The 72,089-nt window shown below is 36.7% G+C and overlaps 3 protein-coding genes and 1 non-coding gene across 6 annotated transcripts in view; 2 read left to right on the top strand and 2 right to left on the bottom strand.

Annotated features, from left to right (window-relative positions):
- The window catches only part of LOC121413037, a 7,929-nt gene extending 5,415 nt beyond the window's left edge, over positions 1–2,514 (bottom strand). The window contains exon 1 of the mRNA XM_041605799.1: positions 1–2,514. This exon is cut by the window's left edge and continues 239 nt beyond it. Coding sequence (XP_041461733.1) covers positions 1–554 — 554 coding nt within the window. The 5' untranslated portion in view covers positions 555–2,514.
- Positions 2,515–4,657: 2,143 nt separating this feature from the next.
- LOC121414196 (nose resistant to fluoxetine protein 6-like) lies at positions 4,658–33,162 on the top strand. Of its 2 annotated transcripts, none has more exons than XM_041607276.1 (16): positions 4,658–4,845; positions 7,091–7,377; positions 10,100–10,263; positions 11,504–11,585; positions 12,059–12,164; positions 14,568–14,788; positions 15,803–15,985; positions 18,277–18,370; positions 19,028–19,120; positions 19,947–20,103; positions 21,711–21,790; positions 24,136–24,237; positions 27,227–27,383; positions 29,346–29,532; positions 30,731–30,873; positions 32,781–33,162. In XM_041607276.1, the coding sequence occupies exons 2-16, from the start codon at positions 7,119–7,121 to the stop codon at positions 32,907–32,909; spliced, it is 2,157 nt and encodes a 718-aa protein (XP_041463210.1). In that variant the 5' UTR covers positions 4,658–4,845; positions 7,091–7,118; the 3' UTR covers positions 32,910–33,162. The 2 variants fall into 2 exon arrangements, with proteins under 2 accessions (XP_041463210.1, XP_041463211.1); XM_041607277.1 differs by lacking the exon at positions 4,658–4,845 and adding an exon at positions 4,920–4,998.
- A 7,363-nt stretch (positions 33,163–40,525) lies between these two features.
- Positions 40,526–63,808, bottom strand: LOC121414195. 2 transcript variants are annotated; one of them, XM_041607274.1, is made up of 2 exons: positions 63,664–63,808; positions 40,526–43,305 (listed from the first exon to the last, which is right to left on the bottom strand). In XM_041607274.1, exons 1-2 carry the CDS (start codon positions 63,695–63,697, stop codon positions 41,519–41,521), a joined length of 1,821 nt encoding a protein of 606 aa, XP_041463208.1. In that variant the 5' UTR covers positions 63,698–63,808; the 3' UTR covers positions 40,526–41,518. The 2 variants fall into 2 exon arrangements, with proteins under 2 accessions (XP_041463208.1, XP_041463209.1); XM_041607275.1 differs by lacking the exon at positions 63,664–63,808 and adding an exon at positions 57,241–57,596.
- TRNAL-UAA lies at positions 62,381–62,451 on the top strand. Its single transcript has one exon. It is a non-coding gene; the product is annotated as a tRNA-Leu (tRNA).
- Positions 63,809–72,089: the final 8,281 nt, after the last annotated feature.

Here is a 72,089-nt window from a genome sequence, read left to right as displayed (position 1 = left end):
AGTTCAATCCATCTGTTAAGGTAGTTCTCTAATCTGTTTGAATATTGTGATGCGGTTTCCCCATTAACTGGTTTACCTGTATAAAACTTTGAACGAAATCCTTCTGAGGTAAGTTGAAAAGCTTTCAAAAGAGCAGTTTTCAAAGTCTTATAATCTTTAGCTTCGTCACTGGTTAATCTAGAATGAACATCAAGAGCTTTTCCTGTGAGCAAAGCGCTTAGATTAATCGCCCAATCAGCGCGCGGCCAATTTTGGGTGTCTGCATAACGCTCAAATCGCTGCAAGTATGCATCAATATTATCTTTGTCCTCATGAAAAGGCGGTAGTTTGGGAGACCAGGCTCTCTGGCCTACAGATTTTGATTCACCTTTTACATTCTTTTCACGCTCTATTTCTAGCTGTATTTCTGCTGTTTCTTTTTCTCGTTTCTTTAACTCCAACAACTCCGCTCTCTCATCTCTTTGCTTTTTCTGTTCATCTGATACAAACTTTTTAAGAGCCTCACCAGTTAACCCAAACTCTTTACCAGCTGCCATAAGACCTGCTAAATCCATGTTTGAAAATACATGTAGGGTCTCTATCAATTTGCAAAAACCTACTTCACCCAAATGAGGTCAAATGTACATTACTATTTACAAACATCTGCATTAAACAAATAACTCCATCATTATTGTCTTGAATTGTTTTGTTCTTAATTTTTTGATCAATATACCCATGTGACTGCGAGAGGTCCCGGGTTCGACTCCCGGACAAGCCCCCAGAAAATGTCACATGGGCGGACTCTAATAAAATTCAAGTAAAACTCAATGTGTACAAAATCACAATTTACAATTTATTTCAGTATACAAAAAAAAAAACCTCCAGTATCAAAACATCTCTCTTTGAAGTTCAATATAAAAAACAAACAAACCTAAGTTTAAAAGAGAAATAAAAATGTAACACCTTCTAATGATAAAGTATTCTGAAAATTATTTCTCTGGCTCACAAGTTTACAACCATAAAATAAGCAAAGGATCCTGATTTGATCCAATCTATAACTTCCTAACTCTCGACCTGTTTCTTACTCCAGTATCCCTGAAAAGACCCTGTACTGATCTAATCAACAACTTACGTTTCAGTATATTACACTTTCACTTGTAACAATACCTTCAAAAAAATATCAATTGAACCTTTAACTTTGTTTCATTCTTTTCACAATCATAACTACCAAACATTCATAATTATGAAAGGATCCTGCATTAATCCACCTTCATATATAATTCTACTTTCACCATTTTGTATCTCTGACCTAATATATTTTTCTGATCACATTTTATCTTCTAACACCTGAAACTTGAGCTGTTCTCCAAACTCTAGCTCAAGACTATCATCCGACATATCTTACAAGGATCCAAATTCAAATCAATACTTCTATCAATCAACTGTTCAGTCATAATTAATGTCTGTATCTTCAATCTCAAATCTCCAATCGTTAGACTTTCTGATATTCAGAAATCGAGTTCACATTTAAAGAAAAGTCCTCCTGCTTTCTCTCTCACTGTTCTTTATAATAACTTATCTGTTGGCCGAAAACCTCCATCAAAGACGGCGCTTTATATTCTCAGCTTACTAATAATTCACCAGTCTCCTAAACGACCCGACCTTGGGAAATGTCCCGATCCTGGAAATTATCTGGTGTTGGAAAATATCCCGATCTTGGAACCATCTAAAATTAAAGACAAAACCAAGAATCTCTCTACGATATATCCTAACAAGTACATCGGAAGTTATTTTCATTTTTCATGTCATACTATAATTGATGAAAACTTGTTTGAAAATTCTATAACTCTGAGGTTCAAATCACATTCATAAATATTATTTTATAAAGTTTGAATTAACTGTCACATAAACTTGTAAAATAACATCCTTTTATGATACTGATATTCTTCCTCACAAGTGCATAACTATTTCATAAAGTTTATACAAATTTACATCAACAGTTCAAATCATCTCTGAAGTCTTTCAAGGTTTTTCTTTTTGTTTAGTTTTTATTTTTATTTTGTAAAAGAATTAGAAGAAATCACAGATTAACTTACCGATGGCTTCTTCTATTCAGGCATAAAATAACAGCATATATTCTGCTAAATCTGACCTCATACAGGTATTTATAAGTTCCAGCCAATATCAAACAAGTAAGGCTGCTTTTCTGCTTAAAGTTGAAATTCAAAAATTATCAAGATGGCAGCTAAAATGGCGACTGCCCCAAAATTGCATAGGTGTGTGTTACACAAAGTCTCCAAGATGCAATGCTAGAAAACTAGTGGAAAGCTACTGGGGTCTCCTCCCAATTTTGCAATTTCCCCAAAAGTATTTTAAGCAGCTGTTTAAAAAGAAAGGCTCACTGAGCTCACTAAAAGGGACCTATACAAGTCTACCACCCTAGACACAACACACAATAGAAATGCAATTCAATTCTAGCAAAAGGAATCTCACACACACTTCTCTCATCTCCTACTCACTCTTGCGTAAGATCTACTCCTTGTCTCTTAGCAACCTGGCTGTGGAGTGAAACTTAGATAAATAAGCAAGCTTTGCTGAGGAAAATAAATAAAATAAAATAAATGCATTTTTAATGTGACACTACCCCGGATATTCAATGACAACAAAGGGGTTAGGTCCATTTCAGTTTGGTTGCAAAAGGGGTTAGGTCCTTAAAGATTTTTTTTAAGAATATAAAAAAAAGATATATGAAGACAGGTACACTAGCGTACCTACGGTAAAAATAAGCTTAATTTAATGTAAAAAAGACAATAATTTAGTTGGAATATGACATCATTAGTTTGCTGTATAAATTAATTTCCTGAAGATAATGCCTGAAACTGTGTAACCGAAATAATGCGAATTCGTATAATGGCATAATTTCATTATTCCTTGTACGATTTTTGATCATATTTTCAGTGTTTTGTTTGTCTGATTTTCTATATCTGAAAATTATATCATTTCAGTATCCTTTTAACGGGAATGCAAAGCGCTGAAAATATTTGATACACGTAGTGTAGGCCTTCAGGGGATATTTTAAACACTGTTCGTTGGAATCATAATTATCTCGCTATTGAAATAACGCGAGCGCGAAGGACGGAATATGTTTGCTATTCAGCAAATTCGAAATAATCATGAATTAATTCAATATAAGCAAAAGGAAAGTGGGGACATATCATCAGCCCATGCACCTGTTGCATATTTGCGACAACGTATATGTTTTCATCAATTATTGCTTAAGTTTTAAAACAATTCGTTTTTTTTTTTGGGGGGGGTATCAGAATTATTATGATGACATTTTCACCACTTTGGCTCTAATTCTTTGAGATGTAATTATATTTTATTTTTCGGATGACCCCTTCTTAGATTTCTGACTTTATCAATTTTGTTCATGGTTTCAATCATCGTAGCTTTGATATCCTTTTTTTTAAATCACTTTCATAAAAAATACACTTGGGAATAATTACAATGAGTGAAACGTTAACATCTCTGCTCGTTGCAGGGGCGGTGGAAGTTCCCCCCCCCAAAAAAAAGGCTTTGCTCAACAAGTTCTTCACGCAGATGATAATCCATGGGCGGAAATCCCAGGGGGACAGGAGGACGCGTCCCCCTACCCAAAATAGTAGGGGGATACAATAACGATCGATGGAAAGAATATCATTGATCAATCGAAATAAAACATGTATTTTTGACGAGATGACCTTACTTTTGGGGTGATAACTTTTTTTTTCATTTTACTCGTCAAATTTATTTTGGTCGAAATTATATAACCTAACATTTTCATTGGGGTGCCCGCCGAAAACTTTTTTGGGGGGCAAATATTCCAGCCCCTGATCCGGTGGTCCCCCTATCTTTGGGGAGAGATTTCCGCCCCTTGCTCATGGTGAAATTATCCGTTTGCTCCAAAACGCCAATTTTTACTTAAAGTACCCCTTTTAGACTTTGCCCCCCTAACGAAAAGCGTTCCGCCGCCACTGGCAAATTAAAAAATACCGGGAAAATAAAAAATACCCGCCTGCAAACGATTTTCAACGTGCAGCGTGCTTGGTGGTAAGCGATGAATCCCAATAACCGTAGTATGAATATTCATTATACAGCATAAGGAGCCTTGAGGCTCCATAGGGTTGATGGGGATAAGCCCAACGAAGCTTTAGGTTTACTGTGTTGTGCATGGGGTTATATAATAGGGCCTATGGGTCCACAACTTGTTATGGGTCCCGGATATGGGTCATTGAACCCTGGGGGAGGGGGCACTGTGAGCCCCTAACTAGGGTTGAATGCATCACTTTTATATGGGATAAGCCTATATAAAAACCAAGGAGTGGAGCCCCCTCCACCCCCAAGCCATCCGGGTTTAACAATATTTGGGGTAACAGCCCCCGGCCACCCCCACCCCCTCCCGGACCCCCTCCCTTCCTACAGCCAGTGCACCTGATTAGCTCAGATCTTCACGTCAATATCCCACCGTATAGTATACGACCGATATACGAACCCAATATGATAGAAAAATGATAGGATACGTCATTTATAATGAATATTCATTTCTAACTCCGGTTATTGGAATTCATCGCTTACCGTGCTGGGTACATAGTGGCTGGGTATGGTCACGGACCATGATAGGTCAGGTGACCCGATCGCGGTCATCGGTCACATGATCTACATATATGATCAAAGTCGACGACGCCGCGACGGATTCATCATGACTATAAAACGTTATTACATGTAGCTAGATTTTAGAATCTTTTGACGTTGGATGAGCTAACTTATTTTGTTCACGATAGAGACACATATCTGATGTCGTTCGCTCTGGCTGCTGCAGATTGTGAGGTGAAATTTGAAATAGGCGATTTTATTTTTATTAACCTTTTTAATGCGATGAGTGACGGATGAGCATTGACAATTGTCAGGAGACAGGAGTCACAGCACAGTCACAGATTGCTGATTCATTGCCATGGACAGGCCACTCATTGAATGAACAAGGTTATGATTTAACCTTGTTGTCTGTTGTATCTCCATCCGTGTGTGGCAAAATAAGGGTGGCAATCTTTGGCTTATTTTCTCTTTTTCTTTGGGACAACTAGGGGCCTACTTGATTTTTTTTACACTGTCAGTTTCCATGACAGCTCTTCATCATAATAACTTGGCTCTTTAAATTTGATCCTTAAAAATTATTTTTTTCTCAATAAAAAACAGAAATTTAGAGATGAAAATGTTCTTGCCATTATTATTAATTATTACTTTCTAAAAGTAGAGCTCAGAGGGCATCACTCATTCCACTTGTTCACTGCAACCATCTGGCCTGTGGATAATCTACAGGTAGGACTATGGTATGCCAATGCTGTTGTATAGAGCACACACTTTAAAAAATCATTAGAATATCACTTTGTGACCAAAATTACTAATTTTCATACATTTTTAATTTCTTTATCATTAGTACTGTGAGAATAATTTTTGTATTCACCAGAGCGCTCAAAAACTTGAATTTTGGGCATATTTTTGTGTACGCCCTCTAATGGTGGAAAGTAATATGGCAAGAAAATTTTCATATTTTGATCTCTATTTTCAATTAAGAAAAAATGATATAAAGAATCAAATTTAAATAAGAGCCAAGCAGTATGAATTAACAGGTCTAATGGAAACTGTCAGTGTAAAACAAATCAAGCATTTGCCCCAAAGAAAAAGAGAAAATAAGCCAAACATTGCCACCCTTATTTTGTCACACATGAAGATATAACTGAGAACAAGGTTATATAATAACCTTGTTCATTCATTCTGTAAAAAAAATATGCCCAAAATTCAAGATTTTGAGCGCTCTGGCGAATACAATTACAAAAATCAATCCCAAGTTACTAATATTATTAGTAACTTATTAGTAATAAAGCATAAATTGCAACTGTATGGAAATTAGTAATTTTGGTAACAAAATTGATATTTTAATGATTTTTTAAAGTGTGTGCTTTGTACAGAATTGGCATACCATAATTCATAGTCCTACAGTGTAAATTCCCCACAGGCAGGGTGGTAGCAGTGAACAAGTGGCAGGATGGTTGCAGTGAGCATGCAAGTTATGGTGAGAGGTAGACAGCTGGCAGCCGTCTGTTTCGAGGAGTTTTTTAACTTTTTTTTTTAAATTTCTACTCGTACACAGACGGCTCGCTATCGTGCAGCCACCATTAGGGGACTTGTTGCAATGCAAAATTGAATGAAAGTGGCTTTCAGATTGGCTAGCCTAGGAGGTGGGAAGGGGGACTGGGATGATTTTGGTTTATTATAGTTGGTTAATTCATGGACCGAATGACAGACAACGCAAAGTGTCAGTTTGCTCCCCCTTTAAACCACTCATTCAGTCAACAAGGTTGTGATATAACCTTGTTCCCTGTTACCATTCCCTGTTCACTGTTGTAAAATAAGGTTGGCAATATTTGGCTTATCTTCTCTTGTTTTGGGGGACAAATGCTTGATTTTTTTTACATTGCCAGTTTCCATTACGTAGAAACTTGATTCTTAACTACATGTAAATTGAAGTCTTTTCAATATTTTTTTTTTCTAAATTAAAAACAGAGACTGAAAAATGACAATATCATTGTAGTAGTTATGTTATGGCCTTTGATATTTACTACTCTTCTTCATCTGTATGAATTTTGTATTGTATTTTATATTTATTTATAAATAATGTTTACTTTATATTTTGTTATTTTTCTATTTGTAAACTTTCACTCGTGTATTTCAATAGTTTTTTTTGCAATAAATCCAATAACAATTTTTTGAAATTTTACTTTCCACCAATAGAGGGCCTACACAAGAATATACCCAAAATTCAAGTTTTGAGTGCTCCGGTGAATACAAAAATGATCCCCATGTTACTAATGAAAAATAGATTGCAACTGTATGGAAATTAGTATATTTGGTTCCAAAAGTGGAATTTTAATGATTTTTTTTTAATGTGTGTTGTATAGATCTACAATTAGATTCCTCACACTCCCACAGCCCACAGGCAGGATGGTAGCAGTGAACTAGTACTTTAAACCATGAATTCTGCTAGGTAATAATTATGTGTTTTTATTACTTTCAGGCCAGAGACAACATTCAAAATATACACCATGATATCTATATCCTCCAACAAGCATTTCTTCCAGCCACTCTCGTCATGCAGCACTAAACTGATCATACCCACCCTCATTATTATAACGGCATTATGCATTCAAGTGACCTCCGGCTTCATGACCCCTGACATGATACTGAAGTTAACCACCGCAGGGCGCCCTCCTATGACGCCCCATGTCCAGGGTGAGGTCTCCGGCAAGTGCAAGACGGAACTGGCTGCCGTCATTTCAGCAGAGACCTCTGAGCTTCTTCAGGGTGAGTTGAAAGTCCCATGTCAGACCACACTGATTTCAGGGCCCCTTATCACAAAGCTTAGCAATCATTGTATAAGAGTCTCTTTATGATTGATTGCACTGACCACAATGTTCAATTAGTCATAAAAATCAAGCGTATAATCAATTCGGTATATAGGCCAAATCTCTAACTTCAGGGTCGACATTGTGCACAGGCGACGGTAGCACACAGTGTCAGTGTACTGTAATGTGACTGTGATGCTTCAAAAATGAAAAATATATGGCAAGAATTCACCAAAAACGGTCTAAATTTTGCAGAGAAATATGCAGGCAAATTTTTCTCCCACCTCCTGGACCCTCCCAAACAGATTCGGTCGAGCCGCGTCGGCCAGTGCTGGATAATCGCATGCGGTGGGTGATTTCAAGTTCTGTGTTGGCCTTGGTGTTGGTGTTAGTGTTGAAATTTCGATTGCTTCCCCTAGCTCCAAAACTTATTCATAGCTTGTAAAACTGATCCAGATCACATTATTAACATCTCAACAACTAGTGAGTGACTTTTCAGGACCATCCTCATTTTATGTTTGGCGGTATAATCGTGTAAAAATTGATCCAACACCAACACCTAAAAATGTCAACACTGAACTTGAAATCACCCATTCATGCACTCACATGTAGGTTCTAGTGCGCGCAACAGATGTCAACTTTTTCCCCATGAGGTATTGCAAATTTTGGCCTGTCCGCTGAAACCGATAGACGGTACACAATTTTGTGAATCCACCGAATTGCTAACCTTTTTGTTACGGGGACCGGACTGATGAAAGCTAGTACTGTCAGTTTAGAGTCAGCTTTGTTGGTATGATCGATAATTTATGATAGACCTGTAGCCAGCTGGGGCCGATTGCACGAAAGGGTCTTTGCAAGAACCGTCTTTCGTGTCGCCCATTTATTATGATGCGCCATGTGAAACGCATTTTGAATAAATTACCTGCAAACATATTTCATTCATCCGTATTTTTGAAAAAATGATATATATCATGAAATTGTCTACAAATTGATTTAAATGCTAGCTAACAAATTTTATTTTGTTTATCATACATTTCAAAAATATCCCGCATAGAGCGCATCATAAAAGATGGGCGACGTGAAAGACGGTCCTTTGAAAGACCCTTTCGTGCAATCGGCCCCAGGATGTTGATTTTGGTTGTATTCCAAATGATAAGATCAAACTTAAAGTCCTGCATGGCCCTGGGAAGTACGGGTGCTGAATTGCTCCAAGATTTTCCCTGTCAATGCTGCATTTTTTATTATTTTGCATAATAATAATAATAATACACATATAATTTATATAGCGTCTTTTCCATTTTGATTAAATGCTCAAGGCGCTTAAGAGAGTAAGACATAAAAGTAAAGAGAACTAAGTACAAAAAAAGGGCAAATTTGAAAATGAAGAAAAATTACTGTCTTCAAACCTAGTACCTGCTGGTGAACAAAAGCGATTTTAGGTTGCCCTTAAAGGGGAAGTTCACCCTGACAAAAAGTTTATTGTAAAAATAGCAGAAAAAATATTGACGAAGGTTTGAGAAAAATTCATCAAATAATTAAAAAGTTATTAGAATTTCAATTATTTGATTTGTGACGTCATATGCGAGCAGCATTCCTACATAGCGAATGGTAAAAAAATCAATGAAATGTCATTTTCTCAGAAAATTCAAAATGGTTTTAACTGTACCTTTTGTATATCAATAGACAAATCATTTCACACCCGATCATGAATAGAAAACATAATTAAGTCATCAGGAACCATAAAAAAATTGAAATTCATGCCTTTTATATTACATAACACATGGGGCAGCAGCTCGTTTATGATGTCACAAATCCAAAACTTTGAACTCTAATAACTTTCTTATTCTTTAACGGATTTTCCTCAAACCTTCACTAATAATTTTTACTATTTCTGCTATTTTTACAACAAAGTTTTTATCAGGGTGAACTTCCCCTTTAAAGGATGTTGCAGAGTTTGAGTTCTTCAGCTCCTGTGGTAGTGAATTCCACAGGGCTGGTCCGGCATGAGCAAAGGCTCGATCGCCCCAGGATTTTTTAGATAGTGGGATATGCAAGAGACTAGATTGGGATGATCGCAGTGTGCATGCAGGTTGCTTGTCATATTTCTCCAAATCAACCCTCACTTTGTCGTGAAAACCTTTTTTGTTACTTGTAAGATTTATATTGGCACCCTGCTGTCATAAAAAAGACTTCAATGTTTCATTCAATATAAATTTAACCTAAGGTTATTCACTTCTTTATGTTTAATCATAATGTTTTATTGTTCGATTCAAATGAAAAGGTAAGGTTATAATAATAATGGAATATATTTTAATACATTAATCCCCTCCCCAGAGTTATGTGTTGGTATTACTTACTTGAGCTGCCATTGCTGCTAACCATAATTGTGGAAAAAATCCTATTTATTTCTTTTCATCGTATTTTCAATCCTACATGTAGAAACCCATTTTTCGTTCAAATTTTCAAAAACGTACCAGAAATCTTACAAGTCTCAAAAGTTTCTAGTGCGAAAATATTTTTCAGTGTCACTTTCCCCTTCAAAATTGTACTAAATTGGATAACATCCTACTAGTTGGCAACTCTATAAAAGCTTATCCGATGTTGCTGATATACATGTAGGCAATCAATGATTATGAAAAATAGCCCCCTAAATTGTTTTTTTGACCCAAATTTGAATGCAGTGGTGGACTCGTTTGGGAAGCCGGAGTCTGGTCTACTGGCTGGCAATGCAGTGTGGATGGGGCACTATGATGAATGCAAGAGCATTACAGGATTCAACTTCTGCATGTCCTATCTTCATCTGACGCTCCCCCAAAACAGCTCCATAGTTCCTAGTCCTACAGGCGTAAGTAGGCCTATATCACTACATTTCAATTTGATTTCAATTTAAAAATGAAAGTCATCTTTGTTTTTTAATTTGTGACTGGTCAGCCACCCCAAAACCATTGATAAGTCGCCCGAAATGGATTTTGAGTTTTTATCGGATTTTGAGATTTTTATTGGATTTGAAAGAGCACATCTAAAGCTTTGAAATGACATAACTTTTCAGGATTGATCAACAATATATGTGATCCCCCACCACTACTTGATTGAATGGATAAGAAATTCAGCGAGAGTTTGAAAGAATTTGAGGAGAAAACAAGTTTCGAAGTCTTGGGGGGCAGAGTGGGGATTCAAAAAGGGTCTGAATTCAAGAACTAATCCAATGCAAAATAATACACTGCTATTGAGTTTTGCACTAGCGCTAGTCTATATATCAGACAAATCTGAACTCATAAATTCTGACATTTTTACCCATTTTTTCACTGTTCCTGCAGCCAGATTTTTTGGAGCATACCCCATTCTTAATTCTTATACATAAACAAAGGTCTGGAGCAAAAATCATTCTTTTGTCCACCGTGTCCACAAGTAGGGCATTTTTTACGCTAACAGACCAGGGGGGTGTTTCACAAAGATTTAAGTATGACTTAGAGTCGCACTTAAATGTCTAGTTGCGCGCAGTATAAAAGGCATGACAGCATTGGTCAGATCATGCCAAGAGGACGCGCACTTCTGCGTATTGATCAATAAGATTGCGCGTTGCATATCATGTACGCGTCGACATTTAAGTGCGACCTAAGTCATACTTAAATCTTTGTGAAACAGCCCCCTGACTAATTCACTCATGAGAGCACGAGATGTGCACACTGCATTTACACATCACACTGAAACTTCCAAGTAGTCCGGAAACAAATGGTGGTAGACGAACTGTTGTATCCTATCCTTACAACTTATTTGTACATTAGTAAGAAGAAGAATTACTCCTTCAGATTTTCAAGCCAATTTTTTGAATTTTTATTTTCTGAAGACCAAATTACTATTTTACCTGTTTACAGAGTATCTTCCCCCGGCAACTTATTGCTGGTTTGGGGGGTCAAGCTACTTTTTGAAGTTTCAATCTGGGTCTGCACTTGCAGACGAGTTTGCCACCTGGAAAGGGTTGAATTTTCAATTGGTAATATAATATTCGTTATGAATAGATTTTATTTGCTTTTAATTTGATACCATGTATTCATGATGATGATCGATTTCCATCTCATTTTCAGCAAACACAGTTGATGTGGGGAGTGTGCGTTCCAGAATCCTGCTCAGACTCAGATGTACTCTATGCTCTGCAAGACCTACTTAGTAAGTAGGTCTATTTATTATTACTACTAAAAACATTAATAGTATTCATTACAATGCAATGCAGTAACGATTTGTTGTGTACAGTAAAACCTGTCTTAGTGGCCACCTGTGTATAGTGGTCACCTGTAATACAGTGGCCACTTCTAATTCCCCTGCAGGAAATTGGTGTGTTCTAGACCCTGTCTATAGTGGCCTCCTGTCTAACATGGCCAGCCATTTTGCATACCTCGGTGAATATCTGACCTTCTATAGCAGCCATTGAAAATGAGCTTTGCCGAAACTTTCGGCTCCAAAAGTCGTTGAATATAGCACATGCGCTTGATCATGTAGCTGCAATTATACATGAATATATCTCCAATCTTACCGCCATGAATACATCATTAAAAGCGCTTTTGAAAGTTCCCCTAATTAGCTAAAGGCCGTTAAATAACTTCTATTTTTCATTTGGATTTCCTTTCATTGATATTTTACAGATGTAGTCGAGGCTCCCTTTGATATCTCAGCTGTGAATGCTTCTTCAGTCTTATGTGCACAGGATCCACCCGCTCCGTACGATACTGTTGGTTTTATTGTAACGATGTAAGTTAAAACTTGCATACTTTTTTAAAACATTTTTCAGCTTTTTTTATTCATAGAAAATGGTAACAAATGAACAATAGAATACAAAATATATGTCAGTCAGAAGATATATGTCAGTCAGAAGATATGAGTAGGTAAATAATTCAACATGTTTGAAAGTCTTCTTGAATATTGACTGCAATAGTGCTACAGAAAATATATTATAAAATTGCTGCACGAGAGAAGAGAACTGCAGAGTTGGTTCATATATAATGAAACACCTTGGCCACAATTGAGAATGTTTGAATGCTTTTGACATTAAAAGAAGAATCACAACTTTGAATACACCTAATATTTCAAGGAGGTACATGTATGGGAATCAAAGCCCAAGAATGGGCTGCAAGTCGTGAATAAAGTCATTTGTGAAACAGCTTTATGAATGGTTCACCTACTTGGTATGTTCTAGTTGTAGTTCTTAAGGAACTTTTGAGCTGTTTTTTTTTGGGGGGGGGGAGCATCACCCTGAGGTACAGTGTAGGACATGCAGAAGTTGAATCCTGTGCCTTTGCAAGTACTTTTTTGTCACATTTTTTTTTCATTTCCTGACAATTCACTAACCTTATCTGAACAACTCTTTAAGCAGAAATAAACCAGGGGGATGTTTTACAAAGATTTAATTATGACGTAAGTCGCACTGAAACGCCGATGCATACATGATATGCAACGCGCAATCCTAGATATCCAGTAGTGCGCGTCTTTCATGACACAAGCCTTTCGTACCACTCACAACTCTGTATTTAAGTGCGACTGATACTTAAATCAAGTATGAGTCATTATTTTTGTGAAACACCCCTTTGGAGTCTTAATAGCTCCACCTCAAGTCCTCGTCTACTCATATCTGGCTAGGACCATTACCCAACATGCAACATTCTGAGCGGTGTAGTCTTGTAATAGAGGCACACTTGAATAATAGCATGGTAATAGACCAGTTCGTAGTTACTTCATGGACAATTTTGGTCAAACGACCTTTCATTTCTTTCATTATGATAGTCAGATTTCAAATCAAGATAATACGTAAGCATGCCTTACATAGCAGGATGAAGAAATTGAATAGACCAGGTGAATAGAACAGCACACCAATGAACACTTTATGAAGATATTTATTGCATTCCTACTTTGAATGCATATCATAGCATGTTGCACAATTTCCTTGGCAAACTGTGCATTGTTTTTTTTGTGTGGATGTAAATGAACACCACAATTGAAAAGAATATATGAATAATCAAAACATCAAAGTTGGTGCTTATCTCATTAAATTCAAAACCACCAGGCCACTTTAGTACAATTGACCTCCCTCTGATCATGCGTAGAATCTTTTGATCATGCGCAGAAAGGAACTACGAACTGGCTTATTCAGCACTCAGTTCATTCATTCCACACTGATTTTGTTACCAAGTACTTGTAGCTAAAGCAATTCTCCCCAAAATATTTTAGTTTGTCTGTATGAAGAAAATCATAGGCTTATGATAATAATGATAGTAATTACATTTATGGAGAGCTTATAAGGCTTTGTTTCTATATGCTTTACATCGCAATTATTATTACCCCATTCATCGGATCCCGGCATGCCCACACACAATGTATGCACTTTCTCCACTCCCTGGGGAGGAGCATTCCAGCAAGAGTTCCAAGAAAAGTGATTGGTTAACATTGGTTTGACTTTAAAAAAATCTGAGCTAGAAGGTCAAACTTATCACCTGTGTCTGTGATATGTTACAAAAATGAAGCCCAGAAAAAATTGCGTTTGAAAATAATTATTTAGTGCTTCAAAAATTGAAATATAAAGTGACCGGAAACACCATCTTAATTTCATCCCATACATTTATGTGTACTATTTAGGGGTCTATAAGACACCTATTTACAAAATCGGGGTTTGCCTTGTAGTTCTAGCTTTTCATTCTCAATAATGGTTGTTTTCAGGGTTTATTAGCTCTAATACATGCACTTGTACACATGTTTCATCTTGGTTTAAGAATTCGTTAAATCGGCTGCTCACAAAGTTAAACAATACCTTTAAATGCTAAGCATACTACAGAGGCTTTCGCATTTTACTGGGATTCTATTTAACACCTGGATGGAGAGTGGCAAATTGTGGAATGATGCTTCGCTATTAAAAGGATGTTAGGCCATGGTGGGATTCAAACACAAGACCCTTTGATTGCAAGGCAAGAGTCAGAAGTGCTACACTACGACGCTTCCACATTTATTCATTATTCATTAATTCGTTCTCTGTATCATAGATGGTTATCTCAAACTGTATATAAAGACAAGTTATTTATAACACACAGTCAATGAAAAACTATGCGAAACAATGGTCAGCTTGCTCCCTATTTAAATAAAAGCACCATTCTTTGTGATCCGTAGGGCAGTCATAGGCCTACTAGGGACTCTGATGGTGCTTGGGGCTTTCCTGGATACCACCTTGCGATCCGTCAACTACAAGGCCCCGCCCACCAGTCGGCAGCTGGTTATCAACAGGACAACCAACGTGTACCCTTACCAGAGGGTTGGAAGCCCCTCAGGGGATGAGGGGAGGGGCACAGCTGGGGAGATGGAGGTGCAGTACCTGGAGGAGACACCCACAGGTGAGCTTATACAGTTACAAGTGCACCGTGTACTACATGTGTCTGCAGGCATGGGATTTTTGTGTGGATCCACAGAGTTTTGCGAACGTTGAAATCCTGACCATGAATTATTTCCACTTCTGTTTTTTTTCTGCAGATTGTTTGTTCTAGAATCTGTGTGGCTCTGTGACTGATTTCTGTGACCTGACTATAAATGCCTAGTAAAATAGCACTCGCACTAGCAAACTACCTTTTGTGATGGACATGAAAGACGAATGTCAGAAATTGATTTAATTAATCTTGAGAAAGTACAGTTCTTTCAATCATCATTTGGTGTTGAAAAATAGTGAAATATAAAATGGCTGGGAACAGCATCTCAGTTATATCCCATACAACATGTGTTCCATTTATACTCTTCTATTAGAAGTAAATGATAATTTTTATCGTTAAAGGTCAAGTCTACCTCAGAAAAATGCTGATTTGAATCAATATAGAAAAATCAGACAAGACTGAAGAATTCATCAAAATCGGATGTAAAATAAGAAAGTTATGACATTTCAAAGTTTCGCTTATTGTTAACAAAATAGTTATATGAACGAGCCAGTTACATCCAAATGAGGAGTTGATGATGTCACTCACTCACTATTTCTTTTGTTTTTTATTGTTTGAATTATACAATATTTCAATTTTTACGAATTTGACGATTAGGACCTCCTTGCCTGAAGCACAAAATGTTGAAATAATGGAATTCCATGTGTTGAGGGAAGAATGAAACTTATTTCAAACAATAAAAAGCAAAAGAAATAGTGAGTGAATGACATAGACTCTCTCATTTGGATGTATCTGGCTCGTTCATATAACTGTTTTTTGTAAAATGAAGCGAAACTTTGAAATGTCATAACTTTCTTATTTTACATCCGATTATGATGAAATTTTCAGTGTTATGCTTGTTGAATTTTTCTCTTTTTATTCAAATCAAGTTTTTGTTGGGATGGACTTGTCATTTAAGTCTTCTATTTTGTTTATTTTTTGTAGCATGCACCAGGGCCTGGCAGCAGTTCCTGTTGTGTTTTGCTGTTAATCGCAACCTCAAGAAGCTGCTCTCGTCAAAGACCGGAGAGGGCGGTATAGGCTGCCTCAACGGCATTCGGGTCATCAGTATGACCTGGGTCATCTTGGGTCATGTGCCGCTCTTCATGATTTCGGCCGGTATTGTCGGTAAGTTGGATTTCTTGTCCGTGTATTTTATTTGTAGAATGGACATACATGTATGGACTTTGCAGGAGCTGAGGGAACCGATGACATAGCCTTCATTTTTGGTGTCTGTGGCTCGTATTTTTGAGACGTGTTAAATTTAAAGGGGAATCCAACCCAAATAAAGACTTGTTTTTATAAGAAAAAGAAAAATCAGACAAGTTAATAGGTGAAAGTTTGAACAATATTGGACAAACAACAGGAAAGTTATGAATTTTTAAAAGTTGTAAATATTGGTAATCACTATACCCATGGAGACTTCAAATTGGCTGCATATGGGATGTCATAGTGATGTAAGGGAAGGACTACTCTTCCATGTACTCCAATACATATTATGGCTAAAATGTCATTTTTCCCTAAAGTTTTATTTCAAATTATATTTTTTCTTTCATGAGGACATAAAACAATATACTACCAGGATTATATTTAGATTACTGCCCCAGGGGAATAGGTACTTAGGAGAAAACCACAAATCCCTGATAATAAAGTACATGGCCTATGGGAAAGTTGTCCTTGCCCCTTGTCATAATTTACTTACCCAGTTGCCAATTTGAAATCTACATACTATTAGTGATCTCAATTTTAAAGCAGCTATAGCTTTCTTATCGCTTGTCCGATTTCTTTCAAACTTCCGCCATTCTATTTAATTCATTTTTCTTCTTCCCAACACAACATTTTATGGCCAAGGCTGGATTCCCCTTTAACTCTGGTCTAAATTTCTGGTTTTCCCCATAGATAACCAATTGTGACACAAGTATATAGTAGTAGATTCCAGCTTATCTGTTACTAGGATTATTCATAACTGAATTACTTTTCTTTGCCATTATAGCATGGAGAAAGAGCACAGCAGACACACAATTTTCATATATTCGACTGCCCATAAGTTGAGCACAGAGTTTGACAATGGTCTAAGTTGTTAAAACTGCACTTTAGAATATTTATTTCCAATTGGTCTAATGTAAATTTGTCCAATGACCAACTCTTCTGCTATCATGTAGTCTACCGTAAGTTTGTCCACTATCCACATAGTCTAATTGCCATTTCGTCCACTCACCATTTCGTCTAATAACCAGTAGGTCCAGTAGCCATTTAGTTCATATACCATTCAGTCTAATTGGACTAGGTGTTAATTGGGCGATATGGCTGAAAAAAATTGGGCATTAGACCAACTAATCATGAGACGAAATGATCATAGATGAACTGTCGATTAGACGGAGTGATTATTGGACCAAGTGGCTGTTAGACGAGTCGTTGATGAACAGAATGGCATTAGATTAGATGAAGTTGTACAGTATGATGTGTGGGGGCAAAGCTGGCCTGTGCCCCCTTGAACAATTAAAATGTGTAATGCAAATATGCCGTTACAATTGTCAAATTTTTCCTCGGATGGAAAATGTGCCCCCCCCCCTTTGGAAAATTCTGGATCCGCCCCTGGATGGAGTAGTACATATACCCCATTTCTTTATCATTATACAAATATTTAATGTTTATGAGTGTAATGGACAGAATACTTCATAAGGTGAAAGATGAAATGATCCATTCAACGAGGCATAGCTGAGTTAAATGGATCATTATTTCATCTTTCACCAAATGAAGTATTCTGTACATTGCACAAATGAAAAACATTCATAATTTAGGTTATATGACACCTAAAAAAATGTGTCTTTTTTTTCAGATGAAATTCATGAATTTTGATGCAAAACATGCTCATGCAGTGCGAGTTTGGTCTGTTGGATTGTTACGTCATTACAACATGCGCACTGCTGGTGCATGAGCTGCAGTCTCGGTGCGCGAGTGCAATGGACAAAATCGTCTGGATCCAAAATTGCACGGTTGATGACATCATTGCACAATGGGTTGAATGAACGATATCAAACAAACAATCAAATCACAATGATCTATCTAGGTGTCATATTAATCATAATAATAATATACATGTAGGTATATTTACCCAGGGAAGCCGCTTCAGTTCCGAAAACTGTTCTCCCAGCGGGCCCTGCTATTATTATTACCCCGGCTTTACCTGGGCTGCCTAGGCGCTCAAAGCATTCAAGGAATTTCTTCCTACCGGGTACCCATTCATCTCACCTGGGTTGAGTGCAGCACAGTGTGGATAAATTTCTTGCTGAAGGAAATTACGCCATGGCTGGGATTCAAACCCACGACCCTCTGTTTCAAAGTCCGAAGACTAATCCACTGGGCCACAACGCTCCACGTGTCATATAAATTTGTTTCCATTATTTTCATTCTTACAGGGAATCCATTGTATGCCTTCCAGTACACCAGCAGGTTTGGGATTCAAGCAGTGGTTAATGCTTATTTCTCGGTCGATTCTTTCTTCTTTCTCAGGTAATTTTGGATTGAATTTCATTATAAACTCTTGAATACTCAACTCTGTAAATTTCCATAGGCTTTGTACAGTGACCATCCAGTTCAAGTAACCGATAATTGATTGAATGAATATGTGTTATTTTCATTATCATGCAGTAAAACCTGTATGTGTGAAGATCACCTATTTGGAGACCTGAAATGCTTCAGTAGGCCAAATGTCTATGGACCAGATTACATTTCTTAATAACAAGTGCACACCTAGTTCCAAATAAAGCATTTCCATTTATTTAAAATTGAGGATAAAAGAGCATTGCAGATTAATTGCCTTGCTCACGGGCATAGGTGCCGCGGCCGGGGATCGAACCCCGGACTTTCCATGTATAGCAAGGCACCTTAGACCACTCGGCCACGGCACTTCCTAGTTAATAAAGCCATACTCATGAAAAGGTAAGAGAGTGCCTTTATGATTAGGTTATTGTTGCGAAAGGATTTTTACGTGAAAGATATGATAGAAGAGTGGGGGCATCGTGGTCTAGTGGTTAAGACTCCCTTTTCATCTGTAATTATTGTATAACTGGGGGTCCTTGTAAGTTTCAAACAGGTTTAAAAAAACATTGAAAATGGGTTTTAATATCTTTGTTACAAAAGTTTATAATTGTGATACTTTAATTTTAGCGGCCTGCTGGTTGCCTACATGTCTTTGGGCAGGATGGCAAAGAGCGGCGGAAAGCTACCTTGGTTTTGGTTTTATTTCCACCGGTACTGGAGGTAAGGATTTGTGTTTTATTTAAATTCATTATAAACTAGCCTTGAGGGTGACATGAAATATATTGCCCAAAAGAGAATCATACTGGCACGAGTCTGAAGCAAAGGTGATAAGGTTCTTTTTTAAAGGGCATGTATTTGATGTTTTCTAAAAGAAGAGCCAGCCAGCATTTTTATTATGATTGAAATTGAAGATCTAGAGCAAAAATCATGGAATGTTATATCGTTCCTTTTAATCCGTATTCAACTCAAGGGGTGGGAGTCAAATTGACCCTCGACAAATTTGACGCCTCCACTGCCGCTCAAAATGTTTTAATGTGTTCCTATAGCCATGTTCTTTTGATAATCAAATGTCTCAAATCAGAAATCAACTTCTGGCAAACATTCCAATGAGTGTAAAAATTAGTTCATGGATGATGATGATGATCAACAGCATTCATATGGCACCATTTTTCTGTTCAAAACATTCATCGTGCAGGCTCATCATCCAATTAAGCTAATTATTTCACATCTGCAGAAATAAGTGAGTTTTGACGGACGATTTGAAGAGTTCAATGTTGTCAATTTCATAGAGTGAAGAAGGGAGGGATGTCCAGAGGCGTGGGGCAATAGATTGTTAAAAGGCGCGGTCTCTGTATTCCTTTAGGTGTGTGATGGGTACATGACAAGTGACCCCAGTACCAGATGAGCCGAAGCCAGGACGAAGACGGCGTTCTATTAGTTAGTTCATGGATGCCGATTGTTGGTAAACTAATTGAATGCATCAATGGTTGGAGACCTACATGCAACTAGCATGTTTTACTTCTGTTCTCTCTCTCTCACCAAACAGGTTAACTCCTGCTTTGGGTATGACCACTTTGATCTGGCTCTTCCTAAAACCCTATCTGGGATCAGGACCGATCTGGCAGTCCAACGTCTCGGACCCGTTCTGTTCTCGGGACTGGTGGGTCAACCTACTGTACATCAATAACTTTTACCATAATGATGTAAGCATAATCAATTTTTGTGATATATCCTATATTACTTCTCATTATATCTTACTCATTGAACAATATGTACCCCTAAGAAAAGTAATATTAAACGACAAATCTCTCCTGGTAATTCCAAAATTTAAAGATAAATTCCAGTTTTGGTAACTATCTCAAAATGACTTTTTACAGAATCTAATATAATGACCACCCAATTGTCTGTTTGTATGAATAAAAAATATGTGCCAAAGGATTCTGGAAGAAATTGTGTAATTGCTGAGAAATAAGCAAAATAAGTGAGGATTCTGTCACTTCCGTCGGGTCTTTATTCCAGCAATATCAATACACTGTCCCACGTCTGCCTATCTGTGTTGGTGATCTTCAGTGTGATCATTTTTCAGCGTAGGTTTCAAGCTTTCACAAAGTTCAGTTTATGTAATTGTACCAGATCTAGATCCTCGATGATATACTGATGATTAAGCCTGGTTTTACCGACTTTCTCATGAAATCAGTGTTTACTGCAACTACTGGCATTTCTCTTTAACACTTGGTTCTTACGTGATCATTCTTTCAACTTACCTGATACTGTCAAGCAAGCTAATACTGTAGAATCATTTAAGTCCATTTTGAAGAAATTCCGTTTTGTAAGATAAGATGTGAAAAGGCATATGATGCACCACGCCGTACACCGGGGTACCGTAGTACCCCGGGGTACCGTAGTACCCCGGGGTACGGCGTTGTGCAGCGCCATCTCATGTTGTAATAGTGTACAGTTACATTGTTGTCATGGTGATCACAGTCGTACGATCGGTGCGACAATCATGACAATGATGGGGACAATGATCACAGCGCCTATTTCCTTTCTTTGATACAATCTTATGCCAATAATAGTAAACAAATAGAATAAAGTTATCATTTGCATGCATTAATTGTTACAGATCACTAAAAAGAAAAAAAAAAATCTGTACAAAACATTAAAATATACTTGTACACATTTTTGGTAACCCAGCTAGGGTACAGCGCAAAAAATAAAATAAATAATTCAACAAAATGGCGGATTATTATTTGGTACCCCAGGGTACCAAATACTGCATCATATACACATGTACCTATCATTGATTTTGTGCTCCTCAGTAAACAGGTTAAGTCCTTCTTTTCTTCTTTAAAGGTTCACAGAGACGTGATGATATTACCACTTTATGCACTATATGAGCAATGTTATTGTTATTATTAATTCTGTTTCTTTTATCCTGTCCCTTGCTTCATATGAAACAAATATATACCATGTACAGGAGGGAAGCCTTTCTTTTTTTTCTTCATTTTGAATTAACTTCTTGTTCTCATTCATGAAGACTTCTAATGATAATACATGTACGTGCACATTTCTAATTACAAGTATACTATCAGCCAATTAAATTGAAGGATTTCAATACCTTTAAACTGTTATAACATATTTGTTATTATAGCAAGCTTTATGAAATTGGCCCCCAGGATATGGGGGTGCTTATTGCCATATGTAACTACTCTACTCTAATGAATTGCCCACAACTCAACCGCAAGGCTTGCACAGAGCAATACGACTGGGCCTCTACACATATTTCTTTTGGTTTTCTCTTCACTCTCAGTGTATTGCTTGGGTATGGTATCTAGCTAATGATATGCAGTTCTTTATCATCAGTCCTATTCTACTAATCATACTACACAGGTGAGAGTTACATGTATTATAATACACTTCGTAGTAAGGCTTATTGTTACATGTAGGTATACAAGTACCACTTTTCTGCTACTACTACTACTTCTACTACTACCACTACTACTTATACTACTACTACTACTACTACCACTACTACTTATACTACTACTTATACTACTACCACTACTACTACTTCTACTTCCACTATTAATACTTCTACTACTACTACTACTACTACTACTACTACTACTACTACTGCTGCTGCTACTATTACTTCTACTACTACTACTACTACTACTCCTACTACTAGTAAGACTACTTCTACTTCTACTACTAATACTTATACTACTATTACTACTACTACTACTATTATTACATCTACTACTACCACTACTACTTCTACTACTACCAACAATAAATGCTTCTATTATACACTACTGCGACGACTAATACTACTTCTACTGCTACCACTATAACTACGATTACTACTACTGCTGCTGCTGCTACTACTACTACTACTACTACTCCTCCTACTCCTACTACTACTACTACTACTAGTAATACTACTTCTACTTCTCCTACTACTTCTACTACTATTACTACTACTACTATTACATCTACTACTACCACTACTACTTCTACTACTACGAACAATAAATACTTCTATTACTACTACTGCGACGACTAATACTACTTCTACTGCTACCACTATAACTACGATTACTACTACTGCTGCTGCTGCTGCTACTACTACTACTACTACTGATAGTAATAATAGTAGTAGTAGTAATGATGATAAAACTAGTACTCCTACTTCTACCACTACTAGTAGTATTACCACTACTACTGCCATTACCACTTCTAATCCTACTGATATGCCTATTTCTAGTTCATTTTCTATACATCTTTAAAACTTTCTCATTATTTCCCTCATTCCTTCCATTCTCCCTCTCTCTTTCAAGAATCCTAGTACTCCTTACAACAAATTCATGTTGGGTATGATGACTAAATACAGATGGGTTTTATATCACATTCTCTGTTTGATAAGATGGACTCTAAACATCATTCATTCTTTGTACATAACAGTACTGTTATCTGCTGTGTATATTTGTACTGGAGTAGGTGCAAATTGTGTATATACAGTGCGTCCCAGAAAAAACGAAACTGAGATTTAGCGATCATTTATCATAACTTAATCATAAGGAAAATAGACAAATGACCTACCAATTTAAAGCTTAGAATCTCCTCTTTCAGCTGATATTACTTAGGTTATTTCTTATTCACGCATGAGTGAGCAAAAACAATTTGAAGAAAGGATACCAAAAACTCATTTGGCGGGTATCTGGGTTTCAAAGAGAAAACCACATTTTTGAAAAATTCAATATCTGCTCTTTAATTTGGTACCTCAATTACAGAAAATGGTCAAGAAATAAAAAAGTTCTGTTCATTTGAAATAAGGCTTGTATTTCCATAATTTCATGAGATGAACGAGTTTTCACCGGTTTCCTACAGAAGCTTTCGCATGGTGAACAAAAGATTTAATGCATGGCTGATCGTCAACAAAACGGAGTGTCGAGTGAGTTTGAAAGCCAGCCTGGAGAACCTCTTCATTTTATGAAATTGTTGAAATTCAAGCCTTATTTCAAATGACCAGAACTTTGTTATTTCTTGACCATTTTCTGTAATTTAGGTATCAAATTAAAGAGGATATATTGAACTTTTCAAAAATGTGGTTTTCTTTTTGAAACCCAGATACCCCCCGCCAAATGAGTTTTTGATAACCTTCCTTCAAATTGTTTTTGCTCACTCATGCATGAATGAAAAATGATCTAAGTAATATCAGATGAAAGAGGAGATTCTAAGCTTTACATTGGTAGGTCATTTGTCTATTTTATTTATGATTCGTAATGATAAATGATCGCTAAATCTCGGTTTCGTTTTTTCTGGGACGCACTGTATATATATGTATATATATATATATATATATATATATGTATATATATATATTTATATTTTTTTTTTTAAAGGGGGAATGAACTGTGTATGGTCTCTCACTGTCTGTGTGTTATAAATACATAGTCCTTAAAATACATTTTCAGATATCTACTAATACTGCAGAGAATAAATTGACATTAAATTGTTTTGCTACTTGGTAACATAATTATTGTGGTAGAAATGTATTGAGTAGTTAATTAGCGTGTTATCATTCAAGTGGATCTATATTACTAGACTTCACTAGCATTATGGGTCAGGAAACTGGCCAGGTATGAGTAGTTGAGGACTCGAGATTGCGCTAATGGTTTGTATCTGCTTTAAGGTATATACATGTACAGTAGACCTTTATTTTTTTCTTTCAGGCGACCATTACTTGGACTGCTTAGTCTTTTTGGAATCTGTGTCGTCAGCTCAGTTACTACAGGTCTACTTATGGCAAAACACAATTTCTCTGTTCTTTTTCTGTAAGTGCAATGGAATTAGGTGTGGGCTATACATGGGTCAAAAATACTTTTTTTGTAATTTCAATATGGGAACAGTTTTTTTTTATTCCTTGTAATGTATCTCAAGATGAAATTACAATATTTTTTCTCTCGGGTCCGAGAAAAAAGTGTGCCGGGCCAAAATCCAAAATGGCCTCCAAAACCCCGAAAAATCACAATTTTGGCAACAACTTCTTTATTTGGTGGTCTTTTTCTTTGGTTTTGGTGTCTATTCATATGTGTTTGGGAGTAGGCAATTTGTTTTTTCTATAATTAGTACTTTTAAACCATTTGTAGAGTTAAAAGGTAATTATACCTAAATTTCCCAATTTTTATAGCCTTTTTTCAGGCAAAAGCAGGTTTTATCGTCCTGGGATTCTTGGATTTTAGATGCTACGAGGTCAACAATAGGAAGCACCTTCATAGAGCTATGTCGCTTTTATTCCTCTACTATGAGTTTTACGGATATTTGTGAAATATATCTTATTAAATAAAACAAATGTTAATTATCCATAGGGGTTTAATATACAGTATACAATGTAATGTACATACTGCACTGCATAAATGCATTTGCCACCATGACAAGGCCTGTATAAACTACAGTGTTATACAAGTACATTTGTAGAAATGAGCTCTTAGGTTTAGAATAAGATGCCTCAGAAATTGAAGATATGTTTTGTCTCAGAAACTGAGGACATGTTTTGTCAAATATTCTAATTCAGGGGGCAGAGAAAGGTAATTAACCCCACATCATGGCATTTACACTGTAGCTATTCTGGGCCCCGTTGCATAAAAATTTACCATTATGTTAACTTAATGGTAACTTGCTTGGAATCCTTGGTTCTGATCTGATTGGCTGTTGATCAATATTACCATGATACAGTGTAGTTACCTGACCCCATAACCATAGGCCATTTAGACACCACAACCAGGTAAAAAAAGCCTCCAAATGAAGAAGATATGGCTAGATATGTGATGTACATATATGATATATATGTGATATTTTTATGTGCAATTAACGTTGCTGGTTTCATCATGTATATCAGCTGACAAGCAATCAAATTTACAATTCACAATTTAATTTTAAACCTTAGGAGCTTATTTCTAATGTATGACACTATAGTTTATATACAGGCCTTGTCATATGTCATGGTGGTCAATGCATGGATAAATATGCAGTGTAGTATGTACAGTAACAGTACATTGTATACTGTATAGCCCCTACAGATAATAAACATTTTTTCATTTAATAAGATATATTTCACAAATATCCGTAAAACCCACAGAAGAGGAATAAAAGCGACATAGGTCTATGAAGGTGCTTTCTATTGTTGACCTCGAACTATCTAAAATCCAAAAACACCAGGACGATAAACCCTGCTTTTTGGCTGAAAAAAGGCTATAAAAATTTGAAAATTTAGGTATAATTACCTTTTAACTCTACAAATAATGGTTTAAAAGTACTAATTATAGGAAAAACAAATTGCCTACCCCCAAACACATATGAATAGACACCAAAACCAGAGAAAAAGACCACGAAATTAAGAAGTTGTGGCCAAAACTGTGATTTTGGGGGGTTTTGGCGGCCATTTTGGATTGTGGCCCGGCACACTTTTTTCTCGGACCCGAGACAAAAAATATTGTCATTTCATGTTGAGATAAGGTAAAAGGAACACAAAAAACTGTTCCCACATTAAAACCAAAAATCACCCATTTATAGCCCACTCCTAATGGAATATAAGTACTATGACTACAGGAACTTGTTTGAAGCTGTGGTCAATATGCATGCATATCGTACAAGTGAATTATTTGTTGATGGTGGTTCGTTCTTACCAAAATTGAAACCCAAAGTGAATATGAGATATTTAACATTCACATATTTTAGTAGACAGAGACTGAAAGGCCTGTATTCTCAAAAGAACAACAATATACGTCTGTTCTCATGATAAAGATAACACTGGATCGGGTGCTGGAAATGTGTCCCCAGGGACGCGATCTTATATTGATTAAAGGGGAAAGGTGCTTCGGGGTCATTCAAGTTGAATGTGCAAGCAGCCAAGGCACAGGCAGCGGAGAAGCCCAAGAAGGAAAAGGAGAGGGCTAAGAAGGAGAAGGCCAAGGCGAAAGCTGCAGCCCAGAAGGAGAAGAAGCAGAAGGCAACCGCCGCTAAGAAGGCAAAGGCAGCACCCAAGAAAGTGAAGAAGCCAGTAAAGAAGACTACTGAGAAGAAAGAGAGAAAAAGATGCCGAAGAAGAAAGTCCCTGCCAAGAAATCGACACCCAAGAAGGCGACCAAGAAGGCGGTAGCCAAGAAGCCAAAGGCTTCGAACCCCAAGAAAATATGTTATAATGGTATGAAAGTGCAGAGCCTGGCCCCTGATATAAACATAACAAGTAGAACCATATTCTTGAAAGAAATATCTCCCATTTTCATGATTCTGCTCTCGATGTCTGATTTGGATAATAAAAATATTGACTGTCTCTTCTTTCAGGAAACATCAAATATATATTACCCTTAAAAGAACCATATTGCCCGCATCTAAAGAATCGCGCCAATATGATTCGTTTGTGGGCAATATATTTGATGTTCCCCTCAATGCGTTTTGCTGTAGCAGCTGCCAAGACGTGGAATGCTATCCCTCTTTCAATAAGAAATACTTCCAGTGTTCTTGGCTTCAAATCTTCCCTTTCATAAGACATACCTTTTTCCTAAATAATTAATTTCCCTTTTTATCTTGAATATTGTGGTAACTATTGCAAATGTCAAATTATTATTCAAACATTGTACGCGCTATGGTACTTTTGTTATTAAGGCCAGTCGATAGTATATCATTTTTTTTTATCCAGGATCACTTTATTACAAGAACTAATGCATAAGGGCCACCTGCGCATAAAGGCTGCATTTGTCATCTCTCTTGTGTGGCTTTTATACATGTGTAACTTTTACTTTCGGTGTCCTCTTCTCTTCACAGTGATGCATCAAATCCAAATCCACCAACGGATCAAAGCCAATCCTTCACAGAGGTGATCTACGCTAAACCTTACTGCCGCATCGCACCTTATATGGTTGGCATGGCAATGGGATACCTTCTACATAAAATCAAGAAAGACAATGTCAAACTGCATCCGGTAAGATCAATTCATTTCTCACTTTGTGATGTCATCATTCACATCGATTTGTGAAAGAAGTACATGTAATACCATGGTCACATTTGTTCTACGGCGGCCGTACGGCGAGTCCAAAAGAGCCGTTTTATCAATTTTGATTCAAACCACCTATATGTAGTTGGACAAAAAATGTTGAAACGGCTGTTTTCGACTCGCCGTACGGCCGCCGTAGAACAAATGTGACCATGGCATAAATAGCCCTTTACATGAACAAACGTGGGCTCGTTTCGTAAAGACTTGTAATAATAACAAATGCACAATTTTTATAACAAGTTTGCTATCAGTCAGTCTAATTGAATGCTTTTCTATATCTTTCGAGCTATTTTTTGAAAACTTTTTGTCAGGGTGAACTGCACATCGAGGGACCACCTTAATGCAACCCGTAGTATATAACAAGGGAAAAACTATAGAAACTGGTATTTCAAAGGAATGCGTGGAACTGATTGGCCCCTAAAGTGGTTTCAATTGTAACATACAAAAACATGGACTAGGCAGACTTTAAGTTCAGATACCCCTATGTTATGGCATACACTAATAATTTAGTCCAGTATTAAGTGCCTACTTTAATGAAAGTAATAAAAAATAATATAGCGCATATGATATCTGTGCGCTTTACAGATGAAATAAATAAATGCAATAATTACAAGAAAAGATATTGACCATTAAATGACAAGTCCACCCCAACAGAAACTTGATTTGAATAAAAAGAGAAAAATTCAACAAGCATAACACTGAAAATTTCATCAAAATCGGATGTAAAATAAGAAATTTATGGCATTTTAATTTTCGCTTGTTTTCAACAAAATATATGAACGAGCCAGTTACGTCCAAATGAGAGAGTTGATGACATCACTCACTCACTATTTCTTTTGTAAGTTATTATATGAAATATTTTAATTTTCTCATCATTGTCATATGAAATGAAGTTTCATTCCTCCCTGAACACGTGGAATTCCATTATTTTAACATTTTGTGCTTCAGGCAAGGAGGTCCTTATCATCAAAGTCGTAAAAACTGAAATATTGTATAATTCAAACAATAAAAAACAAAAGAATTAGTGAGTGAGTGACATTGACTCTCTCATTTGGATGTAACTGGCTCGTTCATATAACTATTTTGTTGAAAATAAGCGAAACTTTGAAATGTCATAACTTTCTTATTTTACATCCGTTTTTGATGAATTTTTCAGTATTGTGCTTGTCTTATTTTTCTCTATTGATTCAAATCAACATTTTCCTAGGATGGACTTGACCTTTAAAGGAAACCAAAACCCAAGAAGAGACGTAATCTTATTGGAAAGAGTAAAATGAGAGGAACAATTTTTTAAATAATTTATGAAATAAGCAAGTTATGGGAGTTTGAAACTCTTGTTTTACTTTCTATAGGCATCCTCAAATTGGCATTCGTGCTTCAAAGTGGCAGATTTTGTGGACAACTCTACATTTGTTTTGTACACAAATTTTCAGATTTTCCTCATTATCTTTCAAATTGCATCTTGCCTCCACACCATATATGTCAAGGTCAGGAGGAGATAATGTGAAATGTGTAAAATAAAGGGGAAAATCTGAAAATGTGTGTACAAAACAAGTGGAGAGTTGTCCACAAAATCAGCCATTTTGAAGCACGTTTGCCAATTTGAGGATCTACATAGTAAGTACAACAAGACTATTTAATCGTCCATAACTTGCTTATTTCATAACCGATTTTGATGAAACTTTTTTTTAAATTGTTCCTCTAGCTCTTTCCAATAAGATTGCTTCTCTTGGGTTTTGGTTTCCTTTAAGTGTTCATTGGTGATTATTGAGAGCATAATAAAGGTTTACCAGTCGTTCTTAAAGTCTCTTTTAACTTACAGACAGCTATGAAGCACCCACTAGAAGATTGAATTATATCACTGTTTTATGTTTCTCTTTCAAAAAACAGTCTGTTGTGGTGATAGGATGGGGTGTTGCTACAGCCGTAGGAATGGCGGTGGTATACGGGTTGTACGGAGGTTACAACAATCGTCCCCTTAGTACGACGGAGAACGCCGTCTACATGGCGCTATGTCGGTTTGCTTGGGCCATCAGCCTCTCCTGGGTTGTGTTTGCCTGTCACTATGGATACGGAGGTGAGTTCTGAGCCATTCAGGGGAGGAGGGGGGTGTCACATAGATTCGAGTGTGACTTTTGAACTTGCAATCGATCGCAGGTCAATTTTGGGTCCCCAAATGAATTGAAAGTCCTGCATTTGCAACTGATTGATGGTGTGCTACTTGCATCAACAAATGCAAATTGATTTGCTTCAGTTAAAATTGGAAAGTCAAAAGGGACCTACGCTTTCGATCCTGACAAACATATAAAGTGGAACAACCATAATATAGACCACAGACAAGCTACAGCAACACTAGAAACAAGGAGACAAAAGGGGCAATAATGAGTAGAGAAGACCAATCAAGTTAGTGAAGGGGATGAAAGAAAAGTTGGCAGACACAAAGGGAAGTTAGTGTAAGAAAGGCCAAAGAAAGACCTCAAGCCAAGACGGATTAAGATAATGAGGCAGGCAACATCAAACAGGATCTGGAACAAAACAGTGATAGAGGGTATGAGGAAGAGATGAATAACAAGAGAATTAGTGAGAGGTGGGTCAAACAGGTTACAAAGAAAGGCATAATAAACTTGTGCATAAGAGTGGGGAAAAAAGGGAAAAGAATGGGGAACAACCGATAATGTGCAAAAGACATATAAGTATATATGATAAAGCATTAAACAAACTAAGACAAGAAGGTAAGTGTAAATATTTATTTATGAATATATCCCCCCCAAAAGAAATGTATATGAAAAATATAAATGGACATATGGTGTAATTGATATGATTGGCCGGAGTGGGAAGTACTGGTTGGTAAATACCACCTCGATAATTTTTGTTGAGGAAATATGGGAAATAGTTGAAAATACAGGGCAATACTTAATTATGCCTCTTGAATATTTCAGGTATTGCCTTGGTGTTCCTCAAGCATATTCTCGCATTTTTTGTACCTCCCTGTACGTCCTTAGAACTTCGCAACAATCAACACGTTTTTCCCAGAATATCACACCTGGGCGGGTACCTAAATGTCCCCGGGAACTGCCAACCCGATGAGAAAAACACGACTGTGACTACATGTGGGGGTGTCGTGGTCTAGTCGTTACACATGTCGCCTTTTAATCAGGGGGACGTGAGTTCGGATCCCAGCCACATTGTATTGCACCCAGCACCTCATAAATCTATGTTGTTTCTATGTAATATTATTACATTTATATTTACACTGTTACTATTCTGATATCCAGGTTGGATCAACGACTTTCTGAGTTGGGAGTTGTGGATACCGATGAGTCGCCTGACATATTCGGCCTATCTTCTTCATCCTATAGTCATCATAATCTACGGCTACAACTTGACCAACACCTACTTCTACTCCATCTATACCCTGGTAAGGCTCTATTTAGCTACTACACCCATTGAGCTCTTTGCTCACGCTGACTCAGGCTCAGACAGGGGGGGACAAGTTGTTATAAGAATTATTTGCATGGTTATTTTTTTTTTTTATCACAGTAGTGATAATGTAGTAATACTCATGGGGGAAGCATCTTGGTGTAGTGGTTCCGACGCTCACCTTATTAAAGATAAATTCCAGTTTTGGTAATGATCTCAAAATGACTCTTTACAGAATCTAATGTAATGACCACCCAATTGTCTGTCTGTATGAATAAAACATATGTGCCAAAGGATTCTGGAAGAAATTGTGTAATTGCTGAGAAATAAGCGCGGATTCGGTCACTTCCGTCGGTTCTTTATTCAAGCAATAATAATACACTGTCCCACGTGTGCCTATCTGTGTTGGTGCTCTTTAGTGTGAACGTTTTTCAGCGTATATTTCAAGATTTCACAAAGTTCAGTTTATGTAACTGTACCAGATCTAGATCCTGGATGATATTCTGACAATTAAGCCTGTACAGACTTTGTCATGAAATCAGTGTTTACTGCAACTTCTGGCATTTCTCTTTGACATTGTAAACCTTGTAAACACCTTGTAAACACCTGGGTTACATGTTCGAATTTCACCGCTGTCTAGCATTCTTTGGGAAGGCGTCAATCTACACTTTGTCACTCTGCACTCAGGTGTGGAATGGGTAATATGTTGAGATAGAACTGTGCAGAATATATATGGGAGAGAGCATAAACTGAACGATGCATTAGTAAAGATAATTTGAAGATATTTTTTAAACATAATTTTGTAGACTTTGAGGTTTTGTTGCATCTCTTGTGTGATAGGTGACAGAGTAATGAGTTTGGGAAATAATTACTATTTTAGTATTATTACTACTTATTTTATTGCATAATTTTAAACTTTTACCAACCTGAACAATTATTTATGGCAAGCTTTAGTCTCCTCCTACTGACTTTCTCAAACCAAGTAATGGCACTTGGCTCAAGATGGTACTTGGCTTGTGAAAGTTCACAGGAGTGGACGAAAGCTTGCCATAGTGTGTCCCACAAAAAAGGAAACCCGTTTTCAGGGATAGATTTCACAATTAATAAATGTTTTCACTATTAATTTGATACTCATAGCAAGAGTGGAATCTCATCACTAATTTGAAACCAACAGCTTAGCAAATTGTTCACGTATGGCAGATGACAAAGAAATATTGAGACATCAGAAAGGATTTTCGCAGAAACTCACATGTGACTCTGAATCCACTCTCATTTCAGGGATCAGTGAGATAAAATTAACATCAAATACACAAGAAATACTGAGCCGATCTTGGAGTAAGCATGGTCGTCGTATCACAAAGCAATCTTGTCCAATTTTTCTGCGCAATCTGGATTTGGCATTAAAATCTCAAACTAGTCTTGCTCACAAATGCGTGAAGTGTTCGTCACATGTCAGGTATCAAAGTAAAGAGGGATAATTGAATTATATGATAATGTAAATGAAATATTATTCATTAGCCTTTGAGGAAAAAAAGACATGGGAATCCTGGGGCTCGTCTTAAATATAGTTACGATCGATCCAATCAATTGTAACTGTGGAAATCCATCAATGTCATAATTTCTTTACTAGAAATTTGCACAATGTCCTTTGTAAACAAAGAGAAGCACAGTGAATTTTCAAGAAAACAATGAATCCACGAATATACATCCTAGTTCAAAAATATTTTGAACAAACATGCATAATAGACATTGACGTTGCTGGCTGTCCATAGTTGTGATTGATCGGATCATTCGCAACTCTTTGTAAGACGGGGGCCTGGTTTTCTTTTTCTGGGTCGCACTGTATAGGTTACCATCCCCACCCGATTGGAAGTTTTCTGTATTATTTTGTTCATTTTCTTGCAGGCATTCGAGGTTGCTGCCTTCATAGCCCTTGGCTACATGGCTGCTATCTTGATGGCAGTAGCAATCGAGTTCCCATTTGGAAACCTGGAAAGAATGATCATGCCATCAACAGACAAGAAGACCAAATAGCTGAATGTGTATTCAAGATGGTGACACGACATGTGCTCAGGCGACATTTGCTCTAGTCTTAATATCTCAGAGGGCATAGGGTTATGATTAGGATCCAAATGTTTTTATCGATAAAAAAAATTATCCACTTTTATATAGCGCTAAATACATCGGAACAACGTGTCTACGCGCTTTCCAGATATATTATTACCCCGGTCATCGGATTCAATCACTCATTCCCGCACACAGTGTTTGCACATCCTCCACTCCTTAGGGAGTATTCCAGTCAGTCGCCGGTGAGGTGCACACAGTACTGGACAAGCTACAATGGCTTCCACATCCTACCGGGTACCCATTCAGCACCTGGGTCGAGAGTAACAAAGTGTGGATTAACGCCTTGCCAAAGGACGCCAGACCGCAGTGGGATTCGAACACATGACCCTCTGTTTACAAGGCGAGAGTCAGAACCACCACACCTCGCTTTTTGGTTCAGATTAAAGTAAGGATGAGGGTTTTTTAATTTTTTGAGGTTAGGCTTTGTGTTTGGCATAACATGCAGGTTTCCCATCAGAGCAACTGCCATGGAACTATTATGATTCATGGCCTGTTATGTTTGACTTTTAGGATACATTGACACGACGTTTGCTCTTGCAACAGTCGCAACAGGCTTTATTTCATGTAAGATGTAGGTTTAAGTATTGCAAAAGGGTTTTCTGATGGGTTTCGGGTATAGTACAATGTTGAATCCGGGGTTGGAGTTGGTCATTCCATCAGTGTGTCAAATGTATGCCAGAGCGATTGTCGCTTGAACAAGTGTCATGGAATGATTGTAAACATGTTATTACTTATGTGTACATGTAGTTTAAAGCCTCTTGATTAGAAATTGTCAAATATGAATGTTCGTATTGTGATGCAAATTTGACAATCAAATACTGGTGCCAAGACTCTAGACATATAGGCTCATGTCAAAACATATTCTGTCGTTTCATTTTGAGTTTGTTGATAGATACATGGTTATTTTTTAATATCCACGTAGAAAAGGAAATCTTCCATTTTCCTTTTTAATTCTTTAGCGCCATTTTATTGATCCCTGCATAAAACAGTGGGTGTTAATGTTTGCAGTGGGAAGTTTATTGTAACATGTAGCAATTTCGAGTTTTGTCAACTCGATCTTAGCACATTCCTCATATAGTTCCCAGGGGCGGATCCAGGATTTTCCAAAAGGGGGGGGGCACATTTTCTGCAAGGAAAAATTTGACAAGCCCCAAAAAAGGTTTTCAAGCAAAAAAAAGAATAAGGTCTTCACTCTCAAAAGATATTGCCATTTTTTCATATACATTTGATAATAATCCCAGATGTACGAAGAGTTTCTAAAAAAAATCTAGCAGTTATGGGCTATATTTAATGATTTACAGGCAAATTATATTTTAATGGCTTGATATTTAAAGCATAATTGATTAATTGAAAAGTGGTTTTTTTTGGTACTATTCATAATTGAATTTTAGAGATTACATCATGTGTAATCTGCTTGCCAATTGTTGTCGCAATTGCGCAATCATCGACCGAGATCAGGGGGGGGCTGCTTTTGCTTTTATTTGAGAAAGTAGCCAAAAATTCATCACTGTAGTGTTATGGAATTTTAAAATAATTTCAGAAATACATGTATTCATCACCTGTTATTTGTCAATATGCTACTAGTATTTTAAAATTTACAGGCCTAGATTGCACTGTTGATAACTGTACATGTACATGTATAATAGGTCGTGAAGTTTATTGCAAAGCAATCTTCATGTCAACTTCCATTAAGTTGTATTCTAAGAATCTATGTAATTATCCATCTTATTCTTCATAGTTGTACATATAATTTTTGCTGCAATTTAACGGGTTACACTTCGTAATTCCGAAACTCGTAAATTGCCTATACCTCAATGTTCGTTAATCTGAAAACGTAAAAGGGTTCGTTAATCCGAACATTTGTGGTGTTAATCCGAAGGTTCGATAATCCAAAAACGAAATAAGGTTTGATGCTCCAAAGGTTCGTTAATCCAAAAACGAAATAAGGTTTGTTGAATTACGAACCTCATTTCGTTTTCGGATTAACAAACCTTCAGAATTACGAACCTCACTTCGTTTTCGGACTAACGAACCTTCGGAATTATGAAGCTCATTTCATTTTCGGACTAACGAACCTTCGGAAATATGAACCTTCAGAATAACGAACCTTCGGAATTACGAATGTATGCGATTTAGTGTTCATCTTTCAATGAAACATTTGCCAAAGCATGGGTCCAAAGGATTCCTGATAAGTTATTTTCTAAAATTTCATTACATGTGACCAACAACCTCAACACCAACAGTAATTTGCCAAACGTGAATTTGATACTTTTACTGAAATTGAAAACGCAACTCCCTATAAAAGCTTTAAGACAATTATATGCTTGTCAAAATTGATGAAAAAATTATCCTCCTTTGTACTTGATTGAATGCAGAAGAAACTCGGCAAGACCTTGAAGAAACAAGGATACAACAATGTTTGAAGTTCGGGTTCACTCAAGCACAAGATGTACATGTATACCATGTGCAATTTCAATATCGCTGTTAAGCATTCCGCAATACTTTGTGTCAAAGAAACTCTTGAACTTTCTTTTCTATTTGAGATGACAACTTGAGATATTAATAGTATGAAGAAGAACAATTACTCTTTCAGATGAGCTATTTTAAAAAAATGAATGTTTAGCCCTTTAAAGGCTTTTTACTGAGTCAAATAATTTTAAATGTGCACAAGTAAAAATTATTAAATAATTAATGAAATGAATTGAAACAATAATAGTACTTCACATTTATCTCAAGTAAGGAATGGAGTGACATCCATTACAAAACCTGATATCTCTCGTCTTCATGATACTGAATCTTTTTTTATAGCATACATCGTGTATGCAAACACATTTTTGTACTGACTTTTGGTGAAAAAAAAACGTTTTTAATATGATACATATCAAACAATTGAATCAATCATTACTTTTCTCATTGAAACCAAAGGTACTTATATTATTTATTATCTAATTCTATTTCCTTTCTCTTCCAACTCCTTATTACACAATGAACTTTTTCAAGTTTTTGCTTTTGAAGACGAAGACTAAATTTATACTTTTTTTTTGCTATTTAAAGAGAACACTCCTTGGTGACTCGTTTTTTCTGATGGTTTGTCGTGTATAATAATTTTGTGTAAATGAATTTATTTTTTGAAGATTAATATTTAAAAAGATAATTTTGATATTCGTTTTTCAAAGTGCCATTTTCAAATTCTAGAAATAAACAAAATGAAATATAAACCCATACTAAATTTATTAAGTTTTTCTACTTTAATTTGTCTTGTCAGGCTGAGTATGATCATAGGGAAAAAGCACTTTCATATTTAAACGTTGGTATAAAGTTGTGGTTTAGAGGTCAATTCCACCCCAGAAACATGTTGATTTGAGTCAATAGAGAAAAATCAATCAAGCATAATGCTGAAGATTTCATCAAAATCAGATGTAAATCAAGAAAGTTATGACAGATTAAGGTTTCGCTTATTTTTCACAAAACGGTTGTATGCACAATTTAGTGGCATGCAAATTAGAGGGTTGCTGATGTCCCTCATTATTTTTTTATTGTTTGAATTACACAATATTTCACAATTACAGATTTGACCATAAGGCCAAACCTAACTGAAACATTAAGTGTTTAAACAATGGTAATTCCACATGATAATGATGAGAAAATTAGAAAATTTTGTATGTCAAGTAGTGAAATAATAAAGAAAAAGTAAAATGAGTGACGTCATCAGTTCCCTCACATGCATACAGACCAGGATGTGCATATAACTGTTTTCTGAAATTAAGCAGACATAAAAAAAAATGTCACAGCTTTCTTATTTTACATCCGATTTTGATGAAATTTTCATTATGCTTGTTGGATATTTCTCTTTTTATTCAAATTAACTTTTGTTGTGGTGGACTTACTTTTTAACTATGGATAGCCAACTGGGACAGGTATCTTTTACTGTAGCCTACAAGTTCATTTTGTCAGCTCATTTGACACTCAAATCAAAATGGCCTTCAGATGTAAGAAACGGAAGCGTCGAAAAGATAGAAATGTAATGTGCTAGTTGTATTAAACATGAACAAAAGAGTGAGAGTCCAACATAGGAAAAGTGACCTCAAAAAATTAAAAAAAAAACATGAAAAGGAAAAGTCTGTTGCATAATAAGCAAATTAGTAATTTTTGCAGTTCAGAGTCATTGTGTTGCTGACATTGACCCCCTTATGTTAACATTTAAATAGGCCTACAATAAAATAGAAGATCGTTGAATACAGATGCATTTAAAAATACACAAGGATGAATATATACAAATTTATAAACATATATCACAAGCTAATTGCAGACATCAGTTAAAGGACAAGTCCACCCCAACAAAAACTTGATTTGAATAAAAAGAGAAAAATTCAACAAGCATAACACTGAAAATTTCATCAAAATCGGATGTAAAATAAAGTTATGACATTTGAAAGTTTTGCTTCATTTCACAAAAACAGTTCATGAACGAGCCAGCTACCTCCAAATGAGAGAATCGATGATGTCATTCACTCGCTATTTCTTTTGTTTTTTATTGTTTGAAATGTGAAATATATTGATTTTCTCGTCATTGTCATGTGAAAGGAAGTTTCATTCCTCCCTGAACACGTGGAATTCCATTATTTTAACATTTTGTGCTTCAGGCAAGGAAGTCCTAATTGTCAAATTCGTAAAAATTGAAATATTGTATGATTCAAACAATAAAAACAAAAGAAATAGTGAGTGACATCAACTCTCTCATTTGGATGTTACTGGCTCGTTCATATTATTATTTTGTTAAAATTAAGCGAAACTTTGAAATGTCATAACTTTCTTATTTTACATCCGATTTTGATGAAATCTTCAGCATTGTGCTTGTCTGATTTTTCTCTATTGATTCAAATCAACATTTTTCTGAGGTGGACTTGACCTTTAAAAATAAAACACGAATGTAAAATGGGAGAATCCAGCTTGTCAATATAATGGTGCATGGGTTAGTATTAGCATTTAAAAAAGCATAATTCACTCATAATAATTAACTTTACGACAATGATCATTATCATTAAATCATCATCATATTACTACTAATTGTTCCGTCATCATGAACAATAAATTCACCAAGACGAGTACATGTATGTTCAAAAGAAATAAAATCGTACAATATTCAAAAGATTAATGAACATAATTTCAAAGACATAATTGTAATCGAAAAGTAAGAATCCTTGATCATAAGACCATCGGCTTATCATCTGACAACCGCTGTCAGAACTGACTAGCTACTTGGATTCGCTAGCTTTTGAAAACCAAATCTTCTGCATGTGATATATAGCTATAGGATGAGGACAGTTTGTCATTACAGAAAACCACATATACACCGCAGATTGGGAACACTTTTAAGCATGCTGCGGTCACCTTTCCCCTACGGTGGCCGCATTGGCAAACCTTTTTAGCATTTATTCATATTTCTTGATATCAAGAATTACCATTGCTTAACTACGCAAAACCATTTCTTGATATCAATAATTCGATTTCTTGATATCAAGAAATACGATTAAATGCTAAAACGGCTTGCCATACGGCCGTACGCCGAGTTAAAAGTATTTCAGTGGCACCATTGAAATACCATTGGATGCCAATCAGTGGCGTACCGTGGGTCAGGGCATTGTAGGGCACCAGCAAAAATGATGAGTCAATTAGTGGGTGCGCGAAGTGCGCTCATTTGCCAGGTATACTGACCTAATAGAGACACTTTAAGGACGGTGCCATTAAACGAACATGAGATCTCACGTATCAAATAATGCGAGCGCGAAGCGCGAGCTGAAAATTTTTGATATTCAGACCTAATAAAGGATATCATATTAAGCAAATTTGTGTAATCATGATACGTACCTTTCTCACAGAACAAACAATGCGACGCGCGAGCTGAAATTTTTTGTATATATTCACCCGAAAAAGGGACATTTTAGGGAATTCACAAAAAGCTTGCATATCTAACCACAGTCCTCTAACGCGAGCGCCATGCCAGCGCTTGCTGATTTTGTTACAATTACACCTAACCCATGAAACACCTTTTGTAGTCATTGTAATCATGAACATGATATATATCTGACTAATCAAATATTGCGCGCGCGAAGCGCGAGCTGAAATTTTTTTGAAATTCAGACCTGAAGAGGGGCATTCTAATGTTTGTAGGAATTCTCTAAGACCGTACGTATTTCACTAACCAAATGATGCGTGCGCGAGCTGATTTTTTATATGAAAAGCAGACACCTCGCCAGTCCACTAATGCGAACGCAAACACGTGCCGGACATGTTTGATATTCAGACCTTAAAAGGGGGCAATCATGAAATAGTCAATAAAAAAGCATATGTCACTACATAAAACAATAAATACTCGAAGTGCAAGGAAATATATTTGGTGTATATTGACTTGAAAACGGGATGTTTTAGTACAACAGGATCATATATATATTTATATATCTCATTACTCAGACAATGCAAGCACCAGAAATGATGAACATATTAGCCCTCTATATACGCCCTAAACCAATTATGTTTCATAAATTTATGAAAAAAAAATCTTTCTTATGTAATATGATGTAATATATATATAATATAACATAATATATAAAAAACAATTTCTTCTTCCCCACTATGTTTCTCTTTCTTTCTCCTTCTTTTTCTCCCCCCCCCCCCCCGTAATTACGCCACTGATGCCAATGGTATGACCATTGATCAATGGTTCTTAACTGTATTAATGATAGCTGTATGGTCGGTCAATGGTGAGCCCAACGGTAAATCATGTTCTCAATGGTATAACCAATGGTTTGCCCATTGATCAATGGTAACTGAATGGTATTGATAATGGCTGTATGGTCGGTTAATGGTGAGCCCAACGGCAAATGGTGATCTCAATGGTAGGCCTAATTAACCAATTGTGTCCAAGTATCTTATTGGTGTCTGATGGTGTTTGCTCGTATATATCGGTGAATGGTAGTCCAACGGTAAATTGTGTTCTCGATGGTAAATTAATTTGTTCATTGAAATTATTATGGTTAATTGGAATAAGTATTGCAAATAAGTTAATTTTTTGGTAAACTTGAATTATCACTGTATATTTGAATCATTTTGGTTAAATTGAATTAAGATTATTATTTGTAACTGAGATTTTATTCATGTCTATGTGCAATTTACATGTTTTTATTGTAAATTCAATGTCAATTCAGCCTTCGTAGCTGCTAAATTGAATAAAATATATCTTGAATCTTGAATCATTAATGTGTTTTTCAATGGTTTTCTAATTGAAACCAATGGTGTTCTAAATGGTGAATTCATTTTTCACTGGATTTCTAATGGTGTGTCTCGACGGCGAATTGTATTTTCAGTGGTATTCTAATTGTAAACCATTATGTACTCGGTTGCATTTGTCAGGATCTCTTTTTCAATTGTTTATATATGCTGTTTGTATATCAAAAGGAACTGTTGCTGAGCTAGCGCCATGAACGTCTTCAGTTTGGACGGTGTGTGCTTAGTGAGGTATGTTCGTTTCATTTATAGCTGGATGTTGGCCGCGCGGGTGAATGATAGTTCCAATAGCGGCCATAGTTCATCTCAGAAAAACTTTACAAGAAAGAAGTACAGTAAAAAAATATCAAATGTCTGTTATGTCTGTTAGCCTTTCCCTGAAAAAAAAAACTGTTAGAACTGTTTTCCTCCATTTTCTTGCTTTTAAAAGTTTAACCCCGAACAACCCCCCCCCCCCCCGCTACGGGCTTAATGGTAATCCTATGGTCCCTGATTGGTCACAAGTTGTTTCTAATAATAGCCTATAGTAAATGATGATCACAATCTCTCCCACGTGATGTAGACATGACGAGATCTTGTCATCTCTCTTACGGGATTTCGACATTTATCTCTCTCACGGCCGGATGTAGACACGTAGAGATCTAAGATCGTGGCATCTCATCATCTCTCGCACGCGGATGTAGATATGACGAGATCCAAGATCTAGTCAGCTCATCATCTTTCCTAGGGATGTACACATGACGAGATGATATTCTGAACATGTGGGTGGTATTTCAAGCATCAATACTTGAGTCATTGTAACCAAAAATGAAAGGGCTACGTGGAAACCAATAATATTGGTTGGGTCTATAAGGAATATTCTGTCAAAAATTCTGAAATTGATCAATAAAGTGTGTGTTCAAGTAAGTGCAAGTACAGGTGATATACCTGGATAAAAGGTGCCTTTTAACGAAGCTTTAAAAAGATAGTTGCAGTGAGTTTAATATGAGTGGGCAAAACGTTCCATAATATTTGATAAGGCAGGGGCCACAAAAAGAATGTTGTTTCATTTTTATTTTCTTTCCCTAGATTTGATTTGTAGCAGCAAGTACAATTATCACTGTCTTCCTTCCTGTTCATTTTTATTCATTGCGTACTTGTTGGGGAAACACATTCTTCGAGACATCTCCTTGGGACCAAAGATTTCGTTTTGTTGAGGAAAGGGAGACCAAAAAAATGTTTCACTTTTTTTCCTAAATTGACTTGTAGCAGCAAGTGCCATGATCATTTCCTTCCCATACCATTTCAGGCAATGCGTACTTGTCAAGAAAGGTCAAAAGACGGGGAAACACATCCTCTGCGGCATTCTTCCCAATGATGCAGTCTAGGTGTCCATAGGTAGGAGCCTCGAACCATTCGTAATACTGATCAGGGTTTGCATCCTTGACTCTCTGATAGCTATCTCTCGATGCATCGATCTCCCAAGCTTTGTTCAATGATCCGACGAAATATAAGATTGGAATGTCCATTTTCTTCATGGCCTTTCGATACAGTGGTGATTCGAGCCGGTTTTTCGAGTTGAAATCCGGAAGGTAAACATCCTTCCCCTCCGGATCGACCAATCGGCCCTTTCGGAAGGCAACCGAGAGGTGGTGATAATAGTCGGCGTGTCCGAATCCGAACCACTCAGACAATGTGTGGTGCGTTTCTTCATTCATGTTGGGATGTTCCCACATAAGTCCAAACATTGCTGTAATTCTATGGCACACGACACTGCCGCACTGGTTCTCTTTGTTGAGTGTTGTTCGTGCGAGTGCATTGGACACTGCAGACATGAACTTCTCCCGCGCATGGTCGTTCTTGTCTGTGTACGCGGTGAGTCCTTTGTAGCCGAATGCAACGGCAATATTGTCAAGCCTAGTTTTGGCTTTGGCTTGATTCATGGCTGATGATATCATGCTGAATCCGACTTGAGAAGCAATGAAACATCGGATCTTTCTTCGGTCAATATGGCCTCCAAGCAGAGCCACGTGCGTCGTTATAGACCCAATACAGTGACCAAGGACTTGGATATCCGGTGAATTGGATTCTTTTATTATCAGGTCGATAGCAGGTGGGAGATCTTTCCCCGCAGGGTCGTGCATTCGAGAAGATTTCTGGTGTGAAGGAAGGGCAACTGATAATCTAAGCTCTAACAACCATATATCGTATCCATGCTCACACAAGAACTCTACGAAGTTCTTGTCTATGGTATCTAGAGAAAATATTCTACTTGTAACACAGAGTCCGTGAAGGAGCAAGATCGGCCCTTTATTGCCGCACTTGTAGCGAGTCATTAGCAGAGGTACGCCGTCTGTGGCCGTCAGGTTATACACCGTAGGCTTTATGCCTTTCGTGTCCAGATGGCGTCTCTCCCGGGCAGAAGTCTTTGGACAGAATTCAGTGGGGGAGAAGATATCGCTGATCGTGAGGAGAACGCCCCCGAGAAAGAATCCAAATTTCGCCTTCCACTCCATTTTCAATTTCTCGTCATCCTCGCTACCTGTGATTTCAATGTCCGTGAGCTCTTTGGCAATATCCACCAATTTTGCAGAAACTTGTCCGGTAGTGAAAGTCTCATCAGTATGATTGGGCCCATTCTTGATTACAATGTTCAGTGACGAATCGTCAGCAGCGTTATTCCCATTGAACGAAATATCGCTGGCTAGTCTCTTCCCTTCAAAGAAGCAACCATTTTCTCCTAAGGGCAATAGGGCCTGGTAGACCATGCTTTTGAAATGCAAGTTAGTTTCGCCAGAGCTAAGAACGAAGAACCTGCCAGCAGAAAACAGAACAGGGTCCTTTGATAACAGGGAACAGTTGATCTCTCCATTGATCCGGGCTTCTTGACGATCACACCTTTCTATCATATGGATGACGTCATCTGTCTCAATTATGACGTTTAGGTCACATGGATACTTGGAACCCCCACTTTCCATGAATCCAGACATGTGACTTGTGTAGCGCCCTCTGAGCTTCGTTTCCGAGCTGCCAGCAGTTCCTGGATGAGATAAACACATAAAAGGATGTATAATGCTACTACTATTAGTAATAATAAAGATAATAATAATGATAATAGTGTAGTAAGTTTCACGGTACACCGTGTATCTTTCTGGGACAAGTGTTGGTCCTGAAGTGGACCACTCAATCTCGACGTTTCGACAAGTGTGTTCTTGTCCTCAGGATCGAGAATACTTTTCATGTAAACCAACATTAAAGGGCTGCTCCATCACTACGACTTTAACCATTGATATTCATTTTCATATATATTTTGTGAACATAAATTACCTTGCAGTGTCAAAGAAATGAGGCTATCGTGTTGACTTGGCCTACATGTACGTGCCCCACTCATCACGTCACATCACCTTAATCTCTTTGAAAGAAAGGAAAACAGGAAAAGTTTTCCTCCCTTTAATAAAAACAAGTGACTTTTATTTCATAAACCCGCGATATTCAATGATATCATCCATAAAGTTCATTTAGTGAATTGCCAATTATTTTTCAGATTTTAAAGTATTTCTAAAATCCAATGATCATTGTTATGCCATGTTTAGGCATTTTTAGGCATGTGCGAAGCATAAACCAACATTCACTCTGGTCAATCTCAAAGTAACACATAACACAATGTTTATATACTGCACATCGTCTAGCGTAATTTTTCTTTTCACAGATAGGTTTTAAGTAACCAATCAAACGTTGGTATCAAAGTGACGTCATTTGGGCTTTAAATTATGTTCAGTCGATTCTACGCCCGAAATTACCCTAAATAAACCTGTTAAAGTAAAAATATAACACAGAAAATAATTTCGGCGTTCTTTCAACTCATTCTGGCCCACGTACTGTGCGACGCTTTAAAAGATATTGGCAAAGTATCAGAAATATTACGTAGGGTCTTGTAATTACCTTAACCTGAAGTCGATACTGTTGCGGCAACATAAAAATGACGATATCAGCGATAAGTCGGCCTAGTATCAAACTATAAATGTTGGTCTCAGGTGAAAATTTTGACGTCTTTTTTATACTGCAAAATTAGTGTTGGGCCAACATCAATACAACGTCAACAGCAATATCGGCAGTCGCAAAATGTTGGAAAGGAATGGGCTAATTGATAGTGTTACTATTTTCATCTGCAAAGAATAGCGCGAAACGGATGTCCGACCAACGTCGATCACACCAACATCAAAATGTCGACATTAGCGAAAGGCCCGGGGGGCACTTCCATTCACGAGTGGATACCATGCGCGACCATGGGGTCTCGAAAAACACCCTAAACACGTATTTTCCATAATTGAAAATGCACCGCCGAACAAGTATTGTCGTGTAAAACCCTATTGGAAAGTATTGGAAACAAAACGATACTCTTGGCAAGTATTCCCTGAAATGAACCCCTAATCATGTACAGTCATATTTTATTCCTATGTCACGGGTCCTTCGGCCGTCGGTTGTACCTTTACACATTTTGGTTTAGTACGACCTCACCTTCCACACCTCGCGCAAATCGGACTCTAAACTCGTAGTGTTGGGGCAAAAAGGACATCCTTTATAGACATTTTAATTGTTGTATCATTCCCACAAATTTGACCCTACGCACGTAACTTTCCTAGCGAAATAGATACCCCTTTTTCATTATTTTTGTGTTTTTGACACCCTTACCACGTTACGTACGTAACGTGCCCTATCTTGAAAAATACATCCTTTTTTACGTGTTTTTTTTTTTTTGGGGGGGGGGTCTCGCATAGTATCCACTCGTCAATGTAAGTGCCCCCCCCCCCCCCGGAGGGGGGGGGGCGAAAGGCCGGCCAAGTGTTTTGACATAAATATTGGGCCCATGGCCCTGGGAAGAGGGGCCGCTGAAGCAAGCTCAAAAATTTCTTTGGGGATGCTGCGTTTTTTATTCTCCACATGCCGGCAGCTCCCGGCCCCAGGTATTCTTGAAGTTGACTGTGTAAGAATGGAAAATTAATGTAACAAAAATGACCTTCAACGATGAAACACTTTTTTGGTTCTTCAACTTTCTCGGGATCAATTTGACCTTTATTTCATTGTAGTGTTTTTTTTTTGAGGGGGGGGGGCTTTCAAAGTTACATCAGCACCCCCACTTGAAAATCCTTCCTAGGGCCCTGGCTGGGCCAGCGATGTAATTCCAACTTCTATATTATTTGGGAAAGGTGATATATGGCCAACATCATTACAAGGTCAACAATATCGGCAGTCGCATAATGTTTCAGTTTCAGTTTTAGTTTTTCTCATTTCCAACAAAACAGTAGACAAAATCCATCATAAATACAGTTATAACAATTAAAATGTAATAAAGAAACATGTAAAACAATATATATATATATATATATATATATATATATATATATATATATATATATATATATATATATATATATATATATTCATCTAAATTATACATTTGAAACTTAATATGGATTATGGATTATTTGTGGCTGAAAATAACATGCTGGAAATGGAGAGGTCCATTGTGAAGCTGTGCCTGTAAATCGTGGACCCCTCAAAACAAATTATTCATTAATATTAAATTACATATTAATTAATATGATAGTGGCCAAAAGAGAGAAGAAAATGTGAAAACAATAACATGATGCATGAAATGAGAAACGGTGAGAACATACCGCATGTGGAATAAAATAAGAAAATTTAAAAATGTATAACGAGTACGAAGCAACGAATCAAAGAGTATGCCTTGTTGAGAAGTGGTGACGAGTTCTTCGGATACCAACAATAATAACAATGACATTAATAATAGAGATGATAATATTGATGATATTGATATTCACAATAATAATAGCAATCATGATAATAGTGATAATAATTTAAAAAAAGGGCAAACTAAGTACAACAGGGAGAGTCTGGTTTTATACGTAGCCAATAAACATGTCTTAAGTTTTCTTTTGAAGACTGAGAGTAAAGGGGAGTTTTTCAAATCTATACGCAAACTATTCCAAAATTTAGGACCTTCAAAAATGAATGAAAATGAAGGAAAGTGGATCTGAGTGGGCACGAAACGGAGCATTGCAGATTATACGAATTACTTTTTTTTGTAACAATATAATTTTTTCCAACAGAGTTTGATGGGTGTTTCCCCAAAGCAAAAGTCCATAATTTAAGTAGGGTAAAACAAGAGAATAATAAAGAATAAGCAAAGATCGTTGTGGAAGATGTGATTTTAGTCTGTTAATGATACCAATATTTCAAGAGATTGTTTTGCAAATATTTTTTATATGTAATTTCCAGGAGAGCTTGCTATCAACCAAAACACCTAAAAATTTTGTATTAGAAACCTGCTTAAGTGGGGTATTGTCAAACATAATTTGAGTCGGTAATGAAGCTAAGGAGTTACTAAATAATATGTAATTCGTCTTCAAAAGATTTAATAACAGTTTATTTGTTCTTATCCATTCTAAAACATTTCGCAACTGCATGTGCATTGACGACATCCACAAGAAAATTTGGATCTCTGTGTGAAAAAACAAGCTAGTATCATCTGCAAATAATATGAATGACAGTACATTGGACGATTTATGAAAATCATTTATATAAAGAATAAACAACAAAGGGCCTAAAAGACTCCCTTCTGGAACACCACAAGTAATATTTCTAAAATCAGATTCTTGCTCATTTAAATAAACAAATTGTTTTCTGTTAGAGAGGTAACTCCTGAACCACTCCAAGGCCTTTCCACGGACACCGATATGATTGAGTTTATAAAGTAAAATGTCATGATTTCTCGTATCGAAGGCCTTAGAGAAGTCCAGGAATATACCAACTGTGTGAGAAGAAGAGTCAGTTGAATGGGCAACCTTTTCTACAAAAGTCATTAAAGTATGAACAGTACTGTGTTTCTCCCTAAAACCAAATTGGAAGTTTGAAAAGTCATTATTTTTCCTTAAGAAAGTTATCATTCGAGTGAACACTATTTTTTCTAAAATTTTGGAAAAAGAAGACAGTAACGAGATTGGCCGATAGTTACCTACTTCAAGAATGTCACCCTTCTTAAATAATGGTATGATTTTAGCAAGTTTCATGGAATTAGGAAATTCACCATGCAGCAGTGATAAATTAAAGATATGGACCAATGGATCTACAATGTAAGGAATTTTATTTTGTAAGTTGGAAACAATGTTTGTGACTTCTTGTCTATTCGTAGGAAAAAGGAAAATAGAACGTGGATCAGCAGGACCTATAAAGTCAGTAAATATACACCTGTCAGAAGGGGGAATATTTTTAGCAAGATCGTTACCAATCGAGGAAAAGTAATTATTGAAAATATTCGCTATATACTTTGGATCTTCAACAATTTCATTCTTATTCCTGATTCTATTAATTCAGAAACTCCTTCAGTTAAGTTCATTGCCTGTTTGATATGATAATTTTCCATATGTTTTGGGTATCGTGTTTGAACATTTCCAAACGATTTACAAAATATTTTCTTTTTCTAAACGAATGATATTGACTAATGTGTTTTTATAGGACGTATACCTTAATTTTGCTTTCTCAGTACCCTTTAATTTGTATTAATAAAAAAAATATTTTTCGATTAATTGAGCGTAGAATAGATTTTGAAATCCAAGGAAGTTTTGGTGTTTTTTTTATAATTTGTTTTAATTTTTTGTTTTGGCATAACTATTTCCAGCTGATTGCTTTATATTTGGGAAAAGCTTCATATGAATTATTTAAGTTTTCATTTCGACCAATCATAATTTCATTCGACCAATCATAATTTTCCAAATTAGTACCAAGACGTACAAAACTTTTGGCGTTAACTTTATGTCTGAATAGTGAAGAATTATTGTTATTTAAATAATAGGTTGTTTCAGCGGATAGTGCATTGCAATAGGGTAGTGATCAGTGATGTCCGAAATTATTATATAAGAATCAGGATGTGGACTTACATTTGAAAATATATTATCGATTAAAGTAGTAGATGTATTTGAAACGCGCGTTCGTTGGAAACGAGTGGCAGACAAGAGGCCGATAAAATCAACTCAAGAAATTCTTGAGAAACATTGTTCAGTTCATGGTTCAATAAATCTATATTGAAATCTCCCATCAGAAAAAAATCTTTATTGTCAAAATTGATATCTCTTAATGAATCTGAAAAATATTGTAAAAATTCTTGAGTACTAGAGCTAGGGGATCTATAAATAACAAAGGCGATGATATTCTTATTTCCAGGAATCAAAATTTCAATGAAGAGTGATTCAATAATGTTGTTGCAAACCGAAATTTCATTCAAAATAGTATAGTTAAGTGATTTGCGAACGTAAAGAGCAACACCACCACCAACTTTATTTTTTCTATTTTTATTAATGAAATCATAATCCTTTATATGAAATGGGTGGTTTAAATCGTGATTTAACCAGGTTTCCGTAAGGCCGATTAGAGAAAGTGGGTTTGACATGGGCATATCAAAAGTGAAAGAAGTTCATCAAAATGTCGATTCAAACTTCTGATATTTAGGTGAAGTAAGGAAAATGTATTTGATTCAAATTCTTTCAAGACACTGGAAAACTGATTGACGGTTATGTAATTAGCAAGTCCTCGTTGGGCTGGGTCATCAAAATCAAACTCTAAGTTTACAGATGAAGAGTTTATGCTATCTCTGATAAGATAAGCATTGCTTTTTAGTGGGTCCCTCCATTTCCATCTTAATTTAATTTCTATTGAAAAATAGTATACTTATTTAAAACCTCCAATGTGTTGCCCAAATCGTGTAAGTTTTTTTTCACAACATATGTATTATTATTTTTGTTTCTTTGCAATGGATACAAATACTTATTTTTATATATATGGTATACAATTTGTTTTTGTTTGATGGAAGTGAAATAAATAAAATTGAAATTGATAAATTAGTAGAGGTAAGAGAGGCATCGTTAGATTGAATAGGTCGATGTAACTCGAAGAAATCGTCATCACCAAGCCTATGGAAAGGCAATGATTGTCTATCTAACAAATCAGACTTCGTCATAGATTAGTTTAGAGTGTTTTCTCATCACAGATATTTGGCGATTAAAAGGAATCATGTATAAAATGGCGCAATCAGCAAGATATAGAGGATGTGGGGAATGAACAACGTCCACATGACGTAAGATTGGAGACGAGTAGATGGATAACAAATGCAAATGGAAGAAGGTGGCGATAAGGAACAAAAAACGATTGGAGCAATCAGCAAGATATAGAGGATGTGGGGAATGAACAACGTCCACATGACGTAAGATTGGAGACGAGTAGATGGATAACAAATGCAAATGGAAGAAGGTGGCGATAAGGAACAAAAAACGATTGGAGAAATGAACACATGATGATGATGATGATGAAGATGATAATGATGATGATGAATAAGACAGGAGAAACAAACACAGAGTCTCTGATGGCACAAGAAACTTACGGCAATCTAATGGCTGGAACATCATTGGAAAATTCCATGGGAACACACAAGAAACGAAAATTACTCAAAGTCATAGGCAATCTTCTCCCAATGCTTATCCAGTCTATTCTTAAAAGCAATCACTGAACAAGCAGTAACTACATCTTCTGGGAGACTGTTCCACACATCTATCACACGGTTAGCAAAGAAAAACTTACGCACATCAAGACGCGAATATCTTTTCTCCAGCTTTAAGGAATGACCACGTGTTTACCACCATGTCTCAGATAGAAAAGCTCAGAACTTGAATCATAGTAACCATGCAGATATTTGTACACATCAATCATGTCACCTCTTTGACGTCGGTGACTGAGTGATGGCAATTTCAGGAGGCGAAGACGTTCAGAGTATAATAGGTGCTTAATACCTGGGATCAATTAAGTAGCTCTCCGTTGGACACTTTCTAACCGCCTCTGCTCACCCAGCTTATACGATGACCACGCAGCCTGGCCATACTCTAAGATAGGGCGAATAATACCCTTAAACGAAAGCTTAATAGAGGCCTTATGCAAATGTACAAAAGTTCTTCTTATAATACCAAGCAGTCTATTAGACTTTGACACCACTTTAGGAATGTGCTCCTCGAAAGAAAGACGTGAGTCTACCTGAACTCCTAAATCTCTCTCACTCTCACATTCACGTAGAACAACCGATTGCGAACCTTTGGTCATATGATGCTCAGAGTCAGAACTACTTCTTCCAATCTTCAACACAGTACATTTATCTGGGTGAAAACGTAGTTGCCACTTCTCAGCCCAGGCCTCAAGCTCAGTCAAATCATCCTGCAATTTACCGGTGGCCCCTGGAACATCAGAACGAACATACAACTTATTATCGTCAGCAAGCAGTTTGGCTGAAGTCTGCACTGATTCTGGGAGATCCTTAACATACATTAAAAACAAAATGGCGCAGAGAACACTGCCCTGGGGTATTCCACTGCAAACTTCTGACGAGTGGGAATGTTGACCACTGACAACGACCCTTTGACGTCTACCAAGCAGGAAGTCACTAATCCATGCATGCATTTTCCCTTTGAATAGAGGTATAAGTCATGGAATATACTTGTAACGAATTCATTCTAATAAGGAAAAAATGGCAATGTTTTCTAAAAAGTAGCAAATACTATAGAAACAACCCTTATTTAGATAAGTTGGTAGATATTTCATTCGCACCACTAAGAACAAAAAGGGTAAACATACAGATTGAGGATATATTGTTCATTCAAATAGATAATAAGTTTATGGTAAGTACATGAACGTAAGTCAATGTCAAAAGCCAATAGATTCACGCCAACCTCCCCCCCCCCCCCTAAAAACACAAGGCTATCTCGGGGGGGGGGGGCACTTACATTGACGAGTGGATACCATATGCGACCCAAAAAACACGTAAAAAGGATGTTTTTTTACGATAGGGCACGTTACGTACGTAACGTGATAAGGGTATCAAAAAACACAAAAATAATGAAAAAAGGGTATCTATTTCGCAAGGAAAATTACGTGTTTAGGGTCGAATTTGCGGGGAAGGTAAGACAAAATTAAAATATTTTATAAAGCACGACCTTTTTGCCTCAACACTTCGTGTTTAGCAGTTTAGAGTCTGATTTGCGCGAGGTGTAGAAGGTGGGGTCGTACTAAACCAAATACGGTAAAGACGACGACCGAAGGTCCCGTAACAATAAAACATTCCTGTACTTGTTTAGGGGTTCATTTCAGGAAATATTTGCCAAGAGTACCGATTTGTTTCCAATACTTGTTCAGGGTAGGGTTTCACACGCCAATACTTGTTAAGGGGTGCATTTTCAGAACAAGGAAAATACGTGTTCAGGGTGCTTTTCGAGACCCCATGGTCGCGCATAATATCGACTCGTCAATGGAAGTGGCCCCCCGAGGGGCTATCCGCACATAAATATTGAAGTGTTACTTACAACACCTTATAGAAATAAGCACTCATTTTTAAATGAACGAGTGCCAAATTAATCCAACCTTTAATCGTGGCAAGTATTTTGATTTGTGGGATAAACACGATTGTATAAACATGATTCTGGAAAATGGTCGAAGTAAGCATTTTGTTATAATATAAGAAGACATGCGCTCCCCAGTTATCACGACAATGTATCAATGATAATCATTGCATATACAAAAAATCATTAAGAATAAACGAATGAAAAGAATAATAGTTTGTCGGCAATTGTGTTTAACCGAATTAAGATCTGTCCATCTGACTAAGCTGTTAAAATATATCGTCTCGATTCTAATCTTTGAAAAAGAAGAAAACTGTGTCATAACAAATCAGCGTGACGTGACTGCTTTACTAATGTTTTATTCACATCAAGATGAAATTAGGTTTACTAAGAGAAGCCTGGGCCAGATTATGTTTGCCAGGCCAGTACTGAATGAAATTCATCCATAGAAACGAATTAACATTTGAAGACACGTGTGCTTAAAAAAAGAAAAAACTTCAGCACTAGGAATTTAATGAACCACTTTAGCAATGTGTTGATTTTCTTTACTTTACTTTTCTTTTTTCTTTCTTTTTACCAGTTTGATCAATGATCATCCACTCAACCGACAAAACCCTTTCAAAATCCAAACAGTCCAAATGCAAACGCGGGCTCAAGCACTAGGTCAGGCAATCATTAAGATTTACTCAACCCAGCAATACACGGTGCATGCAATGTGTATCATGAATACGTATAAAAAATGGATGATGTAAAGGATCTGGGGCCTGTTGCATGAAATGGTCTTTCGTGGAACCATTCTACGTAAGAACGAGATATCGCTCAACTGTTTCACAAAGCCGATTTGAGCGATACGAAGAATGGTCCTTGGAAAGACACCTCCAGACATGTCCTACGTAGGCATGATCTTCTTTGCACACCGCCCGCCACCGTCGGCATTGAGAGAAAACGCGTTTACGGCAAGCCACTCTGACATATCACCTTTAAACATATTTTTAGGGGGTTGATGATGGATTTTATCTGGGATGGCGCCAAGTTATCTTTTATATGGGGGCTAGTTGTCATCAATTTCACGTCGACTAGACGACCAAAAACGGATGTCATTTTAACTTCTCCGGGGTAATGTAGGCCCAAATATTTTTTAAATATGTTTTCTTTTATTCTCCCTCTGTCCTATATCCCCACCCCTTTTCCATAAAAAAATAAACTTGAACTATCGAAATGGGCGACACTATCTCTCTGACCCCTCATGCTTTCTCATAAATAATTCAACAACATGAAAACAAACTTCTTTAAAAGAAATAATATAAGGAAAAAGGGCATGTTTATAGCGTTAAGCAAAAAAACAAAGAAAAAAAACGATACAAAACTAAGATGTTAAACATTATTTTTTGATGAGATTAATTTTAATCAATGAAAATTAATTCTTGGATTTGGGATAACTTGAGATGTGAAACAGTGACACAAAACAAAAATCTGCAGTATCAAAATAGCTCATTCTAAGATACAGATTAGGCTTAGCTCACGAATCCATCACAATCGCTACAAAAATTAATGAAGATAAGTTCATCAAATAAAATATTATGGAAAATCCATACAAAGAAGCACATTTTAAATCGTAGGGTGGCCCCTTTCGGCTCCTATGTCATGTTAACGGTAGTCTCTACTTCTCCCTTACTTAACTTTGAAATATTGTACATATATATTTTGTATATTCTTAAACCTTATATAAACTTCAAAAAAATTAAGTGATCAACTTTAGATATGACCAACGTTAATATGATCGTTGTAATTTTTAGCATTGTTCCTGTTAATACTATTTTCTCCATTGTGGATTGCACAACTTTTTCTATGTTTTAGTTATTATTGCAAAGCACTACTTTATTTACTTGGCCATGTTTGCAGCAATTTTCATATTTTCCTTGTCTTCGGTTACTTTTCATGCATCTGAGGTACTCTATAAACACTCGTATTTCTTGCGTTATATCTGACAAATCAAATAAATAAATTAGATTTTTCACACGCAGCCTCTCATATTTTCCCTTTTAGTCTCGTACAATCAGACACTGTTGATATTGTTTACTCCATTCAAACCCTATATTTACCTCAACAAATAACAAATTAACGCATAATTTGCAAAATTACAATTAAATGTAAGTATTCTATAAAAATACAAATATTGAACTAATAAAATGTTGAAATTACTTAGTCAAATCAATTTTTATACTGGACAAGGGTCTCTTTCGTTGAAATATCAATGAAAGGTGTCTCTAAAAGGACATCGTGTTCTAAATAAGGGAAATAATGAAAAATTCGATTTTATTCAGTTATGTTTGTGAATCTTTGAGGTTTTTTCTCTTTTTACCTCATAAAGTAAGCTCCATACATCAATTCTACAATCAGTAATAAATAAAACATCATTTGATCTCCTTTTATTGAAATAAATGATTTTATGAAAAGTCGTCATTCCGAAATAAAAGGTTCAGGTGACGATGAAGACTAAATATTTTTCCGATAATATCGATGTCAAACGATGTCGCGGAATTGGAAGACAAAATTGCCTTCGTGAAACGGAAAGCGCTGATTTGTCGCCAATCTTCCTATCTCGGAAGAATGGTCCTAGGACGTTCCTACGTATCGCTCATCTCGTCATGCAACAGGCCCCTGAATATAACAAAGAAGGATGTAGAAAAAAATCAAAAAGAAGAACCGATCACAAGTAAAAAAAGGTTCATTATCCATGTTCATTATCAGTTAATGCATGCAGGAATTCAACATGTGCATTAATTGAAACTCAGCAGGAAAAATACTGCGATGACCAGATAACACTGATCGATGCCCATGAAAAAAAGTTGTTATTTGATTGTAAAAAGTATGAAAGATCCATAAACAGGTAAGTATGCTGTGCTAATACAGCTCAAATGAAAATTATTTGAAGCCACCATACTGGATAATCCTTAATCTAATCATCAGTAATAAAGGTGCATATGCGTACTATATATATATATAGAAACATCAGGTCAAACGAGATCATGTCAACTGATATTCCTCAAGTGCAATATCATTTAAGTTAACTTTAACGAGCAGTAAACATGCTTATGCTATAACATGTATAATAGGAACCAATTTACTATTATTAAGACATGTAAGTGGAAAATCCTATTCAGATGAATGTATTATGGTCACTTTCCAAGTTATTTATAGTTATTATGCAATATTTTGAGATGTCTAAAACCTTGTAGAAAAAAAGAATGCTTGCGAAAAACAAAATATATTTCCGATAAATATCAAAACACACTATCAATTTTGGTTTTTGTATTATGAAAAGAATTGATGAATTATGTGGCATAAAGATACCAAGAAGATAAGTGACAATACAAACCATGTTTAGCATTAAATCATTCAGTTCATGATTCCAAAGAGTATATTTTTTAATGAAAAAAGGGCATTTTGATATAATAATATAGAAGACATTCATTATCATTAACATGAATATCATGACAAAAGAGAAAAACTTTTTTTTTCAAATGCAATGTAGTTGTCTTACTCTATGGACTGTTGATATAATTCAAGACACGTTAAGTTTTAGGCATGGCAAAAAAGCGCTGCTAAGAAAAAAACAAAAATTGATTTTATCATTTCTCTGAAGTTCAAGGTTCGAAGACGAGTTATGATCTTGTTGGAAGCCATATTAGTCAGTATATCTATCACGGCTATCTCGGCTCGTAAACATGATGGGGCAGATGGGCTAAAGCAAAGATGTTGGGGCTAGAAGCGAAAATAACGAGGACTCATCAGTTAGAAAGAGGCACTTGACAATTGTGCATTCTAAGACACATGACATAATGCATTCTCTAGGTTCATCGAAAATAGAATATGGATAATAAATCAGTGTTAACTCACTTTTGTCAGACAATTAGGCATTACTTGATGCTTCGTTGGCTGATATCAAACGTAAACCATTGACCAAACATCTTTCAATTTCGATGCAACACAAAATATACTTGACATAGTAAATAATCTGGTTGAAAATACTTTTTCTCAGGAATTTTATTGCATCACTGACGAAAAACGTAGACACTGGGACCACAATAAATGTTAAAATAGATTCCTCAATTACATATGTGGATCAAAATCAGCAAAGCAATCCAGACTGCATCACTCGTCCCAGTTGCTCCATAGCGATTGGGGTGAACCATTTGGCGCTTTCTTGCGAGTCTGGAGATATAGGTGGATTCCGTTGACGCGAATTCTCGTAGAAAGCTGTTTTTCTTTCCTTATCTTGTAGGCGATTGACGCTAAACGTCCACGTTCACGTTTCATATCCGGTGGGAGATCCGTACGAATCGTAACGCGATTGTAGCAATCGTAGCAATCCTCAGGTGTCTGTTGCGGTTGAGGTTCCTGGGAGGTCTGTTGATCTGGATGAGCGGAATTAGCATGACGCGTTGACGGTTGGGTTTCTCGAAGGAATCAAGCAGTCGATTGCGGTCTTCCATGAAGGCAAATCGAACAATGATAGGGCGTGGCGACGGCGGCGGCGTTGCCCTTCCTGGGTTTCCTTGCTTCGGGCTCGGGAGACGATGTGCATTGACAAGAGGCGTCCTAGCCCCCGGGGGGGGCCACTTACATTGACGGGTGGATACCATGCGCGACCAAAAAACACGTAAAAAGGATGTCTTTTTCACGATAGGGCACGTTACGTATGTAACGTGATAAGGGTGTCAAAAACACAAAAATAATTAGGGTCAAATTTGCGGGGATGATAAAAGAAATTTAAAATGTTTCATAAAGGATGTCCTTTTTGCCTCAACACTTGGTGTTAGAGTCCGATTTGCATGAGGTGTAGAAGGTGGGGTCGTACTAAACCAAATAAGGTAAAGCCGACGACCGAAGGACCCGTAACAATAAAACATTCCTTTACTTGTTTAGGGGTTCATTTCAGGGAATATTTGCCAAGAGTATCGTTTTGTTTCCAACACTTGTTAAGGGTAGGTTTTCACATGCCAATACTTGTTAAGGGGTGCATTTTCAGAATATGAAAATTACGTGTTTAGGGTGCTTTTCGAGACCCCATGGTCGCGCATGGTATCGACTCGTGAATGGAAGTGCCCCCCCCCCCCCCCCGGGGTCCTAGCTGCCTCGGGGATAGGGATCTGAAGGAATTTGGCAATAAACTCCGTATACTGCAGAATACACATTTTCACTTTTCTTTTCCGGGACTCCATACAACAGCAGATTTTGTTTCCTATCATGTAGCTCTAGCAGCATAAGTTTCTCTTCTATTTATTTGTTTTTATTCTAAATGGTTTCCAAAATTTGGGGGATGATTTCCTTTTCGATCTCTCTAATCTTACTTGTGTTGAAAGTAACCGCATTTTCTAAATCTTGTATGGCTTTCCTCGTTTCACCAAGTTCAACTTTCATCATCCGCATATCTAAGCTGACGTTATCGAAACGTGAATTCATTTCTTTACTCAAATTAGCAAACATTTCCTTCATTTCTGGCAAAAGATTAGACTGACCTGAATCCATTGTGTGATGTTCTAGGCTTGATTGGGCGTTGGCGGTTTGAGCGGTCACGTGACCGTTCGAGCGTCCACTGGTATTTGATGTCGGGGCGAACCACTCGGGGACCTCTGGGCTGGGTTCTCGGTGCGTGCCGTGTTGTGCTTAGCAATTCCTGATGCCCCAGCTTTGCTGGTCTTGGAGGCCGTTAATTTACCCTTTTCCTGAGTTTTTGCTAACGATTTGGAGTTAGAAGACGATCTAAGGGTATAGGAGCGTTCCTCATTAGGCATGACGCGAAATAAGATCCTCTAACATATTCAAAAATCTTGAAAATTGAGAGCTCATATGCTGACGACGTCTGCACGCTACGAATGCATTTCGAAACCAACTAATCCATGTTGGCAGATTGCGCAAACTAAAATAAGCGTTGGACCAATGTAAACATTTTAAACTCATCATGATTTACCAAAACTGATGTCAGACCAACATCACACCACCATCATAATATTGGTAATAGGGAAATATCCAATTGTAAATGTTGGCCGGGCCAACGTTGGAATTTCGACTTTTATTACATCCGAAAATAGTATTGGGCCAACATTAATACATCGTAAACATTATCGACAGATATGAAATGTCGGCAAGGTATATAATCAAGAAGTTTACGATGGGTTAATCACGCTAATGTAAATATTTTGACTTGGAAATATATATTACACCAATATCAAATTGTTGGCATTGTCTTAATTCTTTTTTAGCAGTTTGGCTTCCAGAATTTATGTCCTGCACAAGAGATGGATTCTTCAAGGGAATTAAGGTCGATCAAGTGTTACAATATAAGTGTTGGGCAAATTTCGCCGATGTAATCATTTTAAACTGAAATATCGCGAAATTGATGTTCGACCAACATCCCAACAACACACTATATATACACCAACATTACGCCATTAAGGAAAAGGTCGGCTTATGCAGTGCGTATAAAAAAAGTTTACACTTAGAAAAAACCCTGTAAAATTATATATTTGAAATATCCTAAAGATTTTTTCACATTTTAACATTGGTACAGATCCATTTTAGCAAATAACGATATAACTGTCGAAAAATATTTCCGCTTGACTTAGTTACCAGCACTTACTCTTGAAGAGATACATTATGAAAAATACGAGACATTTGGCTTCCTCCTGCTCGTACGCACGGGCGTCCGTCGATAAAACACATGATATTTTTATGAAAATATGCACCCTTTTTCTTAAAAGTTGATGGAGAGGGGGAAAAATTAATCGTATCAAGTCAAGGTATTCAGTAATGAGTACAGGAGAAAGTATATTTCACTGATTTTCATGATTCATTCCATTTGATTAACTCATCTATTCGTGTTTTGGGGCTAATCTTTCCCTTACGCATTGCTTTTTGGCAGAAGTTCTATGGAAAATGCACCTTTTTTCACACATTATGAAAAATACGAGACATTTGACTTCCTCCTGCTCGTACGCACGGGCGTCCGTCGATATAACACATAATATTTTTATATAAATATGCACCTTTTTTCTTAAAAGTTGATGGAGAGGGGGAAAAATTAATCGTATCAAGTCGGGATATTCAGTAATGAGTACAGGAGAAACTATATTTCACTGATTTTTATGATTCATCCCATTTGATTAACTCATCTATTCGTGTTTTGGGGCTAATCTTTCCCTTACGCATTGCTTTTTGGCAGAAGTTCTATGGAAAATGCACCTTTTTTCACACAAACTTTGAGACACTCTGTATTCATTCCCCCATTGCTCGAGAATGAATGGGCAGTTAACGACGGGGTTAAAGATTTATTGAAGAATGGAATGTATATTTCATGAAAATGAAAGCCATTTCCCCATTGGATGTTATCTTCAATACGTGTTTTTTAGATGAACTCAGTTATCGAATTGGCTCTCCTGGCATTTGAGGTCTCTATCGGTGACGTCACTCAGGATCGTCATGCCTGAACCATCAGCCAGGCAGGGGTTGCAATGGTATATGATTTATGCATAATGCACTCGATATATACAATAATCTTGTCCTCCCGTTCAAATGAATGTGAAACTCATATAATTTCCATCAGAGCATTCAACAGGAGTACTGTAGTACACATTTCTGTGTTATAAGTGAATTAAAGTCCCTCCAGTGAGTTTGCCTCACCCCTATTGTGAAAATGTATCACCCCTAAGTTGTAACACAGTCAGCTGTTTGCACTCAGGGTCACTCCGTGACCTGTGTGTGCGTTCAAGAGTTGTACACGATTTTCTGTCTCATTTAGGCAGAAATCTTTCATAATGAAACTTTGAGACACTCTGTATTCATTCCCCCATTGCTCGAGAATGAATGGGCAGTTAACGACGGGGTTAAAGATTTATTGAGGAACGGAATGTATATTTCATGAAAATGAAAGCCATTTCCCCATTGGATGTTATCTTCAATACGTGTTTTTTAGATGAAGTTAGTTGTCGAATAGGCTCTCCTGGCATTTGAGGTCTCTATCGGTGACGTCACTCAGGATCGTCATGCCTGAACCATCGGCCGGGCAGGGGTCGCAATGGTAGTATGATTTATGCATAATGCACTCGATATATACAATAATCTTGTCCTCCCGTTCAAATGAATGTGAAACTCATATAATTTTCATCAGAGCATTCAACAGGAGTACTGTAGCACACATTTCTTTGTTATAAGTGAATTAAAGTCCCTCCAGTGAGTTTGATCACCCCTATTGTGAAAATGTATCACCCCTACGTTGTAACACAGTCAGCTGTTTGCACTCAGGGTCACTCCGTGACCTGTGTGTGCGTTCAAGAGTTGTACACGATTTTATGTCTCATTTAGGCAGAAATCTTTCATAATGGTGAAAAATTATTTGCGCAGAACTAGTTATGCGAATAAAAGTAGACCTTAATCATGATGAACACGTAGAATTTAGCTAGTAAGTTGATTTGAAGATATCTTTTAGCTTTTTAAACTTTTTTCCTTGCCCGAAACACTTCAAAGAGTGCATTGCGCCCCACCCTACTCCCCCACACACCGAGGCCATCGTGACGATATGTGCTTTAGCTGTGATTTAAATGAAATGGCTACGGCTTGTTTTTCAATTTGTTAATCATTCTCAAGCTTGGAAAAAACTGTGGAGAAACAAATATTAAATGAAACGTGAAATGTAAACACCCTTTGAATGATAAAAACTTAGTGAAAAAAATGCTGGAGATATCTGATCCAGCTGACGCAAAGAGAGTAAAGGTTGTGCTTACTAAGAGTTGAAAATTCAATTTGGGTGGCAAAATTGTTACAAAATGCTTGAATGTATCCGTTTTATTTAAAGTGACTAAAAAGTGCAAGGGAAATGTATGAGAAATGTTTCACAGTGTAAGTTTGATTTCGCCCTTTCCCCTTGACACAGCGTGAAAACGACATTTTCTGCGCAAACAGATTCTGCGAGCTATACAAAAATGGACCGTGCTCACTCAAGTGTAACATTCTGTCAAAACTTTTAATTTCATCGGATAAATGAGACCCATACCCAATACTATATGAAAATATATGAAAAAAAATACTAGCATGATGTATATTTTTTAATTCTCAGGGCTTTTTCAAAGTTTAAACTTTTTTTGATACGCACTGTAGAGTGAGTTCGAATGTTTGGAAAGCGTTGTTATTTTGACGTTCATCGCAAAATTAGTGTTTGGCCAACATAAAAAATACGTTTTGGGGGCAAATGTAATTATTTTGACCTGGAAATTATTTCGTGAAATTGGTGTTTGAACAACATCAAGGTCTGGCCAAGTATTAGATGTGCATTGCGGGCCAACGTTATAATTTTGACGGCGTTTGACATCGATGTACAACGTCAGTCGCGACGAATGAAACTCATGATTTGATTGAAATTTGTTGGGCAGACAGCAATTAATGACCTTGTCAACTAGTTCTTTGGAGAGAGTTGCTAGTCAGTTGAGAATGGCACAATATTGCAACTGCGTAGCCAGGATTTCAGTTTGGAGAGGCGGTAAATGTACACGAAGCGTGCCAACACATACAGAGTGCGCGAAGCGCGCTCCCTAGGGGGTCGGTGCAAGGGGGGGGGGGAGTTTCCCCCTCCCTTGCGAAGCTTTCGGTGTTTCATAAATTAAAGTGTACCTATATCAGCTCCATTCAGTTGACTACGTTGTGATTTGAACCTGGTTTTCAAACGTGAATGTGAACGCACAAAAAAGGAATACAATGGAGGAAATTAAAATAATAACCCCGCGCGAAGCGCAGAAGCTTAAGCGGTTTATCTTTTTATTCAAAGAAAAGGGTCACGAAAATAGAGTATTCTCTAAGATATATTGAATACTTCCCTTGGAAAGATCAGATTTGATTACAAACAATTGGCTAGAGTGCATACCTTTAACTCGCAAAACAGAGAAGAAAGGTATATATGCCGGGAGGAAGATATTCCTCCTCGCGCAGAGCAATGCAACTCTGAAATTTCAAAGGGCGGATGTTTCATCAAATGCAAAAATCTTTAATACCCCATCGGCTCTACTTTAAATGATTTTTCTAAGATTATTGATCTTCATTAAATGGAAAGTAGTGCGCAAAAAGTTGAAACTTCTGTGATTTATTGAAATTATATGAAAAATGATGATGTATATTTCATTTGACTGATCATAGAGCGCTTCATTTTGAATTTCAAACTGAGGGCAAAAAACAGAACAGAAGATGAATATGCAGGGAAATTGATTTGAAGTTTAATATAATTTAATACATATATTGTACTTTTTTTATTTAACACTAATCGAATTTTTATACCTTCCTCTTTTAAATTAGGAATAGCTGTTTGCCCCAAATTTGTGGTTGTTAAGTAATGAGCTGAAAAGCGGGAGAAGTTGGCTATTATGTAACGGCAGATATTGAGATAAAGATTACCCGTCAAGATCCGCCCCGATCAGAAGTTGCGCGATCAATTAAAAAAAAATTCATAATACATGTAATGAGACCACAGAGACGGGTTAGTGACTAGGGAGACAACCGCCATTGTCATTGTTCAAAACCCAACTTCACCCGACAAAGGAAATTATAATTGCTATGGTGTCGAAAATCTGTCCATCTGACGGTCTATCGGATCGGGGTCGCCCTAGCCTCTAACCCGTTTCTATGGTCTAGTGGTTAAGACACCGGCATTAAAAGCTGGGGCCCGGGTTCGATTCCCGGCAGAGACATTTTTTCGGCACCACCAATGTTTCCAAAAGGTGGTAGATAGCTCTGGGGAACCTCTTCATCCATTTCTTTCACACAACATGTAAATAAAAGTGTTGCCAAAGCTGTTGTACATGTATAACTTCACGCATTTGTTTACTTTCTCCCATACGTGTACTGTATCAAAGCAACAGCTTTCATCCAGTTAAAGCACTCGTCTCTGTGGTCTAGTGATTAAGGCACCGGCGGTCAAAGCCAGGGGCCCGGGTTCGATTCCCAGCAGAGACATTTTTTTCGGCATCACCAATGTTTCTAACAGGGTAGATAGCTCTGGGGAACCTTGATTTGAGCTACGCCTACCATTGTTCTCTTCATCCATTTCTTTCAAACTATATGTAAATAAAACTTTTATACAATTCATTACCCGTTAGAAGTTATATTTTTAAAATGGGGTCTTGCTGACGATAAATATTGTCCGCACTGTCGTGTAAAAGAAGACTTAATACACGCTTTTATTGAATGTGATTTGAACAAACAGTTCTTTTCTTATGTTAGGAGTGTTGTTTGTATATGCAAGTATATATATAGAGAGAGAGATCAATGAGTTCTGCATCGGCGTCATAATGTAGAAACAAAAGAGGACTATATAGAAACTCCGCGAGGAGACATAATCTTCCAAATTTTCGGTCATAGACCTTCTTCAGGGATGATTTTATCAAATCCAAAACAGGTACCATCATTTTGTCAAATGCATGGCAAAATCTTCTGCATGTTAATTTTAAGAAAATGTTCATACTCCGCTCCCGACGCCATTTCGTCAGTTCCAGTCATAAAAAGTATCTATAAAATGCTTACTTTCATCCAATAGTATTGGTGGATCAGCACCACAATACAGTCTTTCATTTACCAATCACTACAGACCAGGCAGATCTTTGCGCTCATCCACCTCTGGCTTACATGTCATTCCGAAAGTTTCAAAAACTTGGGGGGAAAGATCATTTGCTTTTGCATGCCCCACTTTGTGGAATAGCCTTCCTGAAGACATAAAAAATGTACCTCTGTCGAAACTTTCAAAAATCTTCGAAAAACTTTGCTATTTAACTCTTAGCTCTTTATGCGCCTTGAGCACTCTACAGAGTGGATTTGGCGCGTTACAAGTCTCATTTTTATTATTATTATTATAAATCTTCTGCATACTATTAATTCCGAAAAGGATAAATTCATATGTTGCTTACCGTCAGGTACGTCTCTGCTTCCGTGGTTGCCCATCTTAATTGTAACAAGTTAATAGTAAAAAATGTTTTACAGCCTGTTTCTCAGTTGGAACTCCTTCAGAAATAAGGTACAAAATATAAATCACAGGCGGCGGATAACCTGAAGGGATGATCAAACATCAGAACCCAGTGACAACGAACATAATTATCAACTCCAAGCCGACCGATATTATGTCATCGAAAGAAACCTTTGGAAGGAAGTATTTTATGATGGTGATTTTTATTGTATTCTCTCAAATCAAAATATACATTCACATTCCACATACAAGTTGTGCTGATTCTTAGACACATGATTATAAATTATACGCTGAATCCATATCCCATATAATCATACAAATTAGCAATCTTAAAGGAGAATGAAACCATTGGAACAAGATAGCTTGTGTGAAAACAGAAAAATCAAAGAAACAGATCAACGAAAGTTTGAGAAAAATCGGACAAATAATGAGAAAGTTATGAGCATCTGAATATTGCAATCACTAATGCTATGGAGATAGCAAATTGGCAATGCGACAAAGATGTGTGATGTCACCTGTGAACAACTCTCCCCATTACTTTAGTATATATTTCACTTGAATTGCCTCTGTTATCACATCTATCCATAGATCATGTGTTCTTTCTACATGAGGGCATGTAATACATATTTTTTAAGGAATACATCATGTATAAAGAGTTTGTATCATCATAAGAAAAAGCAAAAAGATACATTTTGAGGGTATTTTATAGTCCACCAAAGGGAAAGTCGTTCATCAGTGACATCACACATCCTTGTCGCATTGCCAATAGGAGGATCTCCATAGCAATAGTGATTGCAATATTCAAATGCTCATAACTTTCTCATTATTTGTCGGATTTTTCTAAAATTTTCTTTTATTCTTAATCTTTGATATTTCTGTTTCTACACAAGCCTATTTGTTCCAAAGGTTTCATTCCCCTTTAACTCTTTGCACGGTGTATTAATTTTGGGGGTATAATAATGACAATTGCTTCCATGTATTTTGTTTGAATCAAGATTTCCATATTGTACCATTGATCTTCATGTGTTTTTTTATATAGTTGTTGTCCAAGAACCTTTGCCATTTAATAGATTCTCTAATCTGAAGTTAGGGGAGAAAACTAATTATTACGATTGTTGAATTTAATTGAATGTGCAAAATTGCTTGAAAAGGGTTAAATACTGGAAATTAATACTGGTGCGTTTTTGACAATTACCAATTAAAATATTAACAAGATGTATTAAATAACGAAAAAGATTTTTTTTTAAACAATTAGTGCACACATAGTTCTCAATAATGCACATAGCATTTCCAGTTATTTGAAAGCAAGATAGTGCTTTGTTGATTAAATGCTTTGCTCAAGGGCATAGGTGCCGCGGCCGGGGATCGAACCCCGGACTTTCCATGTATAGCCAGGCGCCTTAGACCACTCGGCCACTACCTCCGATCAATAATTGCAATCGTTACGGAATGATAGCTTGGGTGTGACTGAGGATTGATGAATAGGGCGCTGCAGTGATAAAGGATGACCAGTCGTGTGGAAAAAGTAGTCTGTGCATGAATAAGCTGAGGATTGATGACCAGTCGTGTGGAAAAAGTAGTCTGTGCATGAATAAGCTGAGGATTGATGACCAGTCGTGTGGAAAAAGTAGTCTGTGCATGAATAAGCTGAGGATTGATGACCAGTCGTGTGGAAAAAGTAGTCTGTGCATGAATAAGCTGAGGATTGATGACCAGTCGTGTGGAAAAAGTAGTCTGTGCATGAAAGTAGTCTGTGCATTGAATAAATAGAGAAAATTTAAACAAACATAACGCTGAAAACTTCATCAAAATCGGATGTAAAATAAGAAAGTTATGGCACTTTGAAGTTTCGCCTATATTTCACAAAACAGTGATATGCACAACTAAGTGACATGCAAATGGGTCAGTCGATGATCTCCATCACTCACTATTTCTTTTATTTTTTATTGTTTGAATTATAATTTTTTTTTACATATTCGACAATAAGGACCAACTTGACTGAATCGTACAGTATTAAACCAACCAAATGCCACTTTCATTTCATTTCATTCGTTTATTTCCATTTTCAACAATTACAGTACATGTTGACATATATAAATAACAAAACATCTTTCAATTATTCCTGTACAGAAAATTATATTCAAGATTATTACAAATCAGGTTGAAAATGGAGGAGGCTGCTAAAAAGCGGAGCTTGTAGAGTGCAGCCTCCTAATAAATATTCTTGCAGTTGTTTAGCATATAAAAAAATAAGGTACCAACTTGAGCATGACCATTTGAATTAAAAAGGAGGAATTAATAGTTTTTTCCCTTGACAATGAGGAGAAAATTAGCATTATTCATATTTCATATAATAAAATACAAAATAAATAGTGAGTGGATGACGTCATCAGTCTCCTCATTTGCCTACGCCTACCATTGTTCTCTTCATCCATTTCTTTCACACAATATTTAAATAAAAGAGTTGCCAAAGCTTTTGTACATGTATAACTTCACACATTTATATGTAATATATAAATATATATACATGTGTACAGTGTGTCCCCCAAAAAACGAAACAAGAGATTTATCGATGATTTATCATAACTTAATCACAAATACAATAGACAAATGACCTACCAATTTAAAGCTTCCTCTTTCTCCTCTTTCATCTGGAATTACTTAAATTATTTCTCATTCACGCATGAGTGAGCAAAAACAATTTGAAAAGGGGATTCCAAAAAGTCACTTGGCAGGCCGTATCTGGGTTTTAAAAAGAAAACCACATTTTTAAAAAGTTCAGTATCTGCTCTTTAATTTGATATCTCAATTACAGAAAATGGTCAAGCAATAACAAAGTTCTGGTTATTTGAAATAAAGCTTGAATTTCAATAATTAACAAAATGAAGAGGTTTACAGGCTAGCGTTCGGAGTCACTTGACACTCTGTTTTTGTTTATTATCAGCCATGGATTAACCCTTTTATTGCCGTGCGATAGATTCTGTGGGGGAACTGGTGAAAACACGTTTATCTAATGAAATTATGGAAATACAAGCATTGTTTCGAGGTATCAAACTTTTTTACTTCTTGACCATTTTTTGTGATTAGGGTATCAAATAAAAGAGCAGATATTGACATTTTTAGTCATGTGAATTCTTTTTGAAATTTAGATACACCCCTCCAAATGAGTTTTTGGCATCCTTTCTTTTAATTGTTTTTGCTCACTCATGTGTGAATGAGGTAGGCCATTTGTCTATTTTATTTATGGTTAACTTATGGTAAATCATCACTAAATCTCGGTTTCGTTTTTTCTGGGACGCACTGTATATATATATATATATATATATATATATATATATATATATATATATATATATCTATATATATCTATATATATATATATATATATATATATACAGTGGATTTTGAATTCTCTTTTTTATCACATCATGGGCACTAACGAAGAGTGTGACTTTACCTTTCATTTTTGAGAGCTATGCTCCTTTTAAATCTATGATTTTATTTCTACGGCATTTGCTATACCATTTATGATCATTTTATTCCTTATGCCGAAGCAGACTATTTCTATTTTACTCAGGTACTTTTTACTGCTAAACTTCGACTGTTGGCGGTGAGGCTCTTTTCAGATTTTCCTGTTTTGGAGCCAGAGATTCGCCATTGTCATCTTGCAGTCATGGCAACGCGTCTTTAGATGCATTTTTTTACAGTGCACTTCCTCCATCTTCAGCGCATTGATTTCTTTGAAAGGTGAGTTTCACAATCCGTATGCCCATGAACACACGTGTTTTTCACGACTGTTTCAGAAACGGATTTTGAATTCTCTTTTTTGTCACATCATGGGCACTGACGAAGAGTGTGACTTTACCTTTCATTTTTGAGAGCTATGCTCCTTTTAAATCTATGATTTTATTTCTACGGCATTTACTATACCATTTATGATTATTTTATTCCTTATGCCGAAGCAGACTATTTCTATATATATATATATACTTGGAAGACAAATAAATAGACGAGACGTAGCTCTCTTATTTCCTTTTATTTACGAGCTTTCGGCCATCATCGGCCTTCGTCAGACCTACAAAAAACAGAATGAGATAGAACGAACATAACATAATTTTGTACGATTATCATATATGTATATAACTTGGGTATAGTGTTACATTCGTTTAAAATGTTGCAGAATTACGTTTTAAGAGGTTTGCATAAGATTAAGATTATTCAAAATATTTACCGTGATTTTATTGTAGGTCTTTCATCAGCAAACTTAAAGTCAAATGCCACACTAAAAGTGAAGAGAAAGTTATCCACCTTGGATGCCTTGAATCACCATTCCACTGGAATTTTAAGTCAAAGTTAGTCGAAGAAAATAATGTCAAATTTAAGTATCTTGGAATAAGCAAAAGAATTTCAATATCTCGTTTGTACACCCTGGCTCTGAATGAGTGCAGCACATCGACGTCGCGGTCTTTAACTTCCATTGGTAGCCAAATACCTCTGTTTCACATTTGAAATTGTTGTTGGTGAAACTTGGAAATATTGAGCCAAAATTGTCTAGATGACTGCCCTGACTGCAACATTCATATTGCTCTTGCACGCTGTTAGTTGGAAAGCTTCATCTTGAAAGTAAGTGTCCAAATGATCCATCTCATTATGCATCTCATGATGCATCCCTTTCAAGCATTCAATTCAAATGATAACAGCATGTTGACTGTATGCCTACAGGATGGCCATGATCATTAGCATTTGAATGGTCAATTTCTTGCAATTTTCTTTTCCTGACATTGATATTGATTAAAGCATTTAACCACCCATGCATGACTGTTCACATGAAAATGTCATGTCATACTGGAAGAGGAATGTCACGTTGACATACAATAATTTGCATTTAATCAAAATCTATATGGAATAATCTAACTTTTACAAGTGTCCAAGAACTTTTTTTGCTGAGTGTATACAGGTATATACCGACAGAGGGAATTATAATTGGTATAGTGTCGAAAATCTGTCTGACGGTCAATCGGATCGGGGTCGATCGCCCTAGCCACTAACCCGTCTCTGTGGTCTAGTGGTTAAGGCACCGGCGTTCAAAGCTGGGGGCCCGGGTTCGACATTTTTTCTGCATTGCCAATTTTTCCAAAGGGTAGATAGCTCTGGGGAACCTTAATTTGAGCTACGCCTTCCATTGTTCTCTTCATCCATTTCTTTCACACAATATATATATCAATGGGAAAGTTGTTCATAATGTGTGACATCACACATCTTTGTCGCATTGCCAATAGGAGGATTTACATTACAATAGTGACCTAAAGCTTTCTTATTATTTATTCTATTTTTCTCAAAATTTCATTGATCTGTTTCTTTATTTTTTTCTGATTTTGCACTAGCTTGTTCCAAAGGTCACTCTTATCAATGGGCATAATAGGGGATGGATGGTCGGGGCTTGTTCATGCATATACTACTTTTTCCCACTCGACTGGTCATCCTTTTTATAACTCTGCATACCTATCTTTTTTCAAAGGTTTCTCTTTCCTTGAAGAAGGCTCTTGCTTCAGAAAGTGGAGGACGAACAGCTATATTATTTAATGAAAATTCATTCTCCTTTATTCCTCGGTAATACTAAACTCTTAAGCTACTTAAATTTAATACCTTTCCATGGCCATGGGAAGCGGGAGTCTGTGCTCAAGCATAGAACCCTGCGTTTTTTTTTTTATTCACTATAGGCAGAAAGCCCTGGAATTAACGGTATGCGAAAAAGTAGAAATCAGACCAAAACCTCCTTTAGTATTTCTCCGATTCTTTCATTCATTTTCCCTTCCCTTCCTTTTTTCCATTCCTTTCTTCTTTGTCTTTCTTTCATTCCTTATGTTCTTTCTTTCTTCCTTCCTTTCTTTCTTTCTTTCTCTTTTCCTTTCTTTGTTTTTCTTTCTTTTTTTCTTCCTTTCTTTTTTCTTTCTTTCTTTCCCCCGTTCATTGTGTGCAATGGTCACCTAAAAAGAAAATTAGAGTATTTGATTGGAGGACATTATTTATAGAGCATATGAATTTTCGATGTAATGCTGGACAAGATAAAATCACTTAGAAAAAAAGAGAGGATTAAAAGATACATCAATTTATGTAAAAATATTGAAAATTGGCCAATATGTAAAACCGTAATACTTTGTTTTTACGAATGGGGGGGGGGGGGGGCAAAAAAAGTTGAAAAGGAGGGTGGGTCTCCTAAAAACAAAGCCTGTTCCCCCTCCTTCTAATGCGTTTTCTATAAATTATTATCGTTTGAGGGGAAAAACAATTAAAGTTACAATTGACCATGAAGATGAAGACAAATACTAATATTAAAGAAATAAAAGGGTGAAAAACATTTTTTCTATTGTCAATGTTGGTTATATATTTGTGTTTGCATAAATAATCAATAGGTGAAATACTGTCTTACAATTTCTATGGGAAATTGAAATTTTAGCGCCTCCTATTAAATTGAAGGCTTTAAACAGCACAAGGGTAATTATAAGGAGCTCAATTTGAGCTCCTCAAAAAAAGAGTACGATTTTATGAAACTCCATATGAAGGCCTGTCGAACAAATATATTTTGTCAGCTCATTTGACACTCAAATAATGTAAACTGACTAGGAATTAATAATTACTCAAAAAGTCATTTTCGCCAATAACCAAATAAATACAAGTAACATAACTGTCGAGGGTTGGGACAGAACTAAATTGTTTTTATTGCTTTAAGACTGCAGTGCACTTTAGCCCTATTTTAACTGGGCTGGCTAGATCTCGGCCGCTGATTGCGTGATCGCCTCAAAAATTTGCACGTGCGTAGATCCAGATGTTCATTACAATAATGATCTAAAGTTAAAATGCTCATAACTTTCATATTATATATCGAAATTTCTCAAATTTTTCTGTGTCTCTGATTTTTCTGTTTTCACACAAGCTATCTTGCGTCAAAGGTGTCACTTTCCTTTAATGGTTCTCTTGAATGTCGTACATTCTTTAGAGCAGGTGCAAGCGTTTAAGACGTAGATTGGTATGCACTGGGCAGCGAAGTATGTAGTGAGACGCTTCACTCAGTAATATCTTTACTCTGTGTCGAAAGTAGTTCTGTATATCATCAGCCTACAATAATAGATAGAATTTGTTTTATTGTATAAGAACATGTGTGCTTAACATCACAATCAATAAAGGCTATTTCTGAATACTTTCAAGTATGTAACGTTAAGGGGCGGATTGATTTGATCTTGAATAATGAGGCTGCTTTTTGAGGCAAGGGGATGGAGGCCGCGTAGTTTGAAGTGGAAATCACTCTTCAATTTACCTTCATCTATGCTGTTTGGTTGAGGAGATTAGAGCCTTAGAGCATTCAGACACAGACCTAGACTTCCTGACATGCTCGAGTGTAGTCCGCCCCTTGCCTGCCATCAGTTTGCACTCCCAAGACAAGCCTACCCATGACAAGCATAGTGGGTTTTCCTCGCTATTAAGCCATCTATCCATAGAAGACTTTACAGAAGACCGATTTGAAACAGAGATAGATTTTTGACATGCACGGGGTTGCTCGTCATTCCATATCTGCTAACACTCGCTCCTCCCTTAATGGTCTGTTTCGTGTTTCCACCTCGCCAGCTCAGCCTGATGTAAGTAACAAACAGTGGTGAAGCATCCAATGATGAAGATCATGCCACCCAAACCGAATCCATAATGGCTAGTCGTGCCACTGACCATAAAGAATGTCCGGCCAGCATTTTGTTGATTGTGAATGTGCTGGTGCAAACAAGAATTCTCTGAACCCGGGAGGCAGTAGACACGAAGGGAAGGGCCGCAGCAAATGATGCTATCCGGAATACCAATGATAGCCGGCCATCTACCTGCTTGGAGAGGGTTTCTTCTTCTAAACAGTTAAGGGCTCAGGGGAGAAATATAGGGGGGAAATCCAATATCAACACTGTTATACTATAAATGGAGAATGAGCAATTTTGAATCAGCTCCGACAGGTACGTAGGGATTTTAACAGTCTCGAAGACCAGCGTGTTGATGGTAAGCTCCTACTTGGAAATAAGGACAAGGAATTACACACTAAGAAATTAAGGTTAAAAATTGAACCCCGAAAGGTTGATGCAAAATCAGCACCCTATGGGTTCGAAAATTGAACCCCTGATGTGGGGTTCAAAAATTGAACCCTGCGGTTGGGGTTGCGGATTCAAAACTGCACCCTAAATTTCACGCATACATTCGTAATTCCGAAGCTTCGTAATTCCGAAGGTTCGGTTATTCCGAAGGTTCGTATTTCCGAAGGTTCGTAAGTCCGAAGGTTCGTAATTCCGAAGGTTCGTCAATCCGAAAACGAAATAAGGTTCGTAATTCCGAAGGTTC

Source organism: Lytechinus variegatus, chromosome 4, assembly GCF_018143015.1.
Source record: "Lytechinus variegatus isolate NC3 chromosome 4, Lvar_3.0, whole genome shotgun sequence".
Lineage (NCBI taxonomy): Eukaryota > Metazoa > Echinodermata > Echinoidea > Temnopleuroida > Toxopneustidae > Lytechinus > Lytechinus variegatus.
Note: the sequence above shows the minus strand (reverse complement) of the source record. Positions and strands in the feature narration are given on the sequence as shown.

Bases quoted from the DNA above. Each gene is read 5' to 3' on its own strand.
- LOC121414196 (XM_041607276.1), top strand. From the start codon at position 7,119: ATGATATCTATATCCTCCAACAAGCATTTCTTCCAGCCACTCTCGTCA. The intron at 7,378-10,099 runs GTGAGTTGAAAG...ATTTGAATGCAG, and splicing joins GACCTCTGAGCTTCTTCAGG to TGGTGGACTCGTTTGGGAAG. The intron at 29,533-30,730 runs GTGAGTTCTGAG...TCTGATATCCAG, and splicing joins CTGTCACTATGGATACGGAG to GTTGGATCAACGACTTTCTG.
- LOC121414195 (XM_041607274.1), bottom strand. From the start codon at position 63,697: ATGGGCAACCACGGAAGCAGAGACGTACCTGACG. The intron at 43,306-63,663 runs GTAAGCAACATA...TATCTCATCCAG, and splicing joins AAGCAGAGACGTACCTGACG to GAACTGCTGGCAGCTCGGAA.